The sequence below is a fragment of the Pteropus medius genome, unplaced genomic scaffold (assembly GCF_902729225.1).
Source record: "Pteropus medius unplaced genomic scaffold, Ma_sr-lr_union100, whole genome shotgun sequence".
Taxonomy (NCBI): domain Eukaryota; kingdom Metazoa; phylum Chordata; class Mammalia; order Chiroptera; family Pteropodidae; genus Pteropus; species Pteropus medius.
The window spans coordinates 9,676,968-9,749,056 of NW_024353517.1; the positions used below are offsets into that span (position 1 = coordinate 9,676,968).

General features: G+C 43.3%; 3 long non-coding RNA genes and 2 pseudogenes across 3 annotated transcripts; 1 reads left to right on the top strand and 4 right to left on the bottom strand.

The window, feature by feature from the left end:
- Positions 1-20,234: 20,234 nt before the first annotated feature.
- LOC120593144 (uncharacterized) lies at positions 20,235-20,353 on the bottom strand (annotated as a pseudogene).
- Positions 20,354-26,216: 5,863 nt separating this feature from the next.
- LOC120593168 (uncharacterized) lies at positions 26,217-26,335 on the bottom strand (annotated as a pseudogene).
- A 3,703-nt stretch (positions 26,336-30,038) lies between these two features.
- On the bottom strand, positions 30,039-38,471 carry LOC120592921 (uncharacterized). The gene is made up of 2 exons (XR_005650242.1): positions 38,360-38,471; positions 30,039-30,963 (listed from the first exon to the last, which is right to left on the bottom strand). It is a non-coding gene; the product is annotated as an uncharacterized LOC120592921 (long non-coding RNA).
- A 6,950-nt stretch (positions 38,472-45,421) lies between these two features.
- Positions 45,422-48,681, bottom strand: LOC120592919 (uncharacterized). The gene is made up of 2 exons (XR_005650241.1): positions 48,226-48,681; positions 45,422-47,479 (listed from the first exon to the last, which is right to left on the bottom strand). It is a non-coding gene; the product is annotated as an uncharacterized LOC120592919 (long non-coding RNA).
- On the top strand, positions 47,591-51,812 carry LOC120592918 (uncharacterized). Its single transcript, XR_005650240.1, has 3 exons — positions 47,591-47,864; positions 50,133-50,633; positions 51,494-51,812. It is a non-coding gene; the product is annotated as an uncharacterized LOC120592918 (long non-coding RNA).
- Positions 51,813-72,089: the final 20,277 nt, after the last annotated feature.

The following is a 72,089-nucleotide window of genomic DNA, read 5'->3' on the forward strand; positions in this document are numbered from 1 at the left end:
TCCTGATCCCTACTCACCTCCAGCGTGTGTGACGCCCTCTCCTCATTGCTCATGAAAGAACCCAGTTCCTCCCCTCATTGAGATTTCGTGGCCGCAGCGGCTTCAATAATTACAACAGCTATCATTTATTGAGTATGCACTATGAACCAGGCATTTTCCTAAGTGTTTTAGGTCAATAATTCTATTTCGCCATCAGAATAACTTTAGAAAGCAAGCACTATTACTATTGCTATTTTACAGAGGAGCAAATCAAGGAACAGAGAAGTTAATATTTACTCCAAGATCACACAGCTGCCAAGATTCAAATCAGGCGGTCTGATGCCAAAACTTGAGCTCTTTACCACATGGCTATTCTGCCTCTTGTTGGTAATTGATTATAGACGAAGCTCGGTTTGAATAAATGAGGTCCTTTTCAGCTCTGACACCCTACCAATGGTATTGATCACAGTGACATACATTTTATATTTTGATTTTTTGTTTAGATTGAGGTTCTTCTTAGACAACACTGACTGAACTCTTAAGCTACAAAGTCAGAAGCACATGTAGAGCTGTGCTTCTAGGAGGACAGTAGGAGAAGCACCTGGAGAGGAGAATGGTCCAGAGTAGCACTGCCTGCCCTGGACTCCAGGGACTAAACATTGTTGAAAAAACACTGAAAAAGAGAACCCATGGTGATGGTGCAGAAGGTATGTATTTGCATCCTCCCACTTTCAAAGACTTCTGCTCATCGGAAGCCTATATGCACTGCTTCATTTTCCCAACAGAGAGGCTAAGTTGTATTGAAATCCACATGCCCTTGTTCTCGGTGATGACTCATGGGATGCATTTCCAAGATGGCAGGTCAGGGCCTGAATGTAGCTTGTCACCTAGTGCCCACAAATCTCTTTGGTCTGAGTGTATTTTTTGCTGAGTTTGCTGACCTAGTACATGCATGACTGTGGAGGTGGGGTGATTTGCTGAGAGGGGAGTGACAATGAGAAGAACCAAGATCTTCACTTCAGTAGTCCATGTTCTAAAGTAGGAAGTGATCGGTTAGATGAAAAAGTAGGCCATTCACTGCATTGTTCAACTGGTATCTCCCGAAAAATCTTATTTTAGCCCCCAAATTGTTTTGTATGAGCTGAATACCCTTTCTCCTCTCTCTTTTACCAGGTTTCACCCCTCATTTGTTTAATTACTAGTTATACGGACAAGTTCCTCCATTTTCCCTTACTAGGTTTTAAATTTTCATTCATTGCCACACGCACATAAAATTAAAGCTCTTTACTAGAGAGAGTTGAATCTTGCTTTAGGAGAGTGATTTTTATGGTGTATGGCAGTGCTTCTTAAACTTTACATAAGAATCACCTGGATGTCTTATTAAAAGTGCAGATTCTGATTCCATTGATCTGAGATGAAGTCTAGGAATCTCCATTTTTTTTTTTTTTTTAAATTATTTATGCCTACAGCACCTGGTCTTCCAATGTGGTCTCTCACCCAAGTACTAACCAGGCCTGGCCCTGCTTAGCTTCAGAGATCATACATGGGGCTTGTTCAGAGTGGCATGGCCATAGATCATGGACCATGGCTCCACTGGGGCATGAACCCAGGACCTTCTTCATGTAAAGCAGATGTGCTAACCGCTACACTATGGAACCATGTCCCTAGAAATCTCCATTTTTAACAAGCAACCAGGTGATGTCAATGCTGCTGGTTCCCAAACCACATTTTTAAAAAATAATATATGTAATGCATTAAAATTTTTTCTAGATTTATTGATAACTGGCAAATAATATGTAAGTTTAAGGTATACGATGTGATGATTTGATATATGTATATATTGTGAAATGATTACCACTATAAGGTTAGGCAATACATCCATCACCTCACATAGTTACCATTTGTGTGTGTGTGTGTGTGTGTGTGTGTCTGTGTGTGTCTGTGTGGTCAGCACTTTTAAGATCCACTCTGTTAGCAACTTTCAAATATATAATACGGTATTGTGAACTGTAGTCACCATGCTGTACATCAGATTAGATCGTCAGAACTTACCCATCTTGTAACTAGAGTTTGTACCCTTTGACCACCTTTACCCATTTCCCTGCCTCTGGCAACTACCAGTTCACTCTCTGTTTCTATGAGTTCGTTTCTTTTAGATTCCACATACAAATGAGAGCATAAAGGATTTGTCTGACTTATTTCACTTAGAATAATGTTCTCAAACTTTATCTATGTTGTTGCAAATGGCAGGATTTCCTTCTTTTTTTATGGTTGAATAATATCATTTATATATTCCTGTCAGCCTGCCCTTATTCCAGGTCCATACAGCCAGTAATTAAACAAATGAGAATCCATTTTATATATATATAAATATATATATATGTATACACATACACACACACACACACACACACACATACATATATCACAATTTCCTTCTTGAAAGACATTTGGATTGTTTTCATATCTTGGCTATTGTGAATAATGCTACAATGAACATGGTGGCACAGGTAACTCTTCAAGATAATCATTTCATTTCCTTTGGATATACACTCAGAAGTAGTGTTGTTGGGTCATACCCAGACCACACGTTGAGGTGCAGGTTGTAGAAGGCCTGTGAGACCACACGTTGAGTTGCAGGTTGTAGAAGGCCTGTGAGACACACTTACCCAATTAACCATGATTCAGAAGACTGGAGATCATATAGTCATTCCAGCAATGCATCCACACTCTAAAGAGCCCATTGACAGGTTTGTAATGCTGCCCCATCCCTGAAGGGAGCCTTCTCAGATTCATGTCGCCTCTTTTTCATATATGCCCATCTCTGGTCACAGTGCTCTTATACCCGCTTCTCTGCTCCATCTTCGTCCTGAATCCCTAAAGCCATGTTTTCCAGAAATCTCGGGCTGGCTAAAGAAACTCCCTCCCGTCTCTGTCTCTGAAAGGTGACAGCTGACCCACCCTCCTCCCAAATCAGGCTTGTTTGGAAGAAACCTGGTAGTGGGCGTGATTCACACAGACTACACACACATACACCGCTTATGGGTTTTAACTCGCCCCAGGTTAAGATGCCATGGGCTTCGAAAAGAGAGTGACTCTGGACAGTCCTGCTTCCTGTTTGGGTCTGAAGGCAGTGCCTGCATTCGAGAGAAGGACTTGGGCTCCAGAGAGGAAGGGGCTCTGCGTAGTGAGAGTTAAGGCCTCTATTAACCTCTCCGTAATGAATCTGACTGTTTTATTATTCAGGGTGGACCCTGTGAAATTTCTCTTTTTAAACATCAAACTCACGCGAATATTGGCAGTTTCATATGGTTTGACTTAATAGTACAGCCCAAACTGAGGTCTAGCTCAGAGTATGTTGGGGCAGAGTGTCATTGTCCACAGAATCAACGTGAAAAAATACATAGACCTGAAGCCAGCCAGCAGTCATGGCAGAAGACAGTCCCCCTCTGTTATGATTACATAAATATTTGTGAGTGTGTGTGCGCTTGTAAAACAACTGCTGATTTGCTTGGATGCAGGTGTGAACTTTTGATTTAGACACAGACATAACTGGACTGAGGGGTATTTGGTTGAAGTAATAACATCCAGTGGCACCTGTGGTCTGTAGGATGAAGTCTAAACTCCTTGCCTGACATTGGAGCCTGCCCTCACCCAGCAGCATGGTCTTTCCAATAGTCTTCATCAACCTATACTCTGGCTCCAGCCACTATCAATGGCTCCAGCCACTATCAATGGCTCCTCTCCTATGCAAGCTAGTGCTTCTTCCCCCGCCCTTTGCTCAAACCCTCTCTCTTTCCAGAGAGTCCCCTGTCATCTCCACTTAATGAATCCTGTCCATCTTTTGGGTTTAGCTCAACGGCCATCTTCTGCATGGAATCTTCTCTAGCTTCCTTCATCCAGATCCAAAGTGACCCCTCCCTCCTCTATGCTTCCACAGTACCTTGAAGTTCTTATGACACATCATATCCCATCTTATTATATCTTCCTTCAAATTTAATTTTTCACTAATTCATTCACTCAAAAAATATTTATCATTTTGCCACATGCAGGCTTTATTCTTGGTACCACGTTTACACTGGAGATCAAGACAGGTGTAAAGCTAAATAAAGCAGAGTGGGAAGACAGAGAATGAAAGGAGAAGGGAAATTATTTTAGATATGGTTTTCCAGAAAGGTTTGTTTACGGAGGTGAAGCTGGAGTTAGAACCTGAATGAAGTGAGGGACTGAGCTGTAACAGATCTGAAAAGAGCACAGTGGGCAGATGGCGCAACAAAGGCGAAACCCTTAGGGTAGGAAAGAGTTCGCTAGGTTCCAGAGCAGTGCTCCTCAAACTTTAGCGTGCAAAGATTCCAAGTGTTGATAAGGAATTAGAGAAACTGGAAACTTCATAAGTTGCTAGTGGAAATGTAAAGTGATATACCCTCTTCGTAAAACAATTCGAGTTTCTTTTTAAAATAAACACATACTTATCTTGCAACCCAGCAATTCCACTCCTATGTATTTATTCAAGAGAAATGAAAATATATGTCCTCTTAAAGAGTTGTAAGAAAGCTTCCATTGCAGCATTGTTCATAAAAACCCCAAACTGGAAACCATGCGAACATCTGTCAGCTGGTGAATGAATAAACAAAATATAGTATATTCATGTAATGGAACACTGCTCACTGTAAGAAAGGAATGAATTACAGCTACACACGACAACATGGAGGAATCTCAAAAACAAACTAATAGAAATAAGTCAGACACAAAAGACTACATGATTCTGTTTGTATGAAATTTCTAGAAATGGCAAAACGATCATGACAAAAGCATATCTGTGGTTGTCAGGGGCTGGCTGTGGGATCTGTAATTGACTGTAAAGCAGCACGAGGGAAATTTTTGTGACGAGGAAAATGTTCTAAAACCAGAATGTGGTAGTGGTTGCACAACTGTATAAATTCATTAAAATTCATTGATTGAACCATACACTTAAAGTGTGTGAATTTTATAGTATGTAATCTATTCCATAATAGAGTTGTAAAATTTTTTTAATATGTAAAACTTCCCTACTCAAAAAACCCACACGCAACTCAGCTATGGACGACTGTGGTTCTGCGCCTTTCTGGCTTTCTTCAGACCTCCTTATGGTTTCCAGCCTGCTGTATAGACCGCCCTCCTCTGCTCACCCAGCAGCAACCACAGCCCCCAGGGCTGGCCCTTGGCCTCCTGCTCTCCAGCTCCAGAGCTCCACTCTGGGCCTTCTCACTCATGCTCTTGCTTTAACTACCACCATGAGCAGGTAATTCCCAAAGTTACATCTCCATCCTGACCTCTTCTCTGAGCTTCAAGTTTGTTGATTCTGGGGTTTTTGTTTTTGTTTTTGTTTTGCAGGATATCACTTGCTGGCGCCTGTGGGAATCCATACCACATACTCCATGTATATAAAATTTCACTCACCTTTTGCCCACGTCACCTGTTTTTTCTCTCATAGCTTTCATCAACCAGTGTCACCATCATCCATACAAATGTTCAAGCCAGAGATGTGAGGGTCAAATAGAAACTAATCACTGGATCTGGTGTTTTTCTTTTCTTTTGTTAATGATGAAGTCTGCATACAAAAAAAAAGTTCAGACTTTCAATGTTCAGTTTGATGAATTTTGACAGTCATATAGACCTGTGTAATCATCAGCAAAATAAGGTATAGAACATGTCTATCCTTTGAGAAAGTTCTCTCAGGCCTCTTACTGGGCAGTCTTCTTTTCCCCAACACACTTACACCCGCTGTCTGGTTTCTAACACGATCCATTATTTGTCTGTATTTGGATTTCACATAAATGAGATTGTGCGTTTTGTGTCTGGTTTCTCTCACTTAGCATAATGATTTTGCTATTCATCCATGTCATTGCATGTATCAATAGTTCGTTCTTTTTTATTGCTTAGTGATATTCCATCCTATGGATATAGCATATACCATATTTTGTTTACCTGGAGCCTTGTTGATGGGCATTTGGGTTTCTTCCAGTTCTGCAATATTTTAATGTCTGCTATAAATTTTCTTTACAATTTTATCGGGAACATATTTTTCTTGTATCAGTTTTTGGGAACACATTTTTTGGGGGGTCAAATATCTAGAAGTGGAATTGCTTGGTCATAAGATAGATGTATTTAACTCTATAAAAAAACTGTTAGAGAGTTCTCCAAAGTGTTTGTGCCATTTAACTCTCCCACCAGCAGTAGATGAGCGTTCCAGTTTTTCCACATTTTCACCAGCCCTTGGGATGGTCAGTCGTTTTGATTATAGCTATTCTGAAAGGTGTGAAATAATATCTCATTACAGTATTAAGTTGCATTTCCCTGAGAGCTGATGGTGTTAAATACTCTTTCATGTGATTTTTCATGGGCATTCCTGTATCTCTTTTTGCGGAGTGTCTGTTCAAGTCTTTGCCCGATCACGCCTGTGTACCTTTTGTTTGTTGGATCTTTTTGTCGATTTTTAAATTTTAACTATTTCTCTTTTTGATCGCTTCCTTTCCATCCTACTATGACTGCATCAGTTGAAGCCCTTCCCATGTCTCAACTAAACCACGGAGTGTCTTTGACACTAGTCCTGCCCTTTTTTACATTATGTCTTTGATGAAGGCAGAAAAATCTCTGTAAATCAACTCATGCCATTCCCCTGTCCCCTGTCACCTACAGGAAAACATCAGGCATCTTAGAATGACAGTAAGTCCCTCATGCATCCAGACTGACTTCTCAGCCTCATCACCCTCCACTCCTGGTCTCCTAATCTGTAGACTAGTGGCTCTAATCACTTGCAGTCACTGCCATGCAGTTTCACACTGCTGGGCTTTTGCTTGTGCTGTCCCTTTACCTAGAAATCCTCTTCACTTCTCTTTCTCTGACCCTCTCTTTTTCTTCTTTTAATAGTCAGGTCAAATGGCTCCTCTCCTGGGAAGCCTCCTGCAAACCTGCAGACTGATTTGAATTCCTCTCCTGTGCTCCCGTAGCAACAGGGTAAACATCCATCCCAGTGGCCCCTGGTTGTGTGGACATTCTTGGCTTCTGCTGCCCCTCTTTGCTCTTCTTTGCTTTGGTCTGGAGACTGTCTACTTTATCTTTGAACTTACAACCCCGGAGTGTGACAGGAGCTCAGCAAATGCCTACTGACTGAGTGAATTAATGGCAATTCATTTATTTCTTAGACAGTGATATCAGGAAAAAGCTACTCATACTTTTAATTAAAAAAAAAAGTGTGAAAAAACGTCTGTGGGGAGGTGATAGTATGGGATGAGATGAATAGGTACAATTTCCTCAAATTGAATGGCAGGCACCTCCTCTGCTGGGAAAAGCTGGAGTGTCGAGAAGAGCTGGTTTGCTATGCCCACTCCCTGAGATGGAACTCTGCACTCACACTGTCCTGCCAGCTAAGTCCCAGCATTGCCACCCTGAGGGGAAGAGAGGATTAAAGGTGATCTGCTGTCCATTCTCTGCCCTCTTGCTTTCATTGCTTATCACCTTCAGAAAGACACAGCAAAGAGACTCCTCCTCTTGCCGAAGAGTGGTTTGTCAGCACCCAGAGACATGGGGCAGGATGGAAATTCAAAATCCGTCCTTCAGTCCTGCAGAATGATTCTGTTTTCCTCCCATTTTCTGGCCCCAGAGATCCCTGTGAGAGTTTGTTAATTTCCCCGCCAGGCCTCCCCATTCACACCCAGGCATGTTTGAATAAGAACCCAGGTGTTGGCCTTAGCAGCTTGTTAAGTTATAGTGAGAGGAGGGGAAGAATCCAAGGCCCTCAAGCTGAGGATCGACGCCCCCTCCTGTGCTTGGTTCTTTTCTACAGCATCTCTGTATGGTGGACTTTCCATCCCAATTTAAATCCTCTGACCATGGGAACTCACTACCTCCTAACTCATCCTGCTCTACCTTAGGACAGCTCTGGCTAGGGAGGACTCTCCATTCTGAGCTACAATCAGTGCCCCTGGCCTCATTGCCCATCACAAGGCATGTTCTACCCTCGGGGGTCTTCCCATGACACTCTCTTGGATATGTGAAGACCGCTCTCCTGGTCCCCATGCCTTTTCTTCTCCAGGCCAAAGGTTTCCCATCCAACAAATCTTCTACATCTGACATGGTTTCAGGTTCCCTCAGCAACCGTCCTGCCGTTACCATGCCACCTGCAAACGTTCCTTGGCCTCCAGGCGATTCAGAGCTTGGCCATTCTCCTTCCCCTCCCAAGTCCAGTCATCTGACCGAATCAGCTCTTTTCTTGTTTGTTTTTATTTAGTTGGCCATGCTCTTGGCAAATAGACACAGGCTACAAGCTTACTCAGCTGCAGTAACAGCTAAAAGGACTGTGTCCCATTCAGCTCTGTCTCCCCATGGCACTTACTATAGTTCTTGGGAATGGATTGGTGCTAAGGAAATGTTTGTGAATGTGAATTGAATTAAGAGAACTGGCTGGAACCTTGATGAAAATTATAATTACATAGATTATAACCAGGTAGATTATTTTTTAAGGCCCTAGCTCTCATCACCAACATGGTCACTCCCTACATAGGAAAGGGAAGATGAAGAAGGTCCTTTCAGCTAAGGCAGGTCTGTGGCGTGCCTGCTTTGGGCCAGTTTTTGTGTCAGATTCTAAGCTAGAAACTTAGCTTTTCACCCTTTCTTCATCAAAAAACAACACAGGATCTATATCGTGCCTTCTTTATCTTCTTCTAAAAACATGTCTCAGAAAAAGTGTTTAGATAAATCAGTTTGGAGATTCCATTCTTGGTTTGAGATTCACGTGTATCTTCACATCCCTGTGGAAAGGCAAGAGGTTGGCACCTACCTCCCTCAGAGGATGAATGCTATCCCAAGAGGTCAGTGGCTTGTCTGATATAGCCTACAAAGCCATTAGTCCAGGGCCTCCCTTGCTCTAGGCTCCAGACCCTGACTTCTTCTTCAAAATAAACTGCCAAGAAGATGAGCAATCCAAGGCAGGCCCTCACAACTCATGGAGGGGGAGGAGAGACTGTCCAGCACAGCTCTTGAGTCCGAGGTTGGACTCAAATGCGTTGCCTGCGTCTGCCATCAATTTCCCTGTGACCTGAAGCCTGTCTCTCTAGGCCCCACATTTGCAACGAGCCCTAGAGATTGTTAGGAGTTGGAAGCAGTCTCCTGATACTGATTTAGGGCACTTGCTTTTCCGGAAGTACTTCAGATCTGAAGAAGAAAAAAAAATCTCTTTGCCAAGATGAAAATTTCAGAATCAAAAGTACTCTTTTAATGCATTTACTTTATAATCTTAAAAAGTTGTGGCAAAGATGACCTCCTATTTCTGCAAGAGTAACAAAGCCTCAGGTGCTAGAGCTTCTTGCTCTGAAAAATCTTTTTTTCTCTTTTTCTTTTTTTTTTTCTTTTAGCTTTATGAGGACATTGGGGAAAGTTATTGAGTTTTCATACTGTAGTGCACCAGAGTATTGAAAAAATCTAGAGAAATCTAATTAAAACATAAACACATTTATAAGACAAAAAGCCTAGGCAGTTTCACACAAGGCCTTCAATGCTAAGATATGATTTCAATTCATTCTCTCAACAGAAAGCGATCTTCCTGAGTTTCACAGATCTGTGGGAGTGAGGGACCTGAGGGGTCTGGGCCAACCAGGATCACTCAGTTGAGAAAAATGCCCTTTGTGGCATTCAGGTTGCATCTGTCTGGGGTTCCCACACATACCCATGTAATTTGGAAGATTAACAGTGAAAAATGACCTATTTTAACAGGTGCACACTTGTGTGTAAGTGGAATTTAGCCGAGCATGGAATTATTTTAACATGGAAATAAGTTGTGGACATTCAAAAACATCACTCTTCTGACCACACAGGAATCAGACACATGGTCAACATTTGAGAGTTTCTCAGGACTTGAAACAAATGTGTTGGTTGGATTTTTCCAGTGGAAGCCACAATATCATTAGAAAATAAACACTAATGTCTATAAAACATGACTGTTCATGTTCAAATTCCTTCTTTAAAGCATGTCCCTTTTCTCAGAGGAACAGAGAGCAAAACTTTGAGTTATTAAATATGTTTAGGGAAGACTTTTTCAATGATACCAAAGAACAACAGGTGAATTAAATACACATTTCCAAGCACAGTGCTTTTTTATTTTATTTATTTTATTTTATTTTATTAGTTTCAAGTATACAGTATATTGGTTAGATATTTATATAGTTTATAAAATGATGCCCCTAATTGCTCTTTCTCTCCTCCGGCTCTCCACCTAGCCATCATATTAATGCTAACTGCATTCCCTATGCCATGCTCCCTATCCCCATGACCATCTATCAACTACTAATTGGTACTTCTTTAACCCTTCCCAAGCACAGTGCTTTTAAAGGTGCAACGGTCCAGAGAAAACAGCTGTGATCAGGACAGAGGACCAGGGTTCGACATTTGCAAAAAAGCCTAACCTGAGACAAGATGCTGAATGGCTCTGTGCCTTGACTTTATTATAAAACGGGGGTCAGGAGCCTATCTGCAGCCTACCTCACAGGGCTTTGGAAAGAACGAGTTAGCTGGAGAATGGGTAGATGCTCTGAGAATGTCAAACACTGTCCATGTGAGCAAGGGCTGTCACGGTCACTGGCTCTGTCATTGCCATGAATGTGACTCGAAGCTGCACATGTAGTAGAGAGAGCAGCACAGGAGGATTTGTTGAGTCCCAGTGGTGTCTCCAGGACACAATAGTTTTTTTTCAGGGTGACAGCTGGTCTTTTCTGTGACCTGACTTTCCCAGGAATCTGTTCATTTGGACATGGAATTTGGGTATGGGAATCCTCAGAGCAATCACGGGTAGGCAGAAGCACATTTTCATAATGTGAAAGAATTGAAACTTGCCTTTTCAAGATAGCTAGATGATACTTTAGAAGAGGAATTTAAATAGCCATAAAGGTATGATTTCAACATCTTTTAATCGTGGTGTATATGTGCGTGTGTCTATGTGTATGTGGAGATATGCCTTAAAGAAATGTTGACTCCTGATTGTTTCATTTGGAGAAACACATTGTGTGACTTGGTTCAGGTCACTTAATCTTTCTAAGGTGAGCATCCTCACCTTTGAAAGAAGGAGAAGTTAACCTGTTCGCAGGTCTGTGTGTACGTGTGTGTGTGTATGCGCGCGTGCGCGTGCATATTCACACGTATATACACATTATAGGATAGGGAAAATGTGGTTATTATGCTGAAAGTATTTTTTCTTTGTCTCTTCTACACACACATGCACACGCACTCACACACACATACACCATCTGAAGCTATTGATAAGGTGAAGTCGTTCAGAAAGTGGACAGAGTGTACATAGAGAAAGCTGGTTTCTGAGAGTAGGCTTTAAACGGGAGTGAGTAAGCCGTGTTTGACCAGGGGTAACAATTGACTGTGACTATGCGTTTAATGCCTACATGTGCCAGGCATATGATGAATCATGTCATCGTTTAACCTTTACAACAACCCTAGGAAGTACGTAAGTCCCTTTTTTGCAAATGAGAAAGCTGAGGCTCCGAGACGCCCACTGACCTGCAGTCGCACAGCAAGTAAGTGGCAGCACTGGTTTAGCACTCTGCTCTGTCTCCTGCAGAATCTGGCCCCTGCCCCGCCCCTGCCTGGCCCTGTGCTATAGAGCACAGGGGACAGTGTATGAGTCAGGGAACTCCAGCTGTTCACGAAGAACGACAAACTGGTTTCTGAGCCCTTGTGTCTTTTTGTCTGAGCATGTGTAGTTTTTGTCTGTTTTCCCTAGGTCGTTTAATCTTTAGTCTTTTGTAGTTTTGTTTTCAAGTTCTCAGGCCCATAGTTCTGTCACTACTTGGCCTCACATGCTCCACTACAAATGCTCCATCTCCTGGCCTGCTCTACCCTCTGTTCCTGCCCAGCCACCTCAGGTTCCTAGGCTGTTTGCAGGACCACAGCAAGGGGAATGCACAGAGGGGCCTTGCTCAGGAATGGAGGCTGTCAGACTCTGGGTTCCTGTAGCAGGGGGTTCCTGGGCCCTGGCTCTGGCCACCCAAGAGACAGGTCCTGTCTGGGCAGAGCAGGGGTTATGAGAGGTCCTCTGGCTGCCTTGTTTACCGTCGCCCAGACTCCGGGCCTGGCCCTGTCAGCCCGGGCCTGCCCGCGCCCCGGGAAGTGACGGGGAGGGGGTAGTATCAGTCACTGATGAAAGCCACTGAAACCAGAACCAAGCACACATGAAAAGGAGGAAAGAAGAGGCACAGGCTGATTGCTTGGTCTCAGGCGTGATTGGGCTTGTCTCCCACTTGGGGAGATGGAGACAGAGACGATGTCGTCGCCCGGAATGAGTGACTGTGCCTCCACGGAGCTGCTTGTGAGTGGCGCTTCCAGTCCTGAAAGGGTCTGTAAGAGTGATGCCTAAGGTTTCTTGAGTCCTGAGCAATATCCCCTGGCAGAGTGGGCTGTTCACATCAATATTCAGAAGACCTGGGTGTTGAGAAAGCTTTATGGTGTAAGCTGAGAAGTAGCACCATCAATTCCTGTCTAGACTAGATTTTTGGAATCCAGGTTCCCAGATGAAAGGGTACATTATGAAGACAGGACATAAATCTACTCTGCCAACAAGACCCACATTCACCTCGAATTATTTACACCTTTTACTCCCTCTGTTCAATGCCTGTCCCACTGCAATCCACTTTCAAGTTTTGACAGATTCACTTAGTACATCAGACCTATAAGCAGCCAATCACATAGACTTCTATTTTTGAGAAGCCCTTCATTCCAGGCTGGTTTACCTCCTTGCAACTCTGCAAAGTTTCACCTTTTTACTTGGGATCTTAACAACACTCCCAATGCTAAATAAAGGATCATATTAGTCGTGAGCGTGCAGTAAAACCTGGCTGGGGAGAGTCACCAAGTATGGGTTACTAATTCTGCCTCCACCGCACCCTTGGTCCCATGCCCAGCACCTCTGTGTGGTGGTTACTCAAGGATGTGGGAAGCCACTGGAGCAAGGCTACTTACCCAGCCCCTTTCAGAACTGCCAGCCCAGGCTGCTTGGCAACCAAAGCTCGCCATCTGCCCAGTCACCCGGGGAGAACACAGAGGTCAGTGAACTTCTGCCAGGGCAGACTGTTCTGGGTGTTGCAAACCAGCTGTGGGGTTCCAAGCAATACTGGGGAGCTAGTTCTGCCTCTCATGCAGTCTCGGATCCAGTATTCCCAACTGTCTATGGGACATCTTGACTTGTATTATCCCGCAATGCTTAAAACTTAAGAACACAGATCAAGTCACTTTAGCTTTTGAGGCCTCCATTTCTCCATCTTTATCATGAGAAGATTGGCCTGGAAGAGTCTTTCTGATCCCTTCAGCACAGAGCAATGGGAAAACAGCTAGTGTGGGCTTTGACACCAGAAACACCCATGTCCGTATCTTGGCTCTGCTGTGTGACCACGGGCAGGCTTCTGAACCTCTCCTATCCTCAGCATTCCTATCTGTAATAACACCTATTGACCCATAGGTGTAATCATTCCTGATCTATAGCAATGCTGATAACAGCTAACATTTATTGTTTGCTTCTCAGGAGCCAGGCTTTGCTCTGAGTGCTTTTACTAACTCAGCTATAGACACCAAAGGGCTGCATCCGTCTCAAGGCCACTCAGCGATCAGGTACTACGTCTGGGATTTGAGCCCAGCAGTCAGACTTTAACTGTTTCTCTTTCTCTGAGAAGAGCCTTGTTAATGTCCATTTCTTTTTTTTTTCTTCCTTCTTTCAGCTCTGCACACTCTTTAATTTGGTGTCCAAAAGTAACATCTATCTGTTCTTCATGTTTTCACAACTATCCTTCTCATCTTACACAGTCGCTGTGTCTCCTGCCATTCTTCCCACTCCTCTACTTCCACATTTAGTAGTATTCCAGTTAGAAGGAAGCACTTGTGCAAATGTCTTGTGGCAGGAGGGGCCGTGGAGGGAAGACTAAGAGAGGAAAGAGCATAGTAACTGCCTCAGGGCAGGCTGAGCTCAGAAAGCTGATGCAGCCCAGACAATCTGGACTCTGAGGACCACATGAAGGAGTTTTTTCTGTATGCTAAGAGAAACGGAAACTTTTGAAGGCTCTTAAGCCAAGGAGTGGCATGATCTAGGATATCTTTTGGAAATACAATTTTCCCCCTAACAGAAACCTTGACAAGAGCTGGCAGAGCCTTCCTCTGCCTCATATTCAAGGCCTCTGTCCAGTATCCAATTAAAGCATGCGTCTGGTTTGGGGGTAAGGTGGGAGGCTTCCTGGATGGGCAAGAATTCGATGTGGTTTCTAAGACCCTCCCATCCTAGAGAGTCCACAAACCTGATTCTCCATTCCCATCTCCTGTCACTCCTGACACACAATCCCTTATCCGTTCTCCCCAGATAGCCCTTCACCTCCTTCCACACATCTCCGAACTTTGTTTTTCTCCAGTTAACCTTTTGAAGTCCTTTTAACCCTTTCTGGAGAACTCTGGCCTTCCCGTTTTTAGAGATCTGTACAGATATCCAATCGTCTAGGTCTTCCAAAGATATTTCCTCAATATCTACAAAGTGCCTGGAGCTGCACTAGACCCTGAGAAGGACACATAGCCCTGCCTTCAAGGTGCTCACAGGTAATGCTGAGCGGGAAAGATAAACTGGGCCAGCAGATAACTGTTACAATACAGAGATGAAGATACAGTATAGTGGGAGTTCAAGGAGGGCGTGACCCCTTCCTCCTGGAGGAATGATTAAGATCAGCACAGTCAGGTCCAAATGGAGGCAGCATTTGAGTCAGTCCTCGTGAGTGGATCTGGATGCTCACACATGGGAAGAGGGACATTCCAGAGGCAGGGCACGACAGAGACTAGGCTAGGATGCAGGGCAAGCACTGCTCAAGCCCAAGGAGCTCTGCGTGAGGGAGGAACACGCACTGGTGTGGGCTTCTGAGAGACGAGCCTGAGGGCCTTCGGGCTGAGTCCATGCAGGAATGACACCCCTTTTGCTTCATACAGAGATTTCCTTTTGCTCTAAGCTTCTGAGCTCTTACAAAGCAGGGTCTAGCCACTCTTCTTCTCTTATAAACAGTGTCAGCACCTAGAACTGTGATCTGAACAGCATGGATGCTCAGAAAAGCCGAGCAACTCTCACAGGCTCTGCTTCATGGATCCTGTAAGAGGAGGAAAGACTTGGGCCAAGAAGTGGTGGCTGGGCCCTAGGATGTCCATTCTTTCTGCCATTGCTCAGGCTATGCCCAACATCTGTGGTTCTTTGCACCATCACTTCCAAATCCCTAACCTCAAGTCTCAACTCAAATGCTACCCTACCTTATGCCATCTCAGGATCCCCAGCTAAAAGGCACTGCTTTCTCTTTGGAACTTGAGAGCTTCCTCAGAACTGTCCCTTGACTCTTCTGAACCCCTGGACACTCCTACCACACAGATTATTTGTCCATGTACTGGTCATTCCTGCCCTTCAGAGTGAAAGGTGCTTGAGGCATCTCGCAGCCCCTCTTACCTTCCTGACATCCTCCAAGACACTGACACAGCAACCATCGAATATACTTGCACAAGAAGTACATGCAGCCTGAGAAAGTAGCTTTAAAAAGAGGCCCACCCCTCCCTAGGCCCTAGGAGCTGTGTGCTGGGGTGCCATTTAGTCCTGGGTGGGGCCTGGAACGCCTCTGGCATTACCTAGAGCTGCACTTATCTGACTCTTTGCTTACTAGGCAGCCAGCTGCCTCCTCTGCCCTCAAGAAATGCCTGTGACTTGATGGCTGAGTGCTGATAAGGTAGGCGGAGGAGTGCTCTGTCTACCTGACACCCAGCACAATCAGACCAGCAGTCTCTGTTCTGAGTCACTCAGGGAGGCACCCCTTCCACCTCGTGTTTTTGTGACCACTCCCTCACGTGCATTAAAATAAGCAAGAGCCAAAATTCATACCTGTCAGGGAGCTGGGAGAACTCAGCAGGGCTGTGGGAATGAAGTAAGCTCTTTCTCTAGCATTTTAGGGTCTTCCCTAACTTGGTGTACACACTGCCACCGCCAACCAGTTTTTGGCTCCAGTTGCTACCTCCACTTGGAGTCCCCTACACCTCCCTTTGCTTATTCATGTCTGCTTATCCTTTTCAGGCCTTGCTCTAGGTTAGCAGTCTCCAGCAGACTGGAACTATTTCCCCCAGTCAGAATTCCTGCCCCCTTGCCTCCTTGCTCTCATCGCAGGCGTCAGTGCCTCTCTTCAAGCACCACCTGTCGTTTTGTCATCTCTAGCCAATGCTCTATTTCACACAGAGGACGGGGCAGAGCTGTGAAGAGGGAGACAAATACCCAGAGGCCAAGAGACCCCGGTCATGGTCTGGGTTGAACCTCGGAGCCGGGCATCCTCTTCAGCCTCTCATCTGTGGAATGAGGAGCTGGCCCAGAGCAGAGTTCCCAGTCCTGGCTTTGCCTGGCCCTCTCTCCTGGGACACTTGTCCAAAATACAGATTGTTAGGTTCCCATCCCACACTGATGAAATTAGACTCTCAAAAGGTGAGGCCTAAAGTCTATATTTTTATAAAGCTTTCCAGGCAACTGGTACACAGCCCATCTGGTCCCTGTCACAGGACTAGGGTTGGAACTACTGCTCTAGAGGACTCCTGAAATGTTACAACCCTGTGCTTTCTTGAATGATCAATTTTTTTCTTAATTTGATGCTCCCTGGAATAAGTTACATCAAAACCACCACCGTGAGAATAAGTCTCGTGGATGAATTGGAGAACCCTGGGTCGTGACTGTTTTCATGCCTCTCAAAGGGCTGCTAGTTTTTGTAAAAATTTCAGGTAGCTGAAAGCACATAACTACCACCAACCTGGCTGCCTTAGCCAGCTCAGGCTGCCAAAACAAAGTACCACAGACCAGCTGGTTTAAACAACACATTTCTTTCTCACAGTTCTGGAGGCTGGGAAATCTAAGCACGAGGTGCCAGCAGATTCAATTCCTGGTGAGGGCCCTCTTCCTGGCTTGCAGACAGCTGCCTTCCTGCTGTGTTCGCACATGGGAGAGATGTGGGGAGCTCTGTCTCTTCCTTTTCTCGTCAGGGCACCAGCCTTAGCAGATTATACCCTCATTTAACCATTATCACTTACTTACAGGCCGTATCTCTAAATACAGTCACATTGGGTGTTAGGGCTTTAACATGAATTTGGGGTGTGGGGGCTTGAACATTTTGTCCATAATACCATCAATGCCTGATACTTTAGAGGAAGCTAAGCTGGCCTAACAAGGCGAAATTAGGGCCTAGATAAATTCCATTACCTATTTTTCCCAGTAAGTTCTTGAGAAATAGCTGCTGCTGCCTCTGATGTGTGATAATTCCGCATTTACAATTTAGAAAGAACACGGTTGCCCCATCCTCAGGGTGGTGTGGGTTCCAGTTGACATCTACTATGCCCTCCTGGGATGCTTCTTGAAAAGTTTCTGGATGGTTCTGGCTGACTAATACCCCTTGTCCTGCCTAATTCTCAATCAGGATCTTCAACTTTTCTGCCAATTCTGTGATCAACTGCATTTGGTATTAATGACGATGTCTTTTCTACCTAAGACAGCTAATGTGGGTTTCCACTGCTTGCAATAACTCAGAACTTTGACTGATACATATATCATGTGAAGAACAATGGAAGCTGTTGAGTGCTTGGTCTGAAACAGGGAAGTCTCAGAGAGTTACTATTTATCTATAGATATCTGAAGGGCTGTCATGTGGAAGAGAAACAGACCTGGTTCTGTGTGACTTCGGAATGCAAAACTAGACCAACGAGGAAAGCTTTGAGGAGAAACATTTTAACTCCACACGAGGCAGAACGTACAGAGAGAGCCCGCAAGAACGTGATGACCAGGGATAAAGCGCCCTCGCTCCCAGTCACTCTTGCTTTTAGTGGAGCCTGGGCCTTTTTGTCAAGGATACTGTGCAAAATCTAGTCTCTGGATAAGGTGCTTTTAAGATATAGCTCCATTTTTAATTACATTTAAGAACAATTCAGGAGCTATTTTAGTTATTGATCTGCCACAGGGAGGAAAAAAAAGGAAGAGAAAGAAAGAGAGGGAACAATCTACTCTCTTGCTTATTAATTTTTTATAATCTTAATTTTCATAATGATAAGAAGAAAAAGTAAACCATGTACAATGAAGGAAATCTGCTTACTATAGAAAAGTATAAGGTAGAAAATAGATATCACCTTTAAACCATCACAAATTTCGGAGTATTAATTTCTAGTCATTTTATGTCAGTATATACAGAAAAAATTTTGGCATCAATTTTATAGAAACATAATTCACATATTATACAATTCACCCATCTAGAATGTACAATTCAATGGTTTTTGATATATTCACAGACTTGTGCAATCATCACCACAATCAAATTTAGATTTACCCTACCCTTTAGCAGTCACCCCTTATTTTCTCTACTCCCTGCCCCTTATCAGCTCCAAGAAACCACTAACCTACTTTCCATCTCTAAAGATTTACCTATTCTGAAACTTCACATAAATAAAATATTATTATAAATATAATATGTGGTATTTTCATTTATTATATTTTCATGGTTCACTCATGTTGTAACATGTCAGTACTTCATTTTTATTGCTGAAAAATATTCTAGTGTATGAGCATGCCATATATACACATATTTTCTTACTATTCGATTTTTTCAATTACAGTTGACATACAATATTATATTCATTTCAGGTGTACAACACAGTGATTAGACATTTATATAACTTATGAAGTGATCATCCCGATAAACCCAGTACCTATCTGACACCATACCTGGTTATTACAATACTACTGACTATATTCCTCATGCTGTACTCTATATCCCCATGACTATTTTGTAACTACCCATTTGTACCTCTTAATCTCCTCCCCCATGCCATATTTTTTCTATTCATACTTAATTCATTGATACTTGGATGTTTTCTATATTTTACCTATTATGAATAATGCTGCTATAAATACGTGTGTACAAATTTTTATATGTTTTTATTTCTCTTAGGTATATACCTAGAAGTAGTATTTTTAGGTCATATAGTAATTCCGTGTTTAAATCTTTTGAGGAATTGCCACACTGTTTTCCAACATAGATGCACCATTTTATATTTCCACCAGCAGTGTATGAAAATTCCAATTCTCTACCGACATTTGTTATTATCTTTTCGATTGTAGCAAACTAGGGGGTGTGAAGTGACATCTCATTGTAGTTTTTATTTGCATTTCCTGAAGGCTATTCACCTTCTTGTGTATTTATTATATATAGTCTTTGGAGAAATATTCAAATCTTTTGCCCATTTTTTAAGTTATTATTTGTCTTTTTAAATATTGTTTTAAGAGTTCTTTATATATTCTAGATACAAATCTCTTATCAGATATAAGATTTGCAAAAATTTTCTCTCATTCTTTTGGTTGTCTTTTCACTTTCTTGATGGTGTCCTTTGAAGTACAAAATATTTTTAATGCCGATGAAGTCCGACATACCTATTTTTTCTTTTGTTATATGTGCTTTTGGTGTCATAGCTAAGAAGCCATTGCCTAATCCAGGCTCGTGGGAATTTACCCTTATGTTTTCTTCTCAGTGCTTTATAGTTTTGGCTCTACATTCAAGTATTTGATCCATTTAGTGTTAATTTCTGTTTATAGTATGAGAAATGGGTACAACTTTATCTGTCTGCGTGTGAACATTCAGTTGTCCTGGCACTATCTGTTGAAAATATTATTTTTGCCTCATTGAAGTGTTTTGGCACCTGTGTCAAAATCTGTTGACAATGAATGTGAAGGTTTACAGCTGGGCTCTTAATTCTATTCCGTTGATCTATATTGTCTATCCTTATACCAGTACCACACTGTCTTGATTACCATAGTTTCCTAGTAAGCTTTAAAATCAGAAAATGTGAGTCCTCCAAAGTTGTCTTTCTTTTCCAAGACTGTCTTGACTATTCCGAGTCCCTCAGATTTTCATATGAGTTCTAGGATCAGTTTATCAGTTTCTGCAAATAATCCAGATGGGATTTTGATGGAGCCATTGAATCTACAGATTGGTTTGGGCGGTATTGTCATCTTAACAATATTAAGTCTTATGATCCATAAACATGGGATATCTTTTTATTTATTTAGATCTCAATTTTTTCAACGATGTTTTTTATAATTTTCAGAGTATAAGTGTTATGTTTCTTTTGTCAAATTTATTATGTATCTATTATTTTGATGATATTGTAAATTAAATTATTATTTTTAAATTTTTTTAAGCCTACAGCACCTGGTATTCCTAGGTGGTCTCCCATCCAAGTACTAACCAGGCCCGACCCTGCTTAGCTTCTGAAATCAGACAGGATTGGGCATGTTCAGGGTGGCATGGCCATAGACTATAAATTAAATTATTTTTAAGTTTTATTTTGCCGAACTCATTCGTTAGTTCTAATAGTTTTATAGTGGATTTCTTACAATTTTCAATATATGAGATCATGTCATCTGCAACTAGAGATAGTTTGACTTCTTCATCTCCAATCTCATCACCTTTTATTTGGTTTTCTTGACTAACTTCCCTGACTCGAACCTCCGGTATAATGCTGAATGGCAGTGGCAAGAGCAGATACCCTTGCCTTCCTCCCGATCTTAGGGAAAGCAATCATTCTTTCATCATTAAGTATGAGGTTAACTGTGAGTTTTTTATAGGTACATGTTATGAGGTTTAAGAAGCTCCCTTTTATTTCTAGTTGAGTATTCGATCACGAATGATGGGGTGTTGGTTTTTGTTGAATGTTTTTTCTGCATCTATTGAGATGAACATGTATTTTTTTTTGTTCTTTATTCTATTAATATGGTATATTACATTAATTGCTTTTTGGACTTTAAACCAACTTTGTATTCCTGAGATAAGTCCCACTTAGTCACGGCATATAATCCTTTTTATATGTTGTTTGATTTGGTCTGCTAGTATTCTATTGATGATTTCTGTGTCTACATTCACAAGAGATATTGGTCTGTAGTTTTCTTTGCTTGTAATGTTTTTGTCTGGTTTTGGTATCAGAGAAATACTGGCCTTATAGAATTAGTCGGGGTGTGTTTTTCCCTTATGTTAGTTTTCTAGAGCTGCCATAACAAATTACCACAAACCGGTGGCTTAAAACAACATAACGATGTTCTCTCACAGTTCTGGAGACCAGGAGTCTGAAACCACGGCATTAACAGAGTTGGTTCCTTCCAGAGGCCCTGAGGGAAAATTAGTTCCATGCCTCTGTCCTAGCTTCTGGCAATTTCTGGTGTTCCTTGGCTTGTAGATGCATCATTCCAATCTCTTCCTGTCTTCACATGGCCTTCCTCTCTACGTGTCTCTTTGTCTTCTCCTTTTCTATGTCTTATTGAGGAACCACCCTAAATTCAAGCTGACCTCAGCTCAAGATCTCTAACTTAATTTCATCTGCAAAGACCCTATTTCTAAATAAAATCATATCCATCGGTACTGAGGATTAGTACTTGGACACACAGTTAGGTGGGGCACTATTCACCTGTCCCAGGGACTGTCAATTCTTGCAAGGTCACATACTCACTCATCTTCTCACTCTTTCAACAGCTACTCCAAAGGGCACAGGAGAAAATGGGGATATAGTAATGTATTGATAGTTTTCGCCCTGAAGAATATCATTGTCCAGTAGGGCACTTCAGCAAAAATAACTGAAATGTAAAGAAGGAGATGGTAAGAGCCTTAAGACTTGGAAGCAAAAAGATTAATGAGAACAGCCCAGAAGAGAAACAAAGCAGAGGATAACTTTGTCAGCAAAGGCAGGCACTAGAAAGCAGACGCAGATCAGAAATTGGTACAAACTGAATTTAGCAAGAATATGGGGGTTATAGGTGGGAAGAGTGAGTGACAAGGCCAGAAAAGCAGTCACCCAAAGAACTCAGACTCTGACCATCATAGTTCATCTTAGGATATGTGAAGGTAGACTGAGGTATTTTACCTGCAGGACCACATTTCATACCATCAGCAGCCTCTAACACTAGCCTAGAGCTCTGTGACTCTGGATAGGAATCATCTTGAGTTGATCTTGAAACTAGAAGATGCCAGCTGACCAAGAACCTCATATACCTTCTGGGGGAAGACTCTGTGGGTGATTCCTCAGAACCTATCTAACTCCCCAATTCAGACTCATGATGAAGCCGAACATCTTACTACCTCACCTGGCTGAAAATCCCTGTAGTAAACCAATTTCCAATCTTCATTTCTTTCATGCAAATTTTGCTACAAAATCCTATCACACAGAACAGAACTGGGAATGTCCCTTGGAGCTCAGTGAATGCAGACGGACTGCATTGTCTCACTTTTAGAAGTCATCGTGGCAGCAGTGGTGATGGAAAGTAATGTAGCTCCAGAATCCTGGGGCGGAGGGGTCCTGTCGAGGAGCCCCAGCAGGGAGTTGAGTGTGGAAAAGAGGATCACACGGGCTAGACTGCGGGACCCTTGATATTCTGAGTGAAAAACATGTCACCTTACCCCACTGGACCTTATCCGCAGCCTCTCTTCTCTGAAGGGCAAAGACTAGGGGCAAAGAGGAAAACAGATTAACATCGTAAAACATTCTGGGTCTTCAGCCAAGGAACAATACGTCCCAAACAAATTTAGGCAAAGTTGTTTGAAGGGAAGCATGTCACAGAAGCGTAACAATAAATAGCTGTGTTAGACTATGCTACTTCTGCCACGGAAGAACAGGCTCAGAAGCCGATCTCCTGGGAGGAGCCCCCTTCAGTGGAACATTTAGTCACACAGGAAGAGCACACACTGGTGGGGCCTTCCTCCCGGCAGCACCATCTGGGTGAAAAGGAGGTCAACGTGCAGATTCGGAAGCATGAGGTTATGACATGTAACATGCAGGCACTTCCTTCTCTATGGCCACAGTTTTCTCAGAGGAACGTCATAATATCTTTTGCCCACTGCCTCTCCCTTCTTTTAGTAATGTCCCTTATCTAATTCAATCTGGGCCTTCATGAGCCAGAAAACCCTCCCGAGACAGGCAAAGAGAGCAGAGCGCTGCCTCCCGCCTTCTGCATCCAGTGACGTTAGGAGAGCAGTTCCTGCGTCAGCCCTGCGTGCCAAAGACAGCTTGTGCTTTGCCCCTGGGAAAACTGAGAGCCACAATAGACGAGAGCCAGGAGACTTGGCTTCTAGCTCCAGCTCTGCCACTCACATACTTAGTGCATTTAGCATCTCTGGGCCTGAATTTTCTGTCCGCAAAATAATCCGGGGTTTAATGATATTTACGCATTGCAAATCTCCTTAGAGATCTAGTTCAGGGGTCAATAAGCTATAGCCTTCTGGCCAATCCTGTTCACAGCCCGTTTTCATAAATAAAGTTTTGTTGGAACATAGGCATACCGATCATATACATATTGTTTATGGCTACTTTCACACTACATGGCAGAAGTGGGTAGTTGAGACAAACACCAACTGTGTGCCCCACGAGCCTAAAATATTTTCTATTTGACCTTTTATAGAAAAAGTTTGCCAACCACAGCTCTAGGCCAATCTGTCATTTTAACAGCAAAGAAACCGAGGCATGGACAGGGCCAGCAATTTGCCAAAACTCATAGAACAAGTCAGGACAGAGGCCAGGACAGTCCAGCTTTCCTGAATCGTGTCAGCCAAGAGTTCTCACCCGGCCTAGAGCTCTCTGTTCGATCCAGATATTGGGCGGAAGCTGTTTTGGGGGAGAAAGCCTGTGGGGATGGAGAGGTGGTTCCCAGGAAAGAAGTTTGTGGAGTGAGGGCAGGGCCTGGAGACTTCTGTGGTGGAGCAATCCCAGTGAGGTCTGTGAGGCAGGCAAGAGGTAGGTCAGTGTGGGGCTGCTGCACCTGGGCTGCTGAGCCTAAGAGCAGAGCCTGGTGGCTCTCTTGAAAGGCAGCAGCATTTCAGATGGGAATCAGATGAGTGCTGGCCTCTGAGGACATTTTAACCACAGGTCACGGATCTTGGTAAACTTTAGTTGGCTTTTGAACAACAGGGAGACATTTTTTCTTGACTTTTCACTCACTGGCTACTTCCTCCTTCTAGCATTTATTAATCTGACTGGTTAACCATTGACCCCAAATGCAGCCTCCTCTTGTTTCAAGTCCTGTTCTCCCTGTTGGCTTCAGGAAAGATCTCCCACTAAACAAACCTACTTTTCTTCTTTTTCTTTTCACAGCCGGAGTCAAGTGATAAAGGAGGTGGGGTCAAGGGTGCCATGTTTGCTATAAAAGACACACCCCAAAACCTGGGCCCAGAGAGGGGACTAGGCCCTTCTCATGCAGGCTAGCCGTGCTCAGAAGGGAAATCATCAGCTACGAGATGAAATGAACTTAATTTAATTAGTGGGGGCATGTAGAGGAGAAACTTGTAAAATTATTAATGTATCTGGTTTCTTAATCATTGAAGAAAGTATTATATTTCGTGGTTCTAAACACAACTGCTGTTTTGTTTTAATTCCCCCAACTAAAGATGGGGAAGGAGAATCATAAAAATGGAGGTGGAAATGGAGACAGCCGCTGGAGAAGGGGAGAAGAAGGAGGGTCTGTGGCATGAGGGAAGAGCCTTCTGAACAGACGGGACTCAGAGCCTGGCATCTGCTCAATGACCACTTTTCTTCAATTTGTTAGAATCCTCTAGAATGTAAGCCTTTTGGAGGCAGGGAATTTATTTGTTCACTGCTGTGTTCCCTGCACCTAAAATAGTCTTTGGCATGGAGCAGGTGCTCAAATATTTGGTGAATGAGTGAACGAAGGAAAAATTAGTAGTTTGATCACTGGTCAGTCTTTCAGCAGGTGATAGAGGCTCTACAGTGGTTCATTCAGAAGTTGTTCTGCAGCTGGGACAGACGCCATCATGGCAAAATTCATGAAGGACAAGAAGAGGGACTCTCCTGAACTATTAAGACAAGCTCCAGAGAAACATCACTCACAAGGATAGATTTCCATCCAGCACCCAGTGACAGACATCCAGATAGTGACCAACACAGCCCTTTTGTTGTGAGTTTCTTCCTCTCATTTAAGGAGACCTTATACTTATAGGCAGTTACACTTTAATAACACGTACTGGTTAGTGAGCACGAATTTCGTGTCAGTTATTTTATATATTTTCTCATACGGTCTTCATAATAAGCTTGCTGGGTAGGTATTGTTACCCCCTTTAAAGATGAAAAAATGAGAGGTTAATGAATTTGCCCAAGGTCACACACCAGAGTTTGGACCAGTCCTAGGCTTCTCTGGTCTCAGAGACAGTATTCTTCTCACTAACCATACATTCTGCCTGTAACTAGCTCTGCAAACTTGGGCAGGTCACTTCTTTCCAGGCCTCGTTCTCCATAGTCTCAAACCCAGGGAGCTGAGCAATATTATGTAGAAAAGTTTTCTACATGTGGGTCTGTGAACAGGTAACTTTATTCCTTAGTGGACCACAGCCTAATTTTGCTTTTGGAAGTTGAAATGACACCTTTTATTAAGGGCAGCTAAAAATGTTTCCTACCCACTTGGTTCAGGGATACTGTGGGCTGCCCTGCTGAGTCCTGGCCCTGCTTTCTTTTCTAAAGTTGAAGGGAGCCCAACTGGCCCCCCCAGCACCAGCCTTGCTCCTCCAGTTGCAGGTTTTTATAGTGGTCCCGTCTTCTTTTCCATTTGTTCTGTGCAACACTAAGAGTAAGCAGGTCCCTTCACGGGGCTTGGACACAGGGCAGCATGGCTGGTATAGGCGTCCCTGTGTTCTGTAAGCACTTGTCTTCAGGCACCTGTACACGTATTTCCTTCTGAAGCTGAGTTGGTGAAGGGAGAAGATGGAGGAGGGGCAAATTCTGAAGGGGAAAAACCCTGGGGAGCCAGCTGTGTTCCAGATGGGGCGGGGTCTTAATTCATTTGTTGCCTAACTGTGAAGATATAGGAGGTTCAGATTCTCAACACGGAAAGAACCTTAATGATAATCAAACACATAGTTTTCAAACTTTTATTAGTTGTGGAATCCAGTGTATAAAACGATTCCAAGAAAAGCTGGTTAAATCCAGAGGAGTGAGGCCAATATCTCTCTTCACCTGTCTTCCCAGCCTGCCCTGATTATAGGTGGACTCTAGGGGTCTCCACAGAGCACTGCTTAAAATAATTTTTTTCTTTTCTTTTTTTTTAGGTGAGGCAACCCTTGGTTGACCTCACAGATTGCAAGGACCTTGTCTGCTTATAATCCCTTATTTTTTATTTTATTTATTTTTTACGCCTACAGCAGCCGGTCTTCCTAGGCGGTCTCCCATCCAGGTACTAACCAGGCCTGACCCTGCTTAGCTTCCGAAATCAGATGCGATCGGGCTTGTTCAGGGTGGCATGGCCGTAGACTGATGGAAATAATTTCAATGTGACAGAACCTCCATAATTTTCACCCAGAGTTCTGTAAAGTGAGCCATTTACTAAGCTTGAACACCTGGCTGGTGGCAACCCTGATGCTCACTTTTAGGACTGAGCCGCTGCCTTGATAAGTCAGTGAGGGGGTTAGGAAAAGGTTAAAGGTTGTGCTGGTAGGACACTACAACCACATATAGTTAATGACCCGAGGGTCAGGCATTTCACCTGGGCAATCCTGAAAACAGGCCACACCAAGAAGGAGGCAAGTAGTGATGTTTCTGTTTTATTCTTCTCTGGATTTTTTAACCTTCAAATTCATTCTCTCACCATGACTGCCTGTTGTCTCTATGCCTTTCTCTACCTGTATCACATCTATTATGAAACTTCATCCAGATGTCCAGGTCCTCGGTTCTCCCACTTTCTCTAAGTCTGTAGCTCTCTCTAATTCATTACTTTCCATATCCACCCTAGCCCCTGGGATCCACTACTATAAGCAGTCTCTAACCACCCGTTCCATCGACTCCTTCACTCTCAGGCAGTGCCGGTCTCTATGTGATGACTTGGTGTTCCACATCTCTGGCCTGACCTCTCTCCTGTCCCTATGCACTAATCAGATGCTGAATGGAACTGGCCGGTAGGTGAAATTGATAAGCCCAAGTTCTCCACCTCTGAAGAGGGAGGCCAGTAATCAGGCACAACGTGTGCTTCTCAAGTTTGATTTCACACATCACCTGGAGAACTTTTAAACTTTTTAAGCCTGTGCTTCACCATAGAGCAATGGAATCAAAGTTTAATTCTAATATACATCAGAAAATTACATAAAAATCTTGGCAAATTTTCACAAAGTGAATACCCACATGTTGCTACCACCATGCTGAGGGAAAAAAGCACTACCAGCAGCCCAAAGCGCCCCCACCCAAATATCTCTTCAGTCCTTCCTCCACAGGATAATAACATTCTCCTGACTTTTAACACTATATATTTGTTCTGCATGTTTGTGATGTTTATAGAAACAGAATTGTAGAGTATGCATTCTTTGTGTCTGACTCGATTCAATATTTTATTTGTAAGATTTAACCACTTTGTTTGGGGTAGCTGTTGTTCATCGATATGCATTGCTGTATAGTATTCCGTTGTCTGACTATACATATAATATATATAACTATTTGACTCTTGAGATACATATTGATAGTTTTTAGCTTTTACAAATACTGCGACTATGAACATTTTTGTACATGTTGTTTGGCACACATGCGTATGCATTTCCGTTGAGTAGATATCTAAGAGCAGGATGGCTAAGATATGCCTATGTTCAGCTTCCAAGCAGTTTTTAAAGTTGTACCACATATGTGTTTTACAAAAGCTCCTCAGATTATTCTATGGGCGGCTAGGATTGAGAACCATGCTAAGACCTACTAAGGGGTAGCAAAACCAGGCCTTCCACCAACCATCACTCTGAACACTCTTCCTCATCAAAAGACTGGTGAGGGGTGGGGGAGGGCATCACTGGTCTTGTTCCAGGAGAGACACTTGTCCTTCTAATGCCCTGTGGGGGGAAGGGGGCATATCCAATTCTGAGGCTAAGTGAGGTGGGGTCTCCACAAGAATCTCTCTTAGAGATTGGGGTGTTTTCAGGTAAGGGGGAGTGACACCTTGGTCCCTGGCTATCTGCTGCCAAGATTTTAACCTGCAAGCCCACCCTGGCACCACCAACCAAATGCACTGAAGTGGGGCAAGAGAACTCCAGGGACAGCTTAACATACATCCTTTAAAGGAGAGGGATACATGTGTGCATAGACACAATGGCCACTTCTTTTCTGGCCTTGCTGGCCTGGCTACTACTAAAAGGGATTAGGAAGGAGTGTGGAGTCTATGCTTGCAGAGGGAGAAACAGGCACCTCCCTCTAGCTTCCTGTAGGCAATTCCTGCTGCTCTTAGTGAGAAAGCACAGGGCACAGAAAGGACAGGAGCCACAGGACGGCCCAGTGGCTGCCAAGGGAGGGAGCCCTTCACAGAGTGAAAGCTGGAGGTATAAATGCCAACAGGGCCCTGGTCTGAACTGTGCTCTATAACAAGAGGGACCAACACAAGGCTGAAAATAACACATTCACTCTTTTTAGAGAGATAGCCATATTGGTGGACACTACAGGCAACTCAAAGAATCAGAGTGAGGCCAAGGACAGCTTCCTACCATACACGAGGCCAGAGACACGAAATGATCTTTACTTCCCTTGGTCCTCTTTTCTGCTCCAATTCACAAAGAGAGAGGTCCAGAACAGGAAGAAGAAGATGGAAAGAACTGGCCTTATGTCTTCCGCCAACAAATCCTTTAAAACATAAGGATAACCAGCAATGAAGAGGGGGGGAAATCTCTGAACGAGGTGTGAGATTGATGAGTTAAAGGAAGTTCAACCGATTTTTCTTTTTTTTTTTTTAACATATAATTCACATAACATAAAATCCACCATTTTTAAGCATTTTAAAGTGTACAATTTAGTAGCCTTTAGTACATTTACTTGAGTAAGATTTAATTAACTAAAAATGATGAAGTCTATTTAAGATGTCATTAAGGGCTTGGAGGAAAAGCAGGGATTTTTCCCTGACTGATTAGAGGGGAAAGAACAATTTTATGACAATTCTATAAACCTTTATTAACATTGAACATCTCCATTCGTATATCCCACAGGCGTCTCAAACTCATCAAATCCCAGAGTGAATGCATAGCTTATTCTTCTACTCACACCCTTGGGAGGGGTGGGAGAAGAAAGAAACCAGCATCTCACTGTGCATCTGATCAACCAAGCCCCAATTCTGATTATCTTCCATATTCCTTCACCCACACTTCTTATCAGCCTATACAAAGTCTGTACATTCTACCACCTAAATACTTCTCTGGTTCATCCTCTCCTGTCAGCATTCACCACTACAGCCTGTGTTCCGAGGAAGGCTCTTCCTCGCCTGGACTATGGCAGTAGCCTCGTCTCTGGCTGTCCTTCCTCCAAAGTGCCCTCCAGATCTCCAAGGGCTCTGACCTGAGAGCCCTACACACCTGGCACCACCTTGTCACTCAGGTGTCAACTTTAGCATCTCCTCCAAGCAAGACCTTTCCTGGCCACCACCAGCTGCCTACCCAGACACACGCCATCATTGTTTAATGTTTTCATTCCACTTGTTTCATATTTTTCACACTGCTTATCACTATTGGAAACAATCTTGCTGATTTACTTGTTTACTGGTTTATTCCCAGTCTTTGCCCTTCTGTAAGAACAGAGCCCTCCCCTGCCTTATTTTCCAATGTGGCCCCTACATCTAAGGCTACTGCGCCAGGAACAATACCCACGAGCCCCATGTGTGTGGACCTTTTGAAATGTAGCCAGTCCAAGTCGAGATGTGTTACAAGCATAATATACAAACCAATTTCAAACTTAAAACCAAATAATGTAAAATATTTCAATAATTTTATATTGATTACCTGCTGAAATGATAATACTTTAGAACAATTGGGTTAAATAAAACATTATATTAAGATTATTTCCACTTGTTACTTTTTCCTGTTTTAAATATGGCTACTAGAAAAATTTAAATTACGTAAGTGGCTTACATTGCATTTCTATTGGACATCACTGCTCTAGACCATTACTGGCTCAATGAACAGGTAAATCCTCAGTGCACATCAAGGACAAATCTCATCATGTAATTCACCTCCTAAAATTCTTTATTTGTTTCCCATTTTCAGCTAGACCAAATTTCTGTTTTATGACCTGGCATACGAGGCCATCATGACCAGGTCCTTCTTCTCCCACTGGTTTTATTACCTGCTCTTCCCCAGCCTGGATACAATGTCTCTTTGCACATGGGTCTCTCTGTGGCACTGCCGCTCCACCGCCATGTCTACAGGTATGCTTCTGGGCATTTTTCAAGATGCACTTCAGTATCACCTTTTTTAGAAAATTCTTCTCTACTTTATAAGTAGAACCACCTTCTCCCCTGGCAGAGTGACCAGTCTACTGTGAGGCTCATTATTCTCCTGTATCGGATCCCATCAGGTCACTGCCTCACGTGCGCATCCTCACCGTGGATCAGGGCTCCCTGAGGGTAACTGGGGCCATGTCCTATTCGTCTTTTATTCATTAAACCTAGCATAGTCTGTAGGTTGACTCTTCATCTACTGTGTGGGGTCCAGATTATATCCAGAGACTGGAGTGGGATCATCTGAAGACTTGACTGGGCTGGGTGTCCAAAATGGCTTCTTTACTCACTTGCTTGGTGCCTCAAATGGGGTGGCTGAAAGAACTGGGGCCTGGCTAGGCAGCCCTCTCCATGTGGCTAGTTTAAGAGTCCATACAGCATGACAATCTGGACTTTTACATGCAGTAGCTTTCCTCGGACTTCTTATATACAGTGTCTTGTCTCAGAATGAGTATTCCCAGAGACCCAGGTCACAACTGCAAGATTTCCTATGACCTTCTGCAGAAGATAATCAGTATCATTTATGATTCATGCAATTGCCCAAAGTGAGTCATGGGGCAGTGCCAATTCAAGAGGAAGGGACTTCTCAGGGACATGGATGTGGGAGGTTCATGTGTAGGCCATTATTGGGGACCAACTGCCACAAGTCTAATCTGAAATTTAAACCAAGAAAGACAATTGAAACTCAGATACCATAAGTATCTCTGAGAACAACACAGGGCAAAAATAAGTACTTAATATAAATATATGTGTTGAAAAAAACACACTTTCAATAGAGCTTTGGGCCTCAGCTGTGTAATATATTCTATACCATACAAGTCATCAGGGTAAACCTGTAACACTTTGGGGCAAACTAACATTTGTGGGTGTCTACAAAAGGTCAGACACTTAAGAGTGGCCAAAATCTTCTGGAGACATTTACTTAATGGTAAGCTGCACTTACAGCATTTGGTAGAATGTAAGAATGTTCAACACTATTATTTATAATAACAAAAAATTAGGGAGGAACTTTGGTATTCAACGTAATCATACAGTAAACCATTACGTAAGCATTAACACTGCTCAATGAATTTTAATAGCAAAGTGCATAACAAACCGTTAGGTGAAAAAAATCAATATGCAAAGCTTTGCACAAAATATTATTCCTATTATATTCAAATATGTATATGCATAGAAAAAAGACTAAAAAGGTATATAGCAAAATTTCAACACTGAATATAGCCACATAGGAGAATCATGGGAAATGTTTTAAAGTTTTCTTTTTTGTGCTTATGGTATTCCACAATTTTCATACAGTGAGCATGTACCATTTTTAGAATCAGAAAATAAAATTAAGAGTGAGATGAAACCCCACTGGGAAGTTGGGGCTGCACCATGGCCCCAAGGTCCCACAAAAGCCTTTTACCCCAGGGTTTCCAGGAATATAGTTATCTGTGAGGTATTATCAGCTACTGCCTTAGAACAATATTGTAGTCTCCCGTGAGTTTCTTAACTTCTCTAGACTTTGGTTATTTACTGCATAAAATTAGGGGTCTGGACAATAAGATTAAATCTGTAGAACTTCAGAATTTATAAGCACTTTTCCTTATCCTCTTTGATCCGCACAATAGCCCCAACAGTAGAAGCAAGCTCAATCTTACCATCGCCATGTGACCCAGAAGAAAACAGAGGTTCAGTTAGATAAGGTAGCCCAGGGTCACATGACAGTCAGTAGTTGTCAGGATTCAAAACCAGGTGTTCACCCTTTACACTTGGGGCCCTCGATGCTAAATCGGGGTTCCTTTTCTATCCCAACTATAAGCTCCCATCCTGTGATAAAACTCCAGCCAAAATTTCTGCCTTCTGAGGCCACAGATACTAAAACTAATCTCTCTTCTTCATTTCTGTATTCCAAGGCTCTTAAAGGAAGCTCTAATGCCTCCTCTGAGTCATACATATCTTCAGTTATGTCTGCTCTTCTTCAAATGGCATTGTTTGGGGGGCTGCACACAATTTTGGAATCTTAGAATTTCAGAAGTGGAAAAGATCTTTAAAGGTCATCTGGCCTAAGCAGCTCCTGTCAGTCTTTTACAGACACCTTTTCATCTGAAAGCTATGTCTCTCAACAATGCTCCTGAGGGGTGCCTGGGGCTGGGACAGGGTGATAAAGGTGCCCTTTCCCCTACTGAGCCACCAGACATCTGCCAGGTTACCTTAATTCAAAGACAGGATGCGGAGGCCGCACAGTGCAAGGCAGAGTGATGCGGCCTTTTAACAGGGACATGGCACACAATGGAAAGATCTGAAAGTTCCAAAGGGAAAGAGGCTGAGAAAGACCCAGAGGACTCATGCTCTTGGAGGAAGCTGCTCGGAACAAATGCCCCAGGGCCAAGAAGAAACCCGTGGGGGCGGGGTGGGGGTGGGGGGGTGGGAGGGTGGGAAAGGGAGGGTAGGCAGGGGCCGGGGATTTCTCTTCTGAGAGAGCTCTATTATGTGTACTCTGGGTCAAAAGAGCCTCCCTGTGCAAAGGGGCTCCCCCACCTGCTGGGGCTCTCTAGAACACATTCTTTTTCTTCTGTCCGGGTTGGACAAACTTCCTGTTTCCTCTGTCCCAGGGCAATGAGCCCCTTCTGCAATGGTCAGCGAGGATGATGGGGCTTGGCAGCCGTGGTGGCAGCTCTCTGGGCACTGGCATGAAGTTACTTAGTAAATACTGCACGCAGTTTTGATAATTTCTTGCTTCACTAGTCTTTTGGGATTCTTTCCATCTGCATTAAGAAATAGAAGCTGCATTTCCCTCAGCCCCAAAACTCAGATGCTTTCATTTTGTGGAGGACTTATGGAAATGAATGCTTATTTCTAATACCAACCCGTTGAGTAATATATTTTAAACAAGTGGCAAACAAAAGTTCTAAAAAAAGAAATCCCCTCTCCCTACCCAAACCTCCTCTAAAGTTTTGTTAGTATAGGCATTTTAAAAGCAAAACTTTGTTCGGGTTGACTGGAAACACTTCATGTTGGAATGTCTTTTACCCAAAACGGTTTATACGCATAAAAAAATCTCAAAGCATAAAAATCCTACAATCATTTCCCTTCCAAATAAAATTCTTTTGTGTTAATAAATGTTGCTTCATTATATCCAGTTTGGGGCGCTCACAAAGAGATCCTCTGAGGTCATATCCCTTGTTTCTGGGATTCCATGAAATCATCTCATATAAGGAAAGGAATTCTCATTAGATATGTGTGTTAAAGAACTGCAAACCTCAGACCTCAGAAATTACTTCTCTCTACCCCACCTGCTGTCAAAGTCCCTCTAAGGCCATCTTAAATGAACTGTGTGCCAGGCTAGTGGTGCATGCTAAGAATTTGAATAACAATCTCATTTAATTATCACAACAGCCATATGAGAGATGACTGATCTCCATTTTCAGATGATGAAATCAAGTTAAGAGAGGTCAAGATGTTTGTCCAAGGTCACAGAATTAGTTAATGGGAGAACAGAGCAGAGAGACTCCTGAGTTCTTCTCCTTCAGATGGTTATCCAGCCATTGCTCCAACTCCCACTGGTCAGAAACTCATTTTCTTAGACAATCCATTCCAGTTTGAGGCTGTTTCTGTTGGTTTAGGGAGTTCTTCCTTGTACGGAGCTGAAGTTTGCCTCCTCGTGACATTCAACCATAAGTGTGATTCCATACCTCCAGCAGGAACCAGACCTATCATTGAGGCTGTTGCCCAGAGGGCATTCTAGGAGGTGTAAACTGGTGACCCACTTACTAGGAAGTATTGTTTATAAGCTTTGGATCAGAAGAAGTTGAAGATGGCATACAAGGAAATATCATCCTAGGGCGGTGTCACACCAAGCCCACAGGTTCAGCAATGCCAAGAGTATGGAATTCTGGGGTTCAAGAAGTATTGAGGACAGTTAATACAGGAGAGGGAAACAGATAGTGGAACATAGTCCCCATACCACAGGCTTGTTATAGGAAGATAGTCAACTCAGGAGGGAAACACATGCTCTGATTAGATATAAGCTCAAGATGCCACCCTGCATTTGTCTGCAAGCCATTTCCTGATTCTTGAATGGCAGTGACCTGGAAATATAAGACACAGAGGTCACAATTCTAGAAAGTCTGTGCGGAGGCCTCAGCAAGTTCCCTAGCCACTTATGCACTCTGCCTTCACATATACTCTTTATCACATTCTATCATCATGAGCTGTTCTATCAGCTGTTTTTGCAAATACGGTCTTTTTGGAACACAGTCATGTCCATTCATTTTTATATTGTCCATGGCTGCTTTTTCTATGATTGCAGAGTTGAACAGTTGTATGGACCACGAAGCCGAAAATATGCACTGTCTCTTTACAGAAAAGTTTGCCAACTCCTGTTCTAGAAAGCAAGGACAAAGTCTTGTTCATCTCTGTAACCCCAAATTTATAGCCATAATTTCTTTATGTGTAAAATAGCAATGATACCTTTGTCACAGAGATACAGTGAAATATAAAAGAGATATTATATTTGAAGGCAGCACATGTAAAATACCTAGCACAGTGCCTGCCGTAGGACAGATGTTCAGTATGCATCAAGTGAATAAGTGAATGCAGTGGAAGAAAGTCAATCCACTCAGAATGAAATGATGAATGCAAAAGCACTACACAAACCATAAAGTGCTCTCTAAGAGCATGACAGGTTCCCATCACTGTTGTCAAATACAAATATGTTCTGGAACAAAGCCTGCCTGCCCTCTGGCTTTCTGGATCCCGATTTTATGAATAAAAACTCACAGACAGCCTTAATTTAGGCTGATTCATACTCCAATTTTTACCTGATCCCTCTCCATCTTTCTACTCAACATCTCCCAGTAAGGTACTGATCCTTAGGTTTGAGCTTGAGCTCCTTAAATTAAGGCCACTAAACATTGATTGCTGTGGTGGTTTTGTACTGAACCAGTCTAGCTAAGCACAAACCACATTCCTCAGATTTCCCTTTCTTGTATGGCCTTCCTTCTAGTTGGCCACAAGAGAAATTAGCATGAGATTTGAAAGGCAGAGTGAGAGAACAATCATTCTATTTGAAGATCGGTGCAGGAACCCAAGTCCACCACAGCTCATGCACACGCATTATCATTGATCTGCTTGCTCATCTCCTTTGTGTGGAGCAGGAGCCTATTCTGCAGCCTCTCCAGCTCCGGCCAAGTCTGGGTCAGTCATGAGTGCAGCTCCATGGCCGAGGACATGCACTTCTTCTATAAGCCACTGACATTGTGAGGGTTAGAAGTGGTGAGAGATAGGCATGGGTTCCATGTTGCCTTCATTCTCTCCTGCTTCAGATCCAATTCGTCTTACTGACTGCCTGCCCTACAATAACTTCAAAACTACCAGGAGACGCAGAGGCAAGTCTCCCCCAGAATCCTTCACCATTTGCCCTTTGTAGTCCCTGGCTAGTAATATTTCTCTTCCAGACCTTCATTTTCATAACTTCTCGCACAGTTATGGGAAGTCTAATCCCTATTCAAAAAATCATTTGTTTCGTATCATTGAGAGTGGCTCTGCTTTCCTGATCAAACTATTAGGAAGAGAATATAAAGGAGGAATTCTCTGAATTGGTTCTGGAATTGTTTTCTGGAATGGGTTCTTTGGTCTGATTACATTTAAAGGCATAATCATTCTGATGCCAGTGACAAAGGGGACACTGGTAGTCCATGATATACAGTGGCAAAACAGCTACTTAAACTATCACCTGCAACATCTGTCATTAAGTGCCCATGGAAAGCAATGCTTTGGATGACCAAGTCGTTGCTGCTATAGAACATACCAGTGAAAATAAGGAGGAGAAAGAGATTGATAGGTAGCTTCTAAGAGGGCTAGAGAAAGAAAATTATGACATTAGAGCTTTAAGGTCCCAAATCAAGGTCTGACTAAAGAAAATCCATGGCTCCTATGACTACAGAGCCAAGATTTCTCAAAATCAAACCCAAGTCTAATCTTGGGCTGAATAATGCAAATTAAAATTGCAAGCTCACAGGGTCTCTTATGTTAAAGTTAGGACATTGACTAGGATGAAGTGGGACCCTGAAGATTGGGATAGAGACATATGGGCCGCTTCAGATGAGACTGGGGAGCTTGAACCCTGAATTTTGTTCAGAGTTCAAGCTCTGAATCGGTGGTAGCAGCACTTCCTCCCTAACCAAAGAGCTGTCTCACCTTTTCTGAAGAAACTTTCACTGGACCTGGACCAGGACCAAGGAGCTAAAGTACTTTGCAGGAAACTACTGCTTCTTCTCAAGACCTGTCCCCAGTCGCTCGCATTGCTTCTAGACTCCAGTTTCAGCAGGCCTCATGGGTTATCGATTAAAGTTTGACTCAAGTGAAAATGTCATATACAATAAAAGCACTGCAAACTTTTAGCAATTTATATTCACAGAAAGCTGAGAAACATGTTTAGAAATATATCATATTGATATTGTACTGGGTGGAAGAAATACAAATCTGGATTAGACCAAATATGTCGATACAGGCACACTGAGCCGAGACTATGAATTCACTGTGTTACTCTGGGTAGCTTAAAGTGGTTCTAACAGTTTGCTTGATTCACCGAACTAAAATCTAGACCCAGTGGTGACTTACACCTAGTACAATGGAAATATTAAACATTTTTTGATGTAATGTAGAGGAGGGTAGCCAAAGGGTAAGGAAATCAGAACTCCGGAGTAAATTTATTATGTGACACCTGTTTACCCACCTTCTAATTATATCTCCAGGAGGGTCCCAAGGACACTCCCTTCACCAAGGCCTTGTACTATGGTACACATACCACGAGGGGGACCCCAGTGTAGTTGAAGAACCTATGGTAGCTAATAACTGTAGACCAGGAATAACATTGGTATTACTGCCATCAAAGTGAGTTTCTTGAATTCATGAAAGTGATAGGATGCCCAGGTGGCAAAAGCCAAATATAAGACACTTAATCATCAGAGGGGTGGTGGTTACCATAATGGACAGCAGAGCTGAAGCATTAATCAGAATGATTTGACCTGCACAGAGCTCTTTGGCATTGGCTAATTGATCACAACATCCTTAAAACTAAAATTGATGAGTGGCCTACTCAAGTCTTATTTGATTTAGATAAATTGAAAAGCTCTAGGTCTGCTGAATAGAGGTACTTTGTCACAGTAGAAAATCATGGCTCCACAATCAACTCCCAGACTTGAGTAGCTACTGAGCCCCAAATTTATATAGCAAAAATCTTTTTTCTAGCTTTTTTCAAAGGCACTTGAGGGTATTTGTCACTGTGACTTTGCTTTGGGGAAAGGAAACTGGCCACGCCTATCAAGAATTACTGGGCACTATCTCTGAACTAATTTCAAGAGACTGAAAATGCCATTATGGTCCACAGTTAGAATAGGAGCTTATGGAGGACAAGTGATCATGGAGTTTAGGCTTGGATCCATCTCAAATGGGCTCAGCGTGTCCCTGAACACCCTGTAGTTACTTCCCCAGTTCTGGAATAGATCATTTTAGGAAGAGACATACTCAGCCACTAATAAACTATCTACAGTGTTTTCTTTATCCATGGAATAAAGGCTATTATAGTATAAAAAGTCAAGTGGAAACCAATAAAATCAATCACTTCTACCTACAAAAGATTAAATTAAAGAAATATATATCTGGAGGTATGGCAGAAATTAGTGCCACCATCAAGGACTTGTAAGACGCAGAGATGATGAATCCCACCATACCTACATTCAACTTGTTTATTTGGCCTGATAAATGAATCTTGGAGAACAGTGTATTATCATAAACTTAATTGGTGGTAACACCACTTGCAGCTTTTGGTTTTGTTACTGAAGAAAATCAGTACAACTTCTGGCGACTATTAATCTGGCAAATGCTTTTTTTCTCTATATGTGTTATTAAAGACTTCAAGAGCAGTTTGCTTTCAGTCAGCAGGGCTAGCAACCCTCCTTCACTGTCCTGCCTCAGGGCTGTATTAACTTCCACAATCTATTCTCATAATCTTATCCCAGGGCCCTTGATAGCCTCTCCATTCCACAGACTATCACATAGACTTACCATATTGATGATATCATGCTAATTGGTCCTGGTGAACGAGAAATAGCAGCTACTTTAAATACCTTGGTAAGAAAAATGCAGGCAGATGGAGGAAAATGAATCTCACAAAAACATCAGGGGCCAGCTATTTTGGTGAATTTTCTAAGATTCCAGTGATCAGGGCATGCTGAGATATTTTTTCTCAAGTGAAGGAGAAGTTGCAGCTTCTGGCCTCTCTTACCACTGAGGAAATGGCAGGTTGCCCAGTGAACCTCTGAATGTTAGAGGTAACCGTGTACCATTCGATCATGGTACTTCAACTCACTTATTGAGTAATCTAAAAGGCTGCCTCTTTTGAGTGCCTTCCAGAAAATGAGAAGAATTTGCAACAGATCCAGCCTGCCATGCGAGCTGCTCTGCCATCTGAATCGAACATATGATTCAGCAGATCTATTTGTGCTAGAAGTGTCTGTGGCAGATAAAAAAAAAAAAAAAAAGCATGAAACCTTTGGCAGTTCCCTATAGGCAAGGCATAGTACAGGCTTTAGAATTTGAGTGCAAAACTATGCCATACTCTACAGAAAATTATCTGCCTTAAAGAAAGCTTCTACCTCACTATTGGGCCTAAGAGAGACTGAATGCCTTCCGTGGGCCACCAAGTTACCATTAGACCTGAGGTGACCATTGTGAACTGAGTTTTGTCCTTGCAAGTTCTCATCTGTCATTGTTCTCTTCTGCTTCATGTCCAGCGTTTCTCGCCAACTGCCTTTTTTTGCCGTTGGCTAGTAAGTTCAGGTTGCCATCAAATGTAGAACCTCACACAGACTTCTTTATCAGTATCATTTTGTGGTCCTTCACGAGTGACTTTTCTCTAACCCTCTAATTGTCTCCTTCCAGAGCTTCACATCTCCAGCTTCTACCACAATTCTGAGGGTCAAATTCCTGTAACAGATCCTTTACTCTCTATCGCTCATAGTGGTTCTGCTTTCCTCATCGAATCCAAACCGGTATAACTGCCTATTATATCTATGATTGTATTTACTTTCATAATAGCTCAGCCTGATGTTTTCCCAAGAAAAAGGCTGAGAACTGAACAGTATGCCAGGGTCTCATTCTGTGAGCACTGGAATCTGATCCCACCCCTGTCTAATTCGAGAAATGCGCCACGTGGACACCTTTGAGGCTTCAGAGGAGCATGAGGTCTTTGCTAAGCTGCATCCAGGTCCACCCTTTGGGTGTCTGATGTATGTTGTTTCCACAGGCTCCTCAGTCAACCCAGCCAGTTAAGACTTTAGGATCTACCCATTCAAGTATTCTCTCTCTGTGCCTTGTCTAAATTGAGATTAAATATTAAAACATGTTTAAATTACGAAATGTTTCAAGTATACGAAAGTGTCCAGAAAATAATAAAGCAGGCTTTCTTGTTCGCAATATCCCAAATTGTTATATTTGCTTCATCTTATTTTATTTCATATCTTAAAAAATACAAAAACCAAAAATGTGTTTCTTTCAGCATTGTTTACAAATCATCAGTGTAGGAATGAATAAATAAGTATGATGTTCAATTGCAAATTAATACCATAAGTAATTAGATTTGATAAACTAGATCAATATTTTGAAGGGAAAAGGAAAAATGTAGGTGAAAAAGAATAATAGTATTTATGCACATTTTTAAAACCAACAGACCTATACCAATACATCATTCCAAAATCTTGAACTCTTTTCCAAAACTGTTCCCTCAGGGCTTCTAACCTGCCTCAATGAACTCTGAATTCTCTCTATTCCACCTCCATTTTCATCTCAGAGACTTTTCTGAAATATCTTTTTATCTCCTTACAATTCCAGCTCTTGCACCAGCAGCCCATCTACCATCAATGTGCTTCTGTAACTCCATTCAGAGATTTGCGATAATCTCTTGCACGTTAAAGCATCATTATGGGCTTTCCCCTGAAAAAGTAAGTCATTGTGCTTACTTACAAATATTTTAGCTCTTTAGACCTTTAATTGATCTGGTAGCACACCAGGTTCTGGTTATTTTTCTGGGATGCTCTTCAAACCTCTTTAGACATAAAACATATTAAAAGGATTGATGGTTCCAGGTTTTAATGAGTATGAAGAGGACTGGAAATTCTTGAGTCCTGCTGGTGGAAGTGTAGACTGGTGGAACCACTCTGGAAGACTGTTTAGCAGTATTTACTGAAGATGAAACTACACCTACTTTTTAAGACCCAGCAGGTCCATGCTTGGGAAAACCCCAACAGAAACATGTGCACATGGATAAGAATATTCCCAGCAGCGCCATTCAGAATAACCCCCCAAACTGAACAACCCAAATGTCCACCAGAAGTCAAATGGATAAATAAATTGTGGTATATTTTTCTGGCATGGTGGTGAAAATATGCAAACTGCAGGCTCACGTCAGCGGAGGTGGTGGTGTTTCTAATGTTGAGAAAAGGAAACAGACGCAAAAGAGCCTGTGCATGTGATTCCACAGCATGGAGAATCCAAATGAAAAGCCTGTGCGTGTGATTCCACAGCAAAGCCAATCCAAACGAAACCCTGGTGCCCGGGGACCAAGGACGTCCACTTCGGTGGTGGGAGGAGAGAAAATCAGGGAGGCATTTCTCATGAAAGTCAAGACAAAAGTTACTTTAGGTGGGAAGAGGTAAGACAGGAAGGGGCACTGGTGCTGACGACGTTCTGTGACTTGACCTGAGTGGTGGCTATGCAAATAGCCACTGCTTGTTTTATAATGGTTTGTTTTGCTGGTATGTTTCATAGACTTTTTCTGTATGTATGTTGTTTAATGGTTTTTAAATCCTCACATATATCATCGCTCTTATAATTTTTTCCAGTGAGAATGCAAAGGATGATTTGCAGGATTCTTTTGAGAAACCTCAAATTCTCAAGTGCCATTCTGGCAGTGATTTTCCCTATAAAACTTTCATTTTCTGCCCAAGAAACAACACTTTCTTAGACCTCTTCATTTTCAAAAGAGGATTTTTTTTTCTCCTTTTTTTGCAAAGGAGATTTTATCACTTAACAGAATAGTTGTATGTGTTACCAGATGGAGAATAAAAATGGGCAGCGTGAGCAAAGTGATGTACCAGGCACACACCCTCTTCACAGTGCACCTCGTTTAAATTCCAAGTCACAGACCCTCGGGGACCCTGAGAAATAACTGAAACCAAAAAGTGCTAGGCCTATTAATACAATGATAGCCAACAGATTTACTGTGCAATTTGTTCATTCCCTTTTACAAAGGAGGAAACTGAGGCATGAAGAAGTTAGTTAATTTCGTACCTAGGAAATTAAAAACACAGGTGTTGGACAGAAGCTCTGACTCTACAGCCTGTAGGAGTAACCACCAACCATCTTACCATCCCCCAATCATTGCCTAAATTGTGGATCAGCACATGCTTGGGAACCTTTAAATTCTCCCTCTTCTCCATAGTCAAACAATCTACTTTTTTTCCCCCAAAAAAATATCTTTTGATTTCATCCTTGACTTTTCATTTCCTCAGCCCAACGTTGGCCAAACTAATTTCTCACCTGATTTATTGCAAGAACCTTCGACCTGTTCTCTTTACATCCAACTCCTCTCTCTCTGGCTCTAAGCCCTCTGATGGTTGTTCGTTGCTGCCTCGTCAAGTCCAGATCCTCATCATGACTTGGAGAGTCCTTCATGGCTTAGCCCTTGCCTCTTGTTCAAGCTTCATCTTTTATTGCTCTCTTTGCGTATCTACCCAGGAGTGACCCCAGACTATTTACTGTACCTCTGTGTACCAGGGATGTTCCCACCGCAGTATATTTCTCTGACAGCCCTTCCCCTTCCCCATCTACCATATCTCTAGTCCCATTCATCCTTCAAGACCCAGTGCAGCTACCAGCTCCTCTGGGAAGCATTCCCTGATTCCTTCCAACCAGAACCTATCTCCCTCATTTCTCTGCACCTCTCTTTTCATCTTTATCAGAGTCTGTCCTGGCTGATGTTTGCACAACGGTCACCCCCACTAGACTGTAAATTCTTGAGAACAGGAAGGTATCATATTTACCTTTTGATTCCCAACATCTGGCAGAGAGCCTGACATATATGAGCTATTCAGTTAGTATAAATGGATCTGTATCACCCACTTAAGTTTGTAGCCAGTGGTGAGGACTTACACGGCCCTGACATTCTCTTGTCCTGACATTCTGGCCCAGTTCCTCCTAGAACAAAATGGTTAAATCAGAAATCAGGTGGATGGAGTCTTTTCCTAGCCAAAAGGAGACAACTGATACTGGAACAGCACAGAGGACTATTCATTTGGGGTGCACGTCTGGCTGGATGCCCGCCTGAAACAGACTTTCCCTGCCCCAGTCTGGGACTCCAAAGACTCTGCCAAGGTGAATCAGGACAAAAAGAAGTGGAAAATTCCTTATTCACATTTCACTGAGAAACTTGAACCAGAAATCAATGTTTCAGGCCCAGCCTGTCTCGTTTTCCCAGACAGGACTCCCTGACTCTCCAGTCGGCCCTGAAAGAAGCCATAGCAGAAACAGTGCAAAGCTGCTATAAAGACTTTCATGTGGCTTTCACTGCTAGAAAAACACCATCCCTCTCTGGATGCCTTCAAAACACAGATTCATTGAGAAATCTGGCTTTTCTTCCAGGCAGGGCATGGGGACTCTTTTGCAAGGGAAAGCACATGTATAATTGCTAGAGAAATATACATGTTTAATTTCCTTTAAGCCCTTGAAGTTTTCTTCCTTAAATAAATCATCCTGCATGGTCCTGTGACCTGAGACCTGGAAGTGGTTTTGTCCTGGCCCCAAGCCATGGCCTCTAGAGAGAGGGACTCTGTCCCATTTGGACGCCCACGTGAACACACACGATGCTGTCTTGTTTTTACCCAAACGGGCAGACCAGATGGAGTTGCTAGAGTCTATTATTTGTAAGACCTTTTCAAGAGTTGAGCAGGTAGCTGACAACATACCTGCCTTGTAAATTAAAAAGCATGGGAAACAATTATGTTGAGAGAAAAAATGAGGCCTGCAAGCTTGGGCAGAGAAATGATGCGGAAGCGTTTGTGAAGCCCAGTGTCGGAGTTGACAGAGACAGTAGAGATCTTTAACACACCTCTCAATTTACGGAGCAGGTCACGGACATCCACAGAGAAAAATCCTGTCACCACTGTTTCCTAAGGACTACCTGTAAAAGATCACCTGGGGAACTGGTCACAAACGCCATTTCTGGCCCCATCCTAGATTCAGAGTCTCTGGGGATAGTCCCCCAGTACCCAAGGATTTAACCAGCTTCCCGTGTGATTCTGATGTGCCCTGAAGTTTGACAACCTGTGTTACGTGCTCTGGCCTTTCTGCTTAGACACAGGCTGGGTCCAAACTTCCCACAAGCCTCTTCCATCTGGCTCTGCTTGCCTGTCCCTCCGTTTACCACTAGTTCATCCTAGACTTTCTTGCCTCCAAACCGTCTTTCGTCCCCGACAATGCTCTCCCCTGCCATCACCCTGCCCTCCCATCTGAGACTCCTGGCATCTCAAACTGCCAACTTTCGGAGAGAGAGACAACACATTGTCTCCAGAGGGGTTCCAGCTTGACAGAACCCCAGAGAGAATCTCATGTTGCCTCCTCCTCTGTTCCCTAAACATGCTTGTTTCTTCCTCTGTTTCCCCTTGTGCAATAAGTGATGACATTACTGATGGAGGCAATAGTATCTGCTATTTCCGGGAGCCAGAAGCACCATGTGCTTCCAAGAGGAGTTTGTAAGATGATAAGGGCTTTTGAGCTGGGGACTTGCTCGGGCTTATTATAAAATGAGTCCTGGGATTATTTAACAAGAAAAAATCATTTTGCCAAATGTTTCTGTAGTCTTCTGGTCTATAAGGTTTAGAGCTTTGCTAAATTCATGCAATGAAGCTTTTGCTGTTATAATCTGCTCCCTCTACTCACCCACTACCAGCCATCAGCCATTAATTTAATTGAAGGTCATTTTGAAATTTCTTTGTAAGTGAGTGATATTTACTTGAAGGCAGGCTTGTCTAGCCTTACAGGAAGCAGAGAAGAGAATGGAAGCACATAGCTGTGGTAAAACTGGGCCACATCCCTGCCTCACCTCTTACATCTGTCAGGCCTGGAGAACTTCCCTAGTCCTGGTAGAACCTCGATTTTCTCACCTGAAAAAGGATTGTCATATCTGCCTCACAGATGAGGTGTTATGAAGTCTAAAAGCACTGTGCCCGATGTTACACACAGTGACCGCTCCTCTCCTGTTCCTTAACTTCACAAACAACTATTTTGGATTTTGTGCTGCAAAATTTCTAGACCTAGTTCCCTGTGCTCTACGACTCTTTTTGATAGTGAGAGGTCACTGCTGGAAAGAACTGAAAGTTGTTGGAGGGAGAAAAGTAGTTTCTGAGTCATTGCCATTGAAATGACAATATCAAATATAAGCACTTGGGATGTACTCAGTCATGGTGGCCTCCTTAAGAGGGTTAGGAACTAAACTACCTGAGTTAGAAAAGATAACATCGAGGATTTTTCCCGTTCTTACGATTCTATGGTAACAGATTTGACTTGGCATTCAAGGCCCCTTATAATCACAATCAAACCTGTCTTATAAACTCATCTAACATATTCCCCCTAACCAATTCTCTCAAGCCATGCAGTTTATCACGTCCCATGAATTGCATGCCCCTTTATGCCACCAGACCTCTGATTCTTGTACCTTCCATATTTCTTTTCTCTGCAGTATTACATTCCACCCATCCTTGAAGGCTGTCTGTCTTCCATCCAATTTCTCCTGCTTCCCCAGCTGTAGTCCATTCCTCCAGCCTTCCATCTGCACTTCTTGTAGGGTACTAATATTAAACTACCTTGTGTTCTAGGTATGTGGGAACACACTTTACCAAACTGGAGACTCTTTGGGGACAGATAGTGGGTCTCAATTTTTCTCAGAAAGCCTGCAGCACCTGGCATATGGAAGCTGTTCATGGAATGTTTACTGAATTGGGCCAAGGAATTTCAAGGATTAGTTCATATATACTACATCTTTGGTTTTAGCACTTTTTTACTTAGGGCATGTCGGCAAACAGGATCAGGTGCTCTTTCGAACAGTTTCCTTCCCTTGCTGAAAGGATACGGAGAACTGTCATTGACATCCAAGGACAGGACATGAGTAATGCTGGGTCACAAGGGAACAGAAACGTCTCCTCTCTGTGTCTTCAGTGGCTACAGAACTTCTTGTCTCTAATAACTCTTTCTGGATGTCTCTAACTCCATTCTTTTCTTGGCAGACTGGACCTCTCTGCAAGACTCTTATTTTTCTCTCTTCCATAATTTAGGCTTGCCCATGGCTTTGTTATACACAATACTAGCTCCTGTCCTGATATCTCAGGACTTTTCAATCTAAGCATACTCATAACTTGAGTCTCTATGTTTCTTGGCACAAATTTTATCAAGAAAAAAGCTGATTGGCTCGACCAGACTGAAGCCCAGTGACATGTGTCCATTTCTGGGCCAATGAGCTGATAACAGTATGACTTCCCAAGTTCCTTTCAGCAAGAAAGGGGTTTGAAGAAGGATTGCATTGCTTCCCAGTAATTGGCCATTGGTTGGATCATCATCCCTAACGAATCTAATACAACAGTGTCTACAGTGAAAGATACAGAGACGACGATGTGTATCTAAGATGTGGATTTACAAGTCTAAGTGTTAGCTGTTTTCCAGTGGTTTCATGGGAGGCACTTGGATGCTACTGAGTATGGGTCTCTGAGGTCTGTGAGAGCTAAGAATTACTTGCTGGTTAGCTCAATCTCCCTTATAACTTTCTACTTGTATTTGTGTTTCCTTTCCAAGAGATACGTGGATGGAGCAGCAGCCCCAGCTAGGTGAATATTTCTCATCTGCTTTCCCAGACGAGATGTTGGTGTTGACAAGATGAGGAACTGGGGAAAAAGGAAAAGACTGGAGATAGAGAGTGTGGACCCCAGGAGCCAGGTGCATTATCCACTAAGTCATGGAGAGGACATTGCAAGAGGGGACTGAATGTCAGTTAGAGCAGGTTCAAGCTGATGTCTCGGGTCGATGCTTGGACACTGTTTTTGCCTTCCTTCTGGATCATTGCCTTCATCCTAAGACATGCTGTAGTATCTCCCGTTTTAAAATAATCCTCCATTGACTTTCACTCCTTTACAACTACTGCACCAGTTTCCTTTAACTGATGATTCCCAAATTCACACTCCCTCTGGGAGAGTTGCCTACAGAACATGAAGATCAGTTCATTGCCACCGTGGTTTGGTGAGGCCCAGAGGATGGTGCTTTACAGAACTTCTAGGACCTTCACATTTGCAAATGACAGCATCTGCTCTTATTGTCCTTATTGATTTAAACATTGAAAGACGAATGCCTAGTAGCCAAAGAGAGGGAGCATGTGGTGGCACACTTCCTTGCCACAGCCCCCTCTCTCTGTGTCCTCCTCACTGTCTTCTCTCCATCTCGAGGAGATTCTTACCCACCCTTCAAGATCCCACGTAAAAGTCTCCTCTTCTACGAAGACTTCTCTGACTTTACGGCCAGAACAAACCTATCCTTACTCTGGACTCCAGTATCCCCTGTTCCTGTCATAAGGTTAGCACTTGTCATGCTCTTCTTCAGTCTCCCTGACAACCCTGAGTGCTCCCTGGAGGGAAGAACCACATATCCTTCATCTTTAGAATGCTTGACACCCACCAGCTCCTGAGGATTGGTTGAAAGAAGACCTGAGTTATTTCTTCTCACTTACTTTTAAAGCAAGACTCAATTTCTCCTTAAGCTTAGTCTTCTCATCTCGAAAACAGGGGTAGAAACGATCTCCACCCTGCCTACTCAAATCCAGTGATCGTGAAAGCTTTGTAAATCCTAAAGAACTTTAGAAGTGTGTGAGGATTATTCTCGATGCCTACTACATTGTTCTCAGGGACAGACTGCTGACCTGGCCCATCATTACGTCCATTCATGTTTATGTTTCAGTGGTCTGATTACAAATTGTGAGTTGGCTTTGACACTGCATACTGATGCCAGATGTACCCTCCCTTGTTTGTGTGGGTCCCTCCTCAGTCCAGGGCAATAACCTCACAATAGCACCTGTAGTTTCACATGAGATGCCTAAAAATTATAGAAGGAAGGACAGAATTAGAATCATTTTCTTAGCCTTCCTGCAGGGTTTGTCTTAGTACCCACCCACAAGGCACTGATGTGTAAAGCAATTTCCTTTCCCAAGCCTGTCATTCATCTATTCATTCATTCACTCACTGACTACTTTAGTGTCCTCCTTCATGTAAACCAGCAGGAATCACAGAACAGGGAATAGTAAGGGCTCTGACAGGACTTTGCAAAGGTTCTCAGAGGCGAGCAGAGGAAAAGCACTTACGCCAGACTCCAGGGAGAAGCTTCCTGAGCTGACTCTTGAAGGAAAGGACTACCCAGGTGCCTTTGAAGAGGATGGGGAGAGTTTTCCTTGCAGCAGGAACAGCTTGTGCAAAACCTGGAGGTGAGCTAGAGCATGGCATGCTCAGGAGAAAACAAGTCATTCACAGTGGCTGGAAGCATAAAGCGTAAGGGGTAGGTGGGCAGAGAGGAAGCCAAAGCAGAAGGCAGGAGCCAGACCAGGAAGGGTCTTAGGAACCATGGCTTAGGACCTGCTCCCACAGATGTCAGAAATTCCACTGTTAAAACTTGCTGGAGGTCATGTAGTCAACCTACAGAAGAACCCACCTCCAGGCTCCTGGACCAGTAATCATTTACTCTTTCACTATTTACTAAGTGCACCTGGCCCTGCTGTCTCTGACCACAAACCAGCCTAGTCCCTGCCAGGGCACTGAGTGTTTGGAGCCCCAGGCCTGGGAACATACCTCAAGCTCAGATGGGTTCTGTAGCAGCTGACAGGTAATCTGAGCAGGGACCATAGATTCTCCAGGAGGCCAGCAGCCCACATTGCTTCCTTAGCCATCCAGGCCCTTCCCCTCCATGGTTAATTTTCACTTTTCATAAAGATGTGTTCATTTAAGGGACCGGGAGCAGAGGAATGCCTGATGGGGACCACATGCCTCTCCCACGGCGGGGGCTTTGATTCTTGTCCAGGCGAGGCTGCAAACATCTTGCAGTCCCCGCACCAGCCGCCGTCTTTGTCGGGGCTCTAGGCTTCAGTTTGCATCGTGCACTGGGAGCCCCACTGCCACATAAAAGGCACGCCGGTCCCAGAGCCATCCCCTTCCCGGAGAGGTGACGCTGGAGAGGGGCCGCCGGCACCCCCGCCCCCAGCCCAGCAGCCACACTCTGGCTTCCAGCAAGGAGTCTGCGAGCCACACAAAGGAAATGGCAAGATAGTGAGTCACCCAGAGGCTCGCCTGCTGCCTGGGCTGCTGGCCCACAACAGGACCTTTGTGCTGCGCTCCAGGAGGACGAGGAGGACTGGCGCAGGGGGCGGGAGGGGGTGGGGGCAGCGAACATTTCAGGGCGCTGAGTAATGCTTGGAGAGGGGGTGCATGTCCACCGGAAGCAGGGCCGACTTCTGGGAGCCCACCACTCTGCAAAGTCACAGGTGCCGGGACTCAGGCAAGGCTTAGAGTGTCCTCCTGATATGATCTGGCTATACTACTTGTTCCCTGAGAAGGTGCATTATATTTTGCCAAGGACTCTCCCTTCACCGTGGTGTGAGAGGCTTGAGTCCTGTGGCACATCCATTCAACTCTCTCTTTCAACCATATTCCCTAACACAGCACTGAGAAAGTACTGAGAGTGAGTGCAATGAATGGACGGAAGGAGTAATTCATTCGTACAAATACCACAACACATGAGGAGTTGGCCCAGTGTCCTCATTTCACAAAAGGGGAAAAGGAGGCCCTGAGATGGGAATGGCTGGAGCTAGGTTTCACAGTGAGTTGGTGGCAGCTCTAGAATTTGAGCACCATGGCACCGGGCCTGGGGTGCTCCACTGTGTAGCTGCTGTTGTGTGGCTCAGGGAACGCCAGGAGGGCACGACTGATGTGTAGTCAGAGATCGGGCTGGTGAGAACCCACAGCATGGATAAGATAACCACTGAGGGCAAGGTCAGGTTCTAGGGACTTTTTGGGGAGTGAGGGAGAGAAACCAGAACAATAGGAGGTAGGGTCCCAGGCATTAAGGTGATCACAATCTCCCGGCCTAGGCAGACCATAGGGTTTACATAAGATGGGAAAAGAACCAGCATTGTTGAGCACCTAGGAAAGGCCAGGCACAGATGTATAATCCTTTACCCAATCATTACAGATAAAGGTATCATTACGGATAAAGAAAGTGACCGAGAAACCAGCGGTGTCTGGGACAGTCAGTTGCCAGCTCTGTCAGGGTCTCAGAGTGTTGGTAATTTGGTGGGGCCCCTGTCTGACGAGGTTGAGTTCTCAGTCTGGCAGGCCCAGAAACTCAATGTTGTTGGTGCTCGCAGAAGGGGTCAGTGTCTCAGAACTAACTCACATCGACTCACACTCAGAGTCTGAGATGTTACCAAGAGACTGAGGTGCCCATGACCTGAGCTTTTCTCCCTGTGAGGTGAGCACTGCGGGGCAGACAGGCTGCCTGGAAGCGTGGAAGCAGAACCAGAGGTTTGGCACCCAAGCCAGGGTGCTCGTTTCCACAGCAGGTGGCCGGCCACAGGCTGCACATCTAACTCTTGAAGCTGAGCATGCCCAGGGCAGTGTGCATAGGTGTGTAAGCATTTCTCTGTGGTCTTTTCTTTCCTGACTCCCAAGCTGACCGTGCTTAACATGCTCCTTACTTACAGGAGTCTTCATTTGGCCTAAAGCAAAACAACAGACTAGTCAAAAGCTTCAGATCAGCTGATACAACCACACTCTGAAGACCACACCCCGGATGCCCTGATGAGATTCGGACAGTCCAGAAGTTAAGGCAGATGCTGTGCATTTGCAGTGAGAATCATTTCCTGCCTCTGGCATTTCTCAATTCTTTAACAGAAGTTGACTTTAACTTAAGTATGAGAGCACTGGATTCCCCACTCCTAAATTATCCAGTTTTAAAGATGAAGAGTTTAGAAGAAGCTCAGTAACTTCCCAAAGTCACATGGCTAAAAAGCAATGGCACCAAGATTCAAACCCAATCAATCATGTACACCTCCCCTTAAGAAAATTAACAACAATGATAAGAAAGTCTACCGATTGCCGAGGACTTGCTACATGCCCAGCATATGTGATTGGCACTTTACCTATGTTTTTTCGCCTAATCCTTCCAGCAACACCAGGAGACAGTTCTCATCTTCATTTTACAGGTGAGAGTTGAAGTGCAAAGTGGTGAAGTAACTTGCCCAAGCCAGGGTCACACAGCTACTTAGCTCAGGACTCGGATTTCAAACCAGTCTGTCTGCCTCTCTACCCAAGCTCTTAACCACCCCACTCCATGGCAGAGCAAAGCACGATTTCTGCAACCACTCACCCCCACAGTACGCCTAGGTCCTGCCCTGGAGAGAAACAGCCCTATCTGGGGTTTCCAAAGTCCACAGCCTCACCCTCGGCCTTGTCAGTTCAGGGATTAGGTTAGTATCAGCTTCCCAGGGACGAACAGGTTCAGGCAGCCTGATTTATGACTCACTCACAAGGGTCTGAGCCAAGGGTCTGAGCCAAACCTAAGTAACTGATTCACCTGTGAGGTACAGCAGCCAGAAGGAGATTGAGGTCAAGAGCACTGCCTGAGCAGTCATGTGCAAGCTGGGTCTAAAACTCCATCCACCACTTCCTAGCCGTGAGACTTTGGACATGTTACTCACCCTTTTTGAATCCCAGTTTCGGCCTCAGAATATGGGGGAGTAATGCCAACTTTGAGCAGTGACTGTGGCTTACACAGATATTGCGGAGGAAATACCTAGCGTGGTGACTGATGCTTAATAGAAGCTCAATAAATGGTAATGCTTCTCATCTTCATTATTATTGGTTGAAAACTGGGCTTGGCCATCAGGTAAGGTTTCCCCACGCCCCGTGGGCAGGTCACATGGGAAAAAACAAATTCCAGCTCAGAAGGCTGGTAAGAGAACCCAGTTAAAAGGCGGGGCCTGAGCCCTCAGTCTCTGATACTGGGATGAGGTGCCTATCACCTTTCGCTCCCACTCCTAGGTATTTCTGTTTGTACTTCCAGTTTGGACTTGGAGCCTGTCTTCTCCTGGACAGAGCTGCTCATCACAGCAAAGTCTCCTTTCTCAGCACTTCCTTCCCACTGAAAAGCAGGCCTGATGCCACCTCATCTTCAAAGCCCCTGGTGGGTAAACTCCTGTTCCCCTTCCAAGGCCCTGGTCAAATACACCTTTATGTGGGAGGCCTTCCCAACTCCCCCTGACAGAGGTAGATCAACTACATCCTGGGTGCTGGGACACAACAGTGGAGAACACATAGGTGATAGGTGGCTCTTCTCTTTCTGAAGCTTGAAGTCCAATGGAACAATAAACAAAACAAACAAATAAACCAAATCATTGCGGTTTCTGATAATTGCAAAGAAGGAAATAGCCCGTATGATGTGATAGACAAGAACTCTGGGGGTGATGGGGTGTCAGGAAAGGATTTTCTGGGGAGGTGGCATTTACCCTGAGGCCAGAAGGACGAGATGGAGCCAGTTTTGCCAAGAGCTGGGAACAGAGGGTTCTCGGCATAAGGAACAGCTTTTCCCTTCCACGGAGAGAAAGAATTGGGTGTTTCTCATTGTTCGGAAAATCCGGCCGGAGCAGATGGAGGGGGTGGGAGGAGGCACGGCAATCAGACACAAGCAGAGAGGCCTTGCTCCTCTGTGCACACAGCCGGATGTATGACAGTGAGGATAAGACTGGTAACCATTTCTTGAGCATCTACTACATGCCAGGCACTGTGCAGGCACTTTCCATAAATTCTCTCATTTAATCCTCATTCTCCCTGCCACCCCGACCCACTACGCAATATCCATATTCGTGTCCTAGTCTTACTGTGTTGTCAGCACTTCTCCGCAGGTTTGTTTCCCTGCCCACTCCCCCTGCCGCCTTTGTAAGCACTTCTGAGAGGCATCCTGGGACCCCAGCACAGGCACTGGAACAGGGTGCTGCCATGTCTGTGTAGTTTTCAGCAGCACTACTCTTCACCTAGTCTTAAGCGGTTATAATTTAGGGGATCAGTAGCAGACATTGATACATTTCAGATAAAGTTGGTAGAAAACACATTCGGGCCTCTTGCTGTGATGATTTGAGAAAAAATATAATTGCATCAGTAGCCCGCTCAGAAGTATTATTTAGGTTAGCCAGTTACGGGGTACTATGCACGGGGGCTAATCTCACTCCTGTGTGTGTTAGTGTCTACTGCAGATGATGGCGGTCCCAGACCTGCCCCCGATGGAGCGATATGGCCTAGATAGGCCATACATACGAGCATGCCAGAGAGAGCAGGAATGAGTCTGTTCCATTCAACACTGTCACTGAGCACGTACTATGTCTAGACCCTGTGGCAGATATCCCGTTGGACGTAAAAATGAATTCAATGTCCTGTGCTCCTTGGACACCATATTGCAGGGCTGACTGTGCAATGCTATAATGGAAGTATCGGCAACACAGGGATGGAGAGATGATTGACACAGCAGGAGCCAGATCAAAGAAAGCCTTGAATTGCCAGACGAAAGCCTTTGGATTTTAGCACGGAAGGAATGGAAAAGGAGGGAAACTAAAATGTGTTTTTCATTTTTAATTCTTCTTTGGAAAGTGGGAAGTTGTAAATAGCTCTGTTTTGAAAAGGCCGTTCTAGAAGAAAGTAAAGAAAACAACTGAGAAAGGCCTTGGAATAATAAGCAAGAAGCATGTCCAGAGGAAGGCATTTGTGATGATAGGGGCTTGGAGCAGCTCATGACACTCAGTGTGCACAAGCCCTGGGGCTGGGAGAGAGGGAGGGATCAGAGGGAGGTGTTGAGGAATGGGGGTGGGCAGGGGTGGGACTGGTGCTGTGGAGATAGCAATCTAAATTTATCCAGGAGTCCAGAAATCAGAGACAACTGATAAGTCATGATGAATGGAAAACTACTGGCCTTGAGTTGGAATCAAATTCCAATCCAGTCTCTGTCATAGATTAGCTGTGTGACTTGAAACAAATCACTTCATTCTCTGAACCTATTTTCTCAGCTGAACAGCGGGGATCACAACCTTCGAATCTCAGATTGTAATATATAAAAAGATACATGAATGCACCTTTTATTGAATCTGAGAATCCAAGGCCTTGCTCCACGTGGTGAGTTGGAATGAATCTCTTCCCCTTCCTTGCATGTTCCCATCTTATGCCATCATATGATCTTGGACTAAACATGGGCTTTCAACTCTATGATTCCTGAAGGTCTCTCTAACTCTAAACTTCCAGGTTTCTATGACAAATTTGGATTTTGTCAGATTAAGTTGACTCAGAGCACCCAAATGAAGCTATTCTCCTAAAGAAAATTATAGTCAGGCCTATAAATAATACAGCCATGTTGCATGTTTACACATACTTTATTGAATCTTGGCAGACTGTGCAATCTATTCTGGTTTGATTTTGAAGTGAAAATGTTATTTACTGCTTAAAAGCAGGCAGCAATGAAAAGGGAATTATGTTATTACAGCCATTAAAGACAGGCTATATATAGTGTCCCTCCAGTAGGTCTTCTCACCATTTCCAACTGGAAATTTCCCTCGCTGAAACTTACCACAACCAGAGGAGATGATTTGTTTTGAAAATGTAACATGGAGAAAGGAGAGAGCGCCACCCAGGAAAGGGGCAGGTTGAGGGAATGGGAGACCACTAGATAACTTTTGTAGGCCTGATGGAAAGGCTTCAGCAGCCCTTTGCAGGAACTCAAACCAGGGGGGGTGATGAAACAATGGTGACCTTGAGCCAGGGGGTGCCGGGTTAGTCCAGCACCTTCTGTGAAAGGATCCTTGGGCTCAAAATGAGCAAACCATATGTGCTCTCCACCTTTCAGTGAATCAGGGGCCAATCAGAGTTAGAAGTTCTCTGGTTTCTCAAATCACCAAAGCAGAATTCAGGGACCTAAAATGGAAGCAAGATGATCTCAATGTGAAGGGTATAGTTAATTTACAGAACAGACGCTTCTACATGGAAAATCTGTAATGTGCTTTTCTGTCTGACTCGGGGGCAATTTTGAAAAAGAATAGCTAGGTTCACAAATGCCATCCTCACAATAACGATGGGGGTAGGATAGAGGGAGGAGAAACAGACATAAGGACCTAGAAGATAAAGAGAGAAGCTCCCCAGGGACAATCATTTTATCTTGAACCTCGGGTGTCCAAGGATGCCAGAGCTCACGGTGATTATGGGGAATGATGGCCTCGTCTGGGTTCCCACAACGAGCAGTTCCACAACACAAAGGTGGTAGTTTATTTTGGGAAGTGAAGAAACAGGAGTGAGAGGCTGGGGAGAGTAAACCAGGAAGAAGGAGATCCAACCCAAGGGTCAATGATGCTGTGGTCGGTCCAGTGGGTAACCGGTGCTTGAAGCCGAGGACCCCTAATGAGCTGTAAGGGGAGAGTTTATCCACCACTGGCTCTTACAAGGCTCCGCATGGTTGTTGGTCCCCTCTTACTTCCAGGTTTCCACAAGTGTCAGGATGGCAAAATAGGTTTCCTCCAACACTCCACATGAAGAGGAGCCTGGGGCAGAGAGAAATGAAGGGCTGGGAGCCATAGTAGCTGGAGGCCCAGAGCCGGCTGGAATCAAAAGGTGGGCGGAGAGGATGAAAGGAGGGCCAAGAGGTGCCCCACTCATTAAGTTAGAGAAGTCGGCACTTAGCAGCAAGCAGTGACAGGCTCGCCCGGGCAAACCTAGGCAGCAGTCAAGGATGGGGAACTTGTCTAATTTTATATTTAATATTTTTAGAAATTTCTGGAAAGATAATTTTCTTGGGAGGGTGAAGAAGACCAAAAAGAAGAAGAAAAGAAAGAAGGAAAGAAAATTGGTAGAATCAAAGGCTGATACAAATTCACTAGCTTCTTCCTTTTCTAAAACACAGAACAGAGTTTTCTTTTTTTGTAATAATTGCGAAGCTAATTCATGACTATAATAAAATATTCAAACACTTAGAATATATGCGAATAAGTTTCTCTTATCCCAGATCTCAGTCTCTCTCTCCAGAGGTAATTACTCTTGAGTTTTTGTGGATTTTTTCCAAGAATATTTTATGTATATGAATACATGTATATTTTCTTTTGACATTACAACTGAAAATACACACATCGTGGACCTTTTTTCTTTTTATTTTCTGCTTTAAGGATTGCTTTATGTGAACATATGTAAATCTACCTGATTTTTAAAAATTTCTTCATAATTTTCCATGAGAAGGACTTTCATAATTCATTGAACTAGTCTCCTTTTGATAGACAGGTAGTGTTTTTTTTCTGTTTTTTTCTCATTGGCTACAATGACCTGTTGAATATTCTTGTATGCCCTTCTCTATGCACATGTGTAAGAATATTTGAAGAATACATTTCTAGGCGTGAAGTAGCCAAAAAATATGTGCAGTTAAACTTTTAGAAGAGGTCACCAACTTGCTTTTGAAGAATTCTTGCAGATTTACATTCTTACTCCCGGCTGGTGACTCCACCATCTCATGACTTTATGATTTTTATTAACATAGCAGGTAAAAAAATAAATCTTACTGTTACTTTAATCTCATGCATTTAATTACCAGTGATAGTGGACTTTTTATCATGTATTTATAAGCCAGTTGTTTTCTCATTCTAAGAATGCCCATTTAAGAACCAAAATAACAGACATACACATGCTCTCTGCGTAGACTGTGCCTGAATGAGTCAGGATTAATCTAAAAATCACAACTGAAATCTTTGACAGGCATTGTGCCAGGTATGGGGTGACAAAAAAGAGCTTCGATGATATAGCCCCTGCCTGCAGCACTTAACAGACGCGAAGGGAGAATCCAAATAACCCGGACATTGTCACAATGGGAACTAGAAAGTGCCACACAGTAGGGTTGGGGAGTCCTCTGACCTGCCGCCTCTTTCCACTAACCTGGAGCGGGTTTTAAAAGTTGAAAAGGCAAGGAGAATGGAGCAGAGCCTTCTCAGTAGGAGGCAGTGGACTGCAAGTGTGAAGGCCAGGAGGTGGCAGACAACATTAAGTGACAGATATTCAGAAAGCGTGAAAATGGAGGGGGCGTGAAGAGGGTGGGATGGGTGGAGGAGGAGGAGGGAAGAGTGATGAACCGGCCCTGTTTGCCAGGCACTAAGGAGAACCACGCCCTTCAGTGCCACTACTAAGAAAGTCCCTGGCTAATCTAGAAGAGCCGGTCACCCTAGCGGGCTGAGGCTCTGTCAATAGGACCGCTTATAAACGTAGTAAAGATTTTGGCCTTTATCTTAGGGGCAACAGTGAACAATTAGTTTTCAATAGGGAAGTGACAGTTTGGAGTTACATTTCTCAAAGTTTGGTGTGTAGAGTCTGTATAATTTGAAAGCGGGTAGAGGGGACAGCGTGGCAAGGTGAAGCCTGCAAGAACAGCTGGGAGGCAGTTTGCAGTACTACAGGTGAAAGAGGATGGAGCCTTCCACCGGAATATTGGCAGCAGAGACAGGAGCCAGTGCAGACTTGAGAACTACTTAGGAAGTAAAATCAGCAGGATTTAGCAGGACTAATTGTTGTGTCAGTGAGAGAAAGGGGGGTTGTTGGATGGTGCCGCTCTTCTCTGAGGTGGGGGGCGGGGGTGGGGTGCTGTAAGAGGAGCAGCCTGAGGTGGTGTCTGGAGGAGGGAGCTGATGGGTTCAGAATTCAATCTGGCTTAAAGGGCCTGAGAGACATCCAAGTGGTCATGTGCAGGAGACGGTTTGATATCTGGATCTGCAGTTCTGGAGAGAAGATCTTAGTGAAGGTAAAATTATAGGCAATGTCACCTTAAAAATAACTAAAGTCATTGGAATAGAAGAGAAAACCAAAAGATGTAGTGAAAAATCTGACTCAGGGCTGTAAAGATAATGACCTTCATTAAAAACAAAATTTTAAAAAGCTAGTACAAAATTTCAAAATAATTTGGTTTAAAATAACTATATTTAGTAAAATTATCTTTTATGAATTTGGCTTTAACTACCCCCATAACTCTGCTGGAGTATGTGTATGTATGGGGAGGGAGTCAGGGTTTGATAAGACATCTTCAATATCCTTCAAATCGCACCTGCTTATCAGTAAGTTCGTCCTCTCTTCTCGCATGAGGCCTCCAGCGTCAGGAGGGATATTCTGAGGATTCAGACCTTAGAACACAGCCAGGGTGCTGTCTTCAGCTGCCCAGGCCCTAGACGTCATTTGCCTGCAGTCACGTGACAGGTCCAGGTTCCCACTCCGCGGCCTCACTCAGACATGTGCCCCTGGTAGAAGCCTGTCTGTTAGAACTGGAAGGGATCCTGGTGCTCCCTGAACGAGCCCAAGGGCCTCGGTTTACTCTTAGAGCATCGTGTTTGCTGTGGGAGGGGAGGGTGATGCTTATTGCCATGGATCTACAGTGACTATCAAGGCCAAATAAGCTGATCAGGGCTTGGGGACAGAGGCCTCAGAGGCCTGCTCACCATAGCCACAAGCTTGCTCCCTCCCCAGATGTGCCATGTCCACGAGGTCTGGTCCTGTCTGGCTCTGGAAAGCTCACTCATGCTCTCCTCACTTTACAGAGGCGGCACCAGAGGCCTGACCAGCCTTCCCAGGTGCCTGCTAAGGGAAGCATGGGAAGTATGAGGAGGGCCCGCCCATCAGAGTGTTATGGTCCCCTTTGTGTTAGGTATAACAGATCAAATCCTTCTACTGAAAAGCACTCAAGCTTTTCACAGTGTTTCCATACACAGTGTCCCCTTGTCAGAGGTGAAGGTACATTGGTACATAGATAATAAATGGTAAAGATGGGACTTGAACTCAGGTCTTTTTCATTTATTTCATTATTCACTTAACAATTACTCTTACTTGAGCACCTACTAATCACCCTACACTCTACTAGGCCCAGGATACAAAGAAGAGCGAGACTCCCAGCCACCCCCCGAGGGCACTATGCAAAATCCTTCCTTCCTCTTCCTGCTGAGGCCGGATGCGCATGCCAGACCACCCTCTGTGAGGACACCAGCATTCTGTCCTGGACAGCCCTCCTACGTGGACGCCATCCTCACCCAACTCGGGCACCAACACCAACTGCTAGGGTGCTCCCTACACAGATACCTTCCTTACTCATTTGGGTTCTGACACCCTCCTATGCAGACCCCCTCCTCATTCCACTTAGAGTCTGAGTCCCCATGCCAGAATACCGCCCAAAGGGTCTCTTTTCTCACCTTTAAGATACCTTCCTCACTGCACTTGGGGTCCCCCTCTACAGGGCCACCCTTTCATGTGGACACCCCGCCCCCCTCCACTCCACATGGATCCCAACCTTGCAGAGGGCTGTCACCCCCTGCATGAAACTTCTCCTTACCCAGGTTGACTCCACTCTCCTGTTCTAGGCCGCTATGCCCACTCCCCACTTCGGAGCGGAGGCCTACCTTGCTCTATCTCACTTAGTGGCTTCTGAACAGAATTTTCTGGAAGGAAAGAAGAAGAGAGCTAATTCTCTTGGCCCGTTACTATATTTCATCCTTCTCCTTTGTTCACAATCCTCTGCTCTGTAGGAACCAAATATCCCCTGGGATTGTTGGGTTCTTTAGTTTAGTGAGGTCTTCAATGCGTCCCACCGGGGCTCCCCTGCCTTTCACCCATTTCTGTGCTATCTTCGGTGCCTGGAACGCTTCAAGTGCCAAAGCTCTGTGGGTTCGTTAGAAAGCGAAAAAATAACCTCTACTGTTCACTCTGCTTTGTCACACTCTGCTAGAGAAGTCCTCAAGCAGTGCTGCTTGGGCTCAGTGTTTTATAGTTCGGTTGTCAAATAGCTTTTCCAGGATGTACCTAGAGCAGTCCCACTGTGTTGTCCTTCCCACTCTGAGTTAGAGACGAATCTGGGTGACAAATACCATGGTGCATATGGGCTTCCCTCCTCTCTCTCAGCTCAGACTTTGTGCCTAGCAGATTGAGCCCACAGTGCCCTGATTCTAATCCTCTTAAACTAAGTATCTCCCAGGAGGCTCCTCTGTCCTCGTGTAAGTAGACTTCTGGTTGCCCATCACCACATACTCTAGACATTTCTAAACCCCACGCTGGACAGACTTCAATGATCTGGCTGAGCATTCTGTTCTCAGGCTCTTTCTCTCTCTCCCTTCAATGTGCTCAGTGCACAACGGGGTCCTTGTGTTGTTACCCAGGCATTGATTGAGACTCTGTCATACTGAGGGCTGAGGAGCTGCAATGGTTCATGGCAGTGACAGACAAGGGCCCTTCTGCTAAAGTTCAAGTCCCATGTGCAACCTGAAAGACAGCCTGGAATGCGTTTTCCTCCCACCTACCTTATCCTTTAGCCAGCATGCAGGAAATTAGAATCTGTTTTCTCATTTTATGATGAGTTAAAGGAGAATTAGATAAGGAACATTTAAGGCTACTTATGGTCAGGAAACTCAGCTATAAAGACAGATTCATCAGGCCATGACTATGTCTCTAGGGAATGCTGGAAACCCCATTACTAAAATATAGAGAAGGGACTAGGCTAAGTTTGGGAGATGCTATCATTGGCCTGGATAACCCAACTCTGCTTTTCCATTTGCCATCCTTTGACATCCCTGAATTCCAACCCAGAGTAGGCTGTTTTTGAAAGAGGAGTGATGACAAGAGAAGGAGCTCACCAGGTTATGAGAAAGTGGAGGGAAAGTTTCTGCTGCAGAAGGAGCCAGGCAAGGCGCTTGCTGAAACCGACGGCACTGGAAAGAGTGTGACCCGACTCAGCCCGAGCATGTTGGGTAGCCTCCGCCCCGTATAAAGGGCCCTTGGGCTCTGCTAGGAGTCCCAGGGAGTGACTTTGCCCCTGCTCAGGGACAATCCTACTCTTAGTCCCACCAGTGCTCCCCAGCGTGCCATGACCACGCCAGGCACTACAATCCCAAGAGTGCAGAAAATTAGGGAGGTGGAGGGGAGCGTCCGTTCTTAAGCACTGGCTGTGGGGTACTGCAAAGGTTTTGCAGATTCTTGGTGGTGGGATATAGGACGAGGGGCACAAACACATTACACTGCCCTGCCCCAAGCGCCACCTCACTCGCCCTACATCATTATCTAAGTCCCTACAGTAGTGCTAGCCAAGAGGACTTTCTGCAATGACAGACATATTTTATATCTGTGCTATTCAGTAAGGTGGCCATTTAGCCATCTGCAACTACTGAGCACTCGAAATGTGGCTACTATGGCTGATGAACTGAATTTTAATTTTTCTTTAATTCGAGTTAATTTACATTTACAGTTACATCGCCACATGTGGCTAATGGCTACCATGTTGGGCAGCACAGCCCTGGGTGTTGCCCAGTCTACTGGGAACTATTATTATCTCACTCAGGTGTTGCCTTTGATGGCTGGAATTTCTTGGGGTGCCAAGAGGGTGGTTCGTGGGGAGTGGAGAAAAACACCTCTCTCCCTGTATAACACTCTGTTATCGGGCTCCCAAAAAGTGCTCTTTCCGCCTTTTCTTCCTTCCTTCCCTCCCTCTCTTCTTTCCTTCTTTCTCTCTTTCTCTCCTTCCTTTCTCTAGCTCTTTTTGTTTAATCGCAGCTCCTGACTTTCCACCAGCCTGTGAGTCCACACATTCTGCAGTTTGGGTTGGAGTTTTCAGAGACCTGTGACAAAGCCGTGTTACACATAGATTCTTCAGGAACTCTTCAGACTTCTCTCTGCTCAGCAGGCATTGTCTCCCGGGAGTCTCACAGCTCCCTGCTACTATCTTTCGGCTAGGCCTGCAAACAGCTCCTTCCTTAAAGCTCACAGACTCCTGAGAAGACACAGAAATCATCTGCTTGGTGGAAATCTAAATAAAACAACTGAACAGACCAAGGCAGCACAGAGGAGAGAGCAATTTGCTCTGGAGCTGTGGTCCTCAGTGTAGTCATGGAACCAACAGCATCAGTGTCAGCTGGGAACTTGTTGGAAGTATAAATTCTGGGGCTCAGCCCAGAGTCTTGAATCAGAAATTCCAGAAGTGGAGCCCGGCAATCTGTATTTTAACAAGCCCTCCTCACTCTGAGGCCCTCTAAAGTGTGAGAACTGCAGGGTGATGGGTGGGGGAGAAGGGAGTAGGGCCAATTTCTTGCCCTGGGGCCTCCAGAGTTGTTTGCGGGCAGGAGGTAGAGAGGATGTGCGTGGTTACAGGACCCAACCTGCATCCCACAGCTATGTCCAGTCTTAGCATACCTTCTGATACGTATTTAATAATTCTAGAATCATCATTTTATTGATTTTATATCATTTGGAGTAAATGGCAAATTATTCTTTAGAATCAAATAAAACTTTGTGTTTTCAAAAAAAGAGTCTTGCTTGGACTTGATTTTTTTTGTTGTTCTAAATTTAACTATTATCTTTATACCAAATTTTGAAACTGCACAATATTTACCTGACATACTCATCCAAACTTTTTCCTTTGACTCCTTCAAAAAGGCATATAGATTTTAACATAAAACTTTTACTCGGATATGGATAGATAGCTAAGATGCTGCTTATTTAATAATTCTCTTAGACATCTATTTTTCTTTCAATTTTATTCCCTGTAATCCACTTACCCACACTCTTCCCCGTAACCACTTACATGCTTCCTGGCTTTGAACAAGGAAATCAGGTAACCAGGCTTGTTAAAACTGTACGGTTAAGGATGAAGCTCTAAACAAGAGACTCTCTCTCTCCTAAGTGCGCTTTCATGCATGGATGCTACTCTGAAATTTCATGGTTTAGTGAATACAAGCACAAGTTTAAGTTCAGGTAAATTAAGGATCGGTCCCAGCTCTTTATTCCTTATTAGCTAGTCATTAAACTCTAAGTCAGTGTTTCCTCTCTTCCTTGGCTATACCGTGGGGCTAAGGATGTGTTGTGGGGATTAAATGAAATAATGACGTGTAAAGTAGCTGGCATTTAATAAACACTTGCTGTTTGTTTCTACCTTCCTTTCCTTCTTCTAGGATAACGGTGAAATGTGAAGAGCTCAGGCTCTGAAACAGACTAAGCTGAACCAAGAGCAGCCATTTACTGGTCATATGACCTTGGGTAAATAATTAAACTCCTCTTCTCTGCTTCTTCATCCTTAGAATAGGGATGGTAAAACTAGGATCTATCTCATACAGCTGGTATGAGGATTAAAAATCTCGATACAATCAAAGTTCATAGAAGAGTGCCTGGAACATGGAAAGCACTCAACATAGTTTAGCGAGTGTTATTGATGTTTTTATTATGCTCAGTTCTCAACTCTTGTGAACAAGTGAGATTGCCAAGTGACCTGCAGGTAAGTATCATACTCCCACGCACTGAGACTTTCAGAGCCCTGACCACATCTTAGCACCACATAACTATTTCCGTGAAATGAAGAGTCATGTTCCCTCCAGAACATCTTTATCATTCCTCGAATTTTTTAAATTTTGTTTTGATGGGTTTTGATGGCTCATATCGCGGACAGCCATTTTGCTACCAATTCCCTGAAATGATGTGAAGAAAATATTTTTTAGAGAAAGGGAACCAGAATGACCAATGTATTAATTAATTCTCCCACTTTGTTTCATAAAAGATTTAGGATGACAAAGGAGAAGAGTCTAATTTTATACTAGTCCAGTGTTTTCTTTTTAGATTTTTATCCGTAATCTCTCAAAAAACTGACTCAGTTAAATTACTGAATTAAATCAAGAGGTTTTTGTAGGTATCAATACAGTTCTGAATGAAATCCTATCCTTACATTGGGGCACAGGCTATTTTGACAGATAATTTCAGGGGTTAGATAGAGACCTGCTTAGAGAATCTTACCACTGAATTACCTGAGATTGAAATCCAAGAAGTTCTCTGTAGAATGAAATATTCTCCATGTATAAGATTTTGCTCCCAGAAATAGGAAGAATCCCATTCTTCACATCGAAATTCTAGGCCCTCTTGTCTCATGTTTTATTACTTAAGCTCAACCTAGTTTTTTTCTCTTTACATCAAATCGAGTCTTATAATTTCGCTTGCTCATTCCTTGCCTCTTTATGGGGTGCAGATAGTTACATTTTCCAATCCATCCACTCCTGCAGGACTTTTCCCAGGACAAACCCACCTGCCCAAAGCTGGCCTTTCCTAGGCATCTGCTCAGCACAGCCTGACACAATCAATCAGTGACTCATCTGTAATACCCATAAAATACTTACTGATTTTTTCAAAACAGAATTCTCTATCAGTGGTTCTCAACTCTGCCTACACATTAGAATAACCTGAGAGGCTATCTGGGGAGCTCTTAATAAATGCAGACACCAGACTCCACCACCACACCAACTGAATCAGATCATCCAAGGATGCGGTTTAAACATCTATATTTTTCAAAGCTCCCAAAGCGCAGCCAGGGCTGAGTCTCACTTCTCCAAATGGGTGAAGCCTAAATGAGCCTTAATAGCTCAGAACTGGAAATAAGGCCTGTGTCACATGACTCCTTACCCTGAGTTTTTTGTTTTCAGCTTCATTGAGGTATAATTGACATACGATAAATTGACATACATATTTAAAGTATGCAATTTGATGAGTTGTGACATATGTATACACATGTGAAACCTTCAACAAAATAAAGATTATGAGCATATCCATTACTCCCACAAGTTTCCTTGGGCCCTGCCTCCCTCTCCTCCCTGCCCATACCCCTTCACCTTGCCCCAGCATCTCTGGGCAGTCACTGATCTGCTTTCTGTCACCATAGATTAGCTTGCATGTTCTAGAATTTCATATAAATGGAATCATGTAGTATGTACTCTTTTCTGTCTGGCTTCTTTACTTGGCATAAGTATCTTGAGTTTCATCCACATTGTTATGTTATCGATAGTTTATGCTTTTTTATTTCTATATAGTATTCCATTGCATCGCTACACCACAATTTTTTATCCTGTCATCCTGTTGGTGGACATTTGAGTTGTTTTTGGTTCTTGGCTGCTACAAATAAAGCTGCTATGAACATTCTTGCACAAGTGTTTGTCTGAACATGTGCTTTCATTTCTCTTAGTATATACATAGGATGGGACTAACTATATCACATAAGAGGTATGTGTTTAATTTTAAAAAATAAGCTGTCAAACTATTTTCCAAAGTAGCTTTACCATTTTGCCTCCAGCAGTATTTAAAAGTTCTAATTAATTGCTCCACATCCTTACCACCACTTGGTTTGGCCAATCTTTTTAATTTTAGCCATTCTAGTGGGAGACTAAAGGTATTTCACTATGGTTTTATTTTGCATTTCCCTAAATAACTAGTGATATTGAACAATTTTTCCATGTGCTTGCTTGCCATCCATATATCTTCCTTGGTAAATAGTTATTCAAATCTTTTGCCTACTTTCAAATTGGATTTTTTTTTTTTTGTCTTCTTATCATTGAATTTTAAGAGTTTTTTATGTATTCTAGATATAAATTCTTTATCAGATATATTTTTTTGGAAAAATATTCTCCCAGTCTGCAGCTTGCATTTTCAATTTTCTAATAGTGTTTTTCTTTTTTATGTAGCAAAATTTTTTTTGATGAGGTCCAATTTATTGTTTGTTTAATTTTTACAGTTCATGCTTTTTGTATCAGATTGAAAAAATCTTTGCCAAATCCAAGATCTCTAAGATTTTCTTCTGTGTTTTACTCTTAAAATTTTAAAGCTTTATCTTTTACATTTAGGTCTATGATTTAGCATAGATCTGAAAACTCTGAAACTCAGACTTTTTGTGATTAAGTGAGTTGGCTAAGGTGACATGGTGAGTCAGACCCCAAAATGGCCTCATGTCACATGACTCCTTGTCCTGAGCACTTACTCTCTATTTATTTATTTATTTATCTATCTATCTATCTATCCATTTATTTATTTATTTATTTATTTATTTATTTATTTATTTATTTATTGGACCTAGTTAGTTATGGAATTGAGTTTATCGTATTTCTTATTTCATAGTGCACCATCACCAGTAGTCCATGACAAGGTTCCTGTTTTTAATTATGTTTCATTATTTTTATAGCATCGGGTATTTCTAATTACCTCTGAGCCCAAACACATAATTTTATAATTTGCTCTGTAATACTGGGGCTTAACCTCTAAATTCATTTCTCAGACTTCTTTCCCAATTGGCTCCTTGGCAGTTTTGGTCATGGGACATACTGGTTGGAGATAGGAAGGCAAAATAAATGGTAGAGCTTTCTTTCAGTTTTTCGCCTCCTGTCAGCATCTCCCCAGCAGCAGAGGAGAACCACAGCTCCAGTATCCTGCTTCCTTCAGCACTCCCAGTACCAGACATCAGCGCCAGTTGTGTCCCCAGTTGTGTCCCCGCCTCAGAGCTCTGAGCACCACGCCTGCATAGCAGCCACGGGTTCCTTCCTTTGAACTCGTTGGTTTTATGACACCATCTTTTCCTTTTTGTTCACCAGCCTCAGTGTGATAAATTTTCTCCGCAGCCATAATATTTCAGTATTCTCAGCGTCCCCCTTTCTCATCTCTCAGGCTTCCAGTGCCCTTGTAATCAATTCCCTGTTCTAAACCTACTCCGTTTAAAACAGCTGGAGTGGTTTGTTTCCTTGATTGGACGCTGATTGATACATTATCCCCATTTCTTGTTACTACATAGGTACCTCATCCAGTGTGTTTGGTATATATATTTGGATATAAATACATCCATGTAAAAAAATATATATATATATATATTACATGGATTTATGAATTTACATGGATTTATGTAAAAATATATATATATATACATATATATATTTTACATGAAATGATCCATATATATATATATATCATTCTGTTTTCTTTCACTCGGAACTATTTGCTTAGATCTATTCACGTCAGTGTTTTAGTTCCAGTCCACTGTTTCTGATTATTGCATAACATTCCGCGGTATGCATCCACGTCATTTCATTTATCTATTCCCCTAGAGATGGTGTCTGAGATCATGAACAACCCTCTGCTGCTGCAAACAACAGCAGCCTGAATTCTATGAGCATTTCTATGGCATTTACCCCAGGGGTGAGAGCTGCTCAGACATCACATGCTTTCTTCAGTTAAGTACATTCTGTACATCAAGGTTGCTCTCTGGAATGGCTATGCTTGCTATGCTTGCAGGTGCCTATTTTCTCATGTCTTCACCAGTATTTATGATCTGATATTCTAGTTTTTGCAAATTTCGTGAATATAAATATAATTTTGTTATTTTACTTTGCATTTCTTTGCTAGTGAGATTGAACATCACTTTGCGTGTGTCTTAGAATTTCCCCCGCGTAACTTGCTTAGCCTTTGACCATTTGCCCATTTTATTTCCTACCTTTCTCTTCAGGAGTTCCTTGTCTATTCTACTTACTCCCATTAGCTTAAGGCATTGCAAACCCCTTCTCTTCATCTGATGCCCTCTTTTATCTTTATCTAATGTATAATTTTTGAACACAAAAATTTAATACTGTTGTAGCCAACCAAGTCCATCAATATTTTGTTTTAAGGTTCATGCTTTTGGATTCTTCTTTAAGAGTTCTTCTCTAGCCCAAGGTTATAAATATATTCTCTTATCCTTTCTTCTATATTTTCTTTGATAGCTTTATAATTTTTCATTCTCATGTAGGTCTTTTATCTATCTAAAATTCACCTTTTACATAATATATAATAGGAACTCTAACTTGATTTTTTCTTCAAAGAGCGGTCCATATTCCCAACCTTATCTCCTTTCTGTCCATTTTATATGTAGAAAAGTCAGGCCTTCCTCTTTGTGACAGAATCAAACCTCTATGATAAACAACCTAAAGTCATAAATCATCTAAATGTTTTAGTGAGGTTTGACTAACCCGAAACCATAAAAAATAAGATAAGGAGATGGTTATGTGCTTCAAGATTCCTCACCAGATAGTTCTTTCCATCCCATATGACTCCCTTCATCTTTTATGACCCCATACTGAGGCTCTTGACTCTGGCCAAACATGCCTTTAGCCATCCCCTCAGGGTCCCTCCCTCCCGATGACCTGCCTTCACACATGCCACCCCTATGGAATGTCCATGCCAGGCCACTTCCTTCTTCCTTGTGCCATAGTCATCTCTTTGAAGACTGCTCATGGGAATCTCTCTAGACCCAACCCTTTCAATGCTCATTAGCTCTAAAGTCTGTACTTGGCCCTAAACATTAAGTTTAGGGTGTGTGCGTGTGTGTATGTGTGTGTGCGTGTGCATTCATGAAGATGTCCTGCTTTTCATAGTTTCACATTCTCACTCATGACTCCTATAAGTCAGGCAGAGCAGTAAATGTTTCTCCCATTTACAAATGAGTAATCTGAGGCTCGAATGCTTTAAATGTCTTAACATTTAGGCTATTTGCTCAAGCCATGCTACAGGAACAAGGAATAGTAGGGACTAAACATCAGCTCTTCTGGTTCTAAATTTAGTCTCACTTCACATACCACACTTTTTCTTAGCATGGGCACAGGGCCTGTCTCTACAATTAGATAGATTGTTCCTCAAGAGCAAGGCAAGGTTTGAACCTCCAAAAAGCACTTGCTTCACCTGATCCAAATGAACTGCAGGCAAAGAGGCCATTGCACTTGGAGACTGGTCTTGAATTCCTGCCCTTTTGCTTAGGGCATTTACACTCTGCCTAGCTAGAGAACAAGAGCCCTCTTGTAATATTGTGTTCATCCTTGTCATAGCATTGATCACAACTATAATCAAATCACCCTTTTGCCATTCATATTTAACACCTGCCTCCCTTACAAGTTTCATAAAGGGAAGGGCCCTGTCTTGTTCATAACCGTATTCTCAGTGCCAGGTTCTGTACTCAATAAATATTCCATGAATAAATGCATGAATGAATGTTTCCTGTGCCTTCTCAGCCACTGCCTGGGCTCCTATGCTGAATGAACCAAGCACCTCTGTTAGCAATGCTAATACTCATCTGACTTTAAGCCCCTTATCATAGTGCACCCTGCAGGTGGGCACCTGCGTTTGCCACACATCTTTGGGTTCAGTATGAAGTCCACCCCGGGACCAGTACCACAACCAGAACATTTCCTTGAGCCCAAGTTCTACCTGATCCCTACCTGCTCTCCCTTGCTGGCCAGGCCTCTCCAAACTCTGCATCCCAGCATACTCTGTGTCCAAGACCTCCCAAATCAGGGTCTTCTGTGTCTCCTCCTAGAACCCAGCCTCATGGTCTGCACAAAACAGACTCTCAATAGATGAAGACAAATAATGAACTCTTTATTCCTTCTGAAAGTCAGATTTTCATCTATCTCATAGATATGAATGGAAAACATAGCTGATTGGTAAGTAGGAAAAAATGCTTCCCACTTCCAGTAATGTGCCTACCCCTGCTGATATTCAGAAATGTCAGCCATCAGAGAACACATCAGTGGTAAACAACATCTCTTGAATGATTATTCTGGAAAGAAACATGGCTCTAAGCACTCTGTCAGATGCAAGTCAGGTCAAGAGAACCATCAGAATATTCTCCCAGAGCACACATGTCCTACCTAGGTGAGCTTTCCACTAGACAGGGAAATCAAGTACTAAGACATGCACAGGAAGACATACACACACACTCATGTGTGCACAACATGCAGAATACAGAAGTGATTTGGAATGGCAGGGTGGTTTGGGCCATAGGTTTTGGAGTCACACAGAACAGGGTTTACATTCTGCCTCTAACTTTTCCTAAGTAGTTTATCTAAGGCAAATTACTTCTCTGACTTTGTTTCCTCATCTATAAACTGGGGTAATAATACTTACCTCATGAGGTTGTTCCCAAGATAAAATGAGATAGATAAACAAAGCTTCAGGAATACAGTTAGGGGCAGAGAAGTAGTGGCTGTTATTAGTGTCAAAACTGGGTTTTTAACTTTTCAAAGCTGAGTATGTAGATGTTGGGATGTTACAAAATAAAGGTGGCAGGGAAGGGATCTGGGGAGAAGTAAGCTCAGAGCTAGGTTTTGGAGAAGAGGAGGAAAATGGTTTGGAAACAAGGAGCGAGGAGGGTGTTTGAAGTGGGAATGAGGTCCTGTGAGGACACAGTGAGGAGCAGGCTCAGCTCCAGGTCCCAGCTCTAGCTGTGGTCACTGCTGAATAGTCCCAGGGGGCAGTCGTGCATTTTCCTCCGGATCTTATGCAATTACTCGCTTTTTTTTTTTTAACTTTCCACTGAAGTAGCCTTGGATGTTCTGCCCAACAGACTGTGAGGCTCTGGGGGTGCCAGGCTAATTTGTGAAGATACTCTGCCCTTGAACACACCCTTCAATTCAGCCATTGTCTCATCCTGCTCAGGGCTCAATGGGACACAGCTTGTTAGTGAGGTCGGTGAGTGGCAGACATCTCTAAAGTTCACATGGAAAGGCAATTCTCTTCTTGTTTCTTGTCTTTTAATTTTAACAAGCCAGAGGAAATCTTTCTGTGTCCCAAAGTCTCTCTTGCTTGGGGAAAAGATAATATTTAAGGACTCGTTATTCTAAATATAGTCCTTAGAACAGCAGCATCAACATTACCCTGAAAGCTTGTCCGAAATTCTGATTCCAAAGTCCCACTCCAGACCCACCGAATCAGAATTTCTGGGGGTAGTTTTCAAGAATTGGTGTCCTTAACAAGCTCTCCAGGTGATTCTTATGCACACTAAGTTTGAGAAGCGTTGATTTAAGGTCAAGTTTAGATACATCAGCCTCTCTTAAGCATACTTGTATTACCTGTAGCTACCTTTAACCATGTGATTAAGACAAAGTCTATTTCTATTCAAGGGAACAGGAAGTTCACTCTAAAATACGGTTGCCAAAGCCCTTGTTTCAAAATAGAAGATTTTTAGAGAATTCCACTATGGATCAACTAATAATCATAACATAAATTGAGCTTTACATATTTGGACTGATCTACTATAACAGTTAGAATCCTTTGATTGAAAGCAAGATACATGGAATCATATCACCTTAAATACATAAAGAATTTAGTAGAAAATGAAGGACCACTTACAGAATCAGAATCAGAAGGATGATTGTCAGAATGGCCAGGAACTGAGGCAGGCCCTAGGTAGCAGAAACTAAAGGACAGTCTGGATAGGGAGCTGCTGCAGTGACTTCCGTGGCAAATCTGTCCATTCACAGTACGAATTCCCAAGAGAGAATCTGATTGGTCAAGGCAAGACCACATGCCAAGCCTTGGCCAATGAAAGGCAGGTCTCCTTGACTAATGGTCCCAGAGCCCCTCTAAGACTCCATGCAATGGAGTCTGGATGGCTCCTCAAAGCAAAATCAGGTGTGGCTCCCAGACATGAATGGATGGAGCCAACAAGCAAGACAGCAAATGTACCTTGCCTCCCTCCCCAGGCTGGCTGGGTTTAACTGGACAACAGCAGGAGCAATCCAGATGTGTAAATCTTAAGAGAGATAAAAGGAAATGTGAAAGTTTTCTTAGAGAGGCTGGACGAGTTCAAAAGCTAGAAAAAACAGAGTAGAGACAACAGTATGATTACATATAGTTGTGAAGGACAAACAGAATGACCTTAGGTAATGACTTCAAGAAGCCCAGTTCCTAGAAGCTGGCAGAGGCAGATACACCGTGGGCTCCTGAGAGAGAGGGAGGAAGGCAGAGGTTCCGAGAGATGTTCGTGAGAGACTGCCACAGAGAATGCGGGCATTCCTGATGCAGGCTCTGCTGGGAGTGCAGGCCTCTCCAACACACACCTGGAACATGAGCTCCCCAGAAAAATGGACACTATTCCCTCAGGACCATGGTGCAGTGGTGCTGGGGCGGGGTTTCCAGGGGGCATGGAAGGAGGCCTGTCAGCTACATTTGGGTTACGGGTGTACACAGTGTGACATCGAGGACCAGAAAGAGGCAAACTTACCAGCATGTTCTAGAGACCATCCTCCACACTGCCAGGCCAGTGTGTAAGGGATTACAGACCTTGATGTTTTTAAAGAGAAATGTTGAAAATATAAACTTCTATCATAAGATAAAAGCTGATCACAGCTATTGAAGCCCAATTAAAGGCACTAGAAAAATATATAAGTAGAAAGAGCACTAACATTTAATGAACACCTACTATGTGACTGGCATATGCTAACCATTTAACGTTTTCTCATTGAATCCACAAAACAACTCTGAGAACTCTGTTATACAAGTAAGAGTTTTAGGTGACTTTCTCATTGTCACATAGATAAAATGTAGCAAAGCCAGGATTTGAGCCTGTAATGTTTAACTGCTAAGCCTATACTAAATATTATGTTAGCAAAGTCTTTACTACTATTCAATTTACTAGCAAATTGAATTGTAAAAGTTTATATAAGATGACATCAGAAATAAAACTTTTATAGCATTGAATGCATATATATTATTATACAAATAAATATAGGAGAAAAACGTGAATTTCTCTACAATATTTACTTTTTACATACTAGATACTTAGTGTACATAGTAGGCATTTTATAAATAGTTGTTTAACGCCTAAGCATTCTTAGAGATATGTAGGGTTAGTGACATAAAACCTATACAGTTATTTTATGTTCTAATTTATTTTCACTTGGCCAAGTCTTAAGAGAGCCCATCAAAAGGAATGTACCTAAAACACACTTGGCCAACAGTGACATAAAACACCACAAAAATCTAAAATTTCTCTAAAAAAAATTGTGAACTGTTTCAATACCAAATAATGC